Source organism: Papio anubis, chromosome 15 (genome assembly GCF_008728515.1).
Source record: "Papio anubis isolate 15944 chromosome 15, Panubis1.0, whole genome shotgun sequence".
Lineage (NCBI taxonomy): Eukaryota > Metazoa > Chordata > Mammalia > Primates > Cercopithecidae > Papio > Papio anubis.
The window spans coordinates 73,076,699-73,148,787 of record NC_044990.1 but is presented as its reverse complement, the minus strand read 5'-3'; the positions used below and the strand labels follow the sequence as shown (position 1 = coordinate 73,148,787).

Sequence of the window (72,089 nt, the reverse complement as noted above, 5' to 3'; positions counted from 1 at the left end):
GCCGAGATCGTGCCACTGCACTCCAGCCTGGGCGACAGAGCGAGACTCTGTCGCAAAAAAAAAAAAAAAAAGAAAAAGAAAAAAAAAGAAAAAAGAATGGTGGTTCTCAAAACATTTAATATTTAGTTTAAAAACTTGCTTTAGTAGTTGATCATTTTTACTAATAAATTTAATTGTCAATGTTTCATTTTTTCTCACAGTTCTAATTAAACTCAAAGAAAAGTATCATATAGGATTATTTTCCTAAAGAAAATTTTAAATTATAATATTTTATATCTAACTAGTTCAAAACATTTCATGTCTTTTCTAGTAGTGTTAGTAATATGTAATGTTGGTTAAGTTAGTAATTTCCAGTTTGGGGTCTGAAAGTCCAAAAAATGATTTTTGACTTTTGAATAGTCAAATAGTCATCCAGCTTGCTTTGTTTAAACACCTCATGTTTTGTTCAGGTAAAACACGTGATACTAAATCAGAAAAGTTATCTAGTCTTGCATTTTAAAAAGTGTCTTGGCTTAGTGATGGCTTACAATGGCATCATCATGTGAAAAGATAGGCCCAAACATTCAGTTGCTTCCGGTAAGACAAAGATATTATCAACCCTAACTAGCAGGTTAGTGGGGAGTTAGGATTAAATGCCAATCTAGGATTAAATGCTTGAAGGGTGCTTCCCAAGTAGGCTCTTCTCACTTCTCTCTTCATAAAAAATATAGAAATAGAACAACTCGTCCAAAGTCACACCATTACTTGATAGAACTGGAGAGACCCTTGACTATAAAAGGCCAGTGTCCATGCGTGTTCTTTCCACCAAGACAAACTGTTGTGACTTTAAAGTATGTGAACTATACACTTGCCTAGATCTCTACATACTTATCCTTTATCTTATTTGTGTACATATGTATATACACATCTACATGTGTGTATGTGCATAAACATATGCATACATATAGATATATGCACACACATATATAAAAAACATAAGGGATGAGTATGTAGAAGGCTAAGCATGTATATTACTCACAGGTATAACCAATACATAAACATGGCTGACACAGCTTCTTCAGATAATGAGTTCTATATATTTACTACAGGTTTTAACAACTTGTCTTTGAAGTACATGCTTAATTTGGATCATAAATCCAACATTGTCTGATCTGGGAAGGTTAGCAGGCTTGATTAGTACTTGGATGGGAGATCGCCTGGGAATACCAGGTGCTGTAGGTTTAAAAAAAAAATGTGGCCATGGCCAGGCGTGGTGGCTCATGCCTGTAATCCCAGCACTTTGGGAGGCCGAGACAGGTGGATCACTTGAGGTCAGGAGTTCGAGACCAGCCTGGCCAACATAGTGAAACCCTATCTCTACTAAAAATACAAAAATTAGCTGGGCATGGTGGCACATGCCTGTAATCCCAGCTACTCAGAAGGCTGAGGCAGAAGAATCGCTTGAACCCGGGAGGCGGAGGTTGCAGTGAGCCGAGATTGTGCCACTGCACTCCAGCCTGGCCAACAGAGTGAGACCCTGTCTCAAAAAATAAATAAATAAATAAAATAAAATAAAAAGTAGCCAAAATGCTACAAGAAACAAAGGGAACATTTCAAAATCAAAAGTCATATCAAGGGAAAAATTCAATAGGTCATTTATGGAAAAGTAAGCTAACAGTCATTCTGATCTCAACTTTTCCAAGCAAAATAGATTGTAAGAAAAAGAACAATGTTCCAAGTAGGACATTGTTAAACATCCTACAGTAAATGTTCTGATTTCTATAATCTTTACTTACATAGCTGTCTAATAGAGCAAAATCTGGCCCTTGTACTATATATTCCTGAGGCAAAGTGGGCAACTCAATTCTAGCATTTCAGCCATTAACTTTAAATTTCTTACAACTCTAATATCTACTGGGTGTACTTGTTGGCAAACCTGTTAGCTTTTCAAATATATTACACATCATACCTAGTAACTATGAGGACTCATTTGTCACAATCTGGCTAAAGAAACTGGTGCTAAATTTTGTGTTTCTGGGTAGATGAAAGGAAAGTGAGCTAAAGTGTACACTTCCAACACCATTCCACAAATGTGGAAGCCAACGGGTAAATACTAAAGAAAATGAAATGAGACATATCTGAAAAGTAGCTGCTGTACTTACGAGCTAATCGCACCTCAAAGCATAACATTGTTTTTTAAAAAATAACAGAACCAATAAAATCCTATTATGGATTAATCTTGTGCCAAATTTTGTTTTTTAATCAAATCTATTTTGAGCTAAAGAAAATACAAAAATGCAAATGAGGGCCCTGATCCTCTAGATCTTGTGAACATGTAAGGGCTGATACACTTCAAAGATTTTTTTTTTTTTAACTCATAAATTTAAATCATTATACCACACAGCAAAACATACTTATTTGTAAACCTTTTAATTTTGTATTCCATGTAAAGTTTCAGCCTAATAGAGGTCTTTAGGAGAGAGAGTTTTAAAAATCCTAAAATTAGATGTTTGCTTAATACATACTGATTTAATTTCTCAACAATGTCCTATGCTCCTAGAATGTGAGTGAGAATTCAGTGGTTCCACAAGGCAAGCAAAGCTAAATGACAACAGCAAAACCATGTTTGAAAAGAGTCGGTGCCATCAAATATGCAGCCCCATCCTCTTCAGATACACACACCACTTGAACACAAAGGGTGAGCAAGTTCATGGACTGGTTGTTTGTGCAATATTCCCCTGTGTGCTTTCTCCATCTGGGATGAAATATTCATTAGTAGACCTAAACAAACTCTTCAGAACATTTTTATCTCAAAGTGAGAAAATGCTATTCAAACAGGCTGCTAATGAAGCCATCCACCATCTTGTTTGATGTTGTTTTTGTAGTTAAAGAGTGTCTCAAAGGCTTCAGGCAGTGCCGCCTCTCATTTGGCAACTGTTTGAACCTTTGTAGGGCAATTGTGTAGCTTGAACACAGGCTTTTCCTATAAAATGCCAACCCACGTGCTGTAAATGTAAATATGGCAATATTCACCAGCATCAACTGTGTAGTATCAGGCATCACATAAACTATATTTTACTGCATAAGATTACACTCTGTAGAAGTACATAATAATATATCATTATAAAGACACCTTTTCTTCAAATTCAAAGCATAAGAAAGAATGTGTTTTAGTTTCTGTCCTGAAGCCAGAGAATCCATTAGTATTGGGGAATAAATGTATACTGTTGGTAAAATATGTAAAAGAAGCATTTTGTATATATACCTTTCACAAGAATATCTCATACTACTTATAGGCAAATATATAATGTGAAATAATTTTATATCATTTCAAGATGTGTGTGTATATGTGTGTCATAGACACGAAACTATGTCAAGTAAAAACATATAAGATGAAATGTTTACATTAAGATTGTAATGATGCAAAGACATTTTAAGATGCTCTTGTCATCCATGCAATTACTACTTTTGTTCCATTGGGTGACTACGGTGATCAGGAAGATGATTTTGTAGGATTTGAGCTGACACAAAATGTGTGCCGGAGCCCGTAGGTACTACGCAGATAGTCACCAAATACAGTATTCTGTACCACATGACACAGATAGTTCAAACAATACTCATTTGAAGACAAAACTTAATATTTAACCCCAATGAAATTGCCCTTCTTCATGTATTTTCTGTTTTAATTCATGACACACTCTGTGGTAGGCAGAATTCTAAGAACCCCCTAGGGACCCACACTTTTGAGTATAAGCAGGACCATGGATGTGATGAAAGAGCCCTCCAGTGATACCCCACGTGGCAAAACTGAAGGGAATGTGCAGATGTCATTCAAGCCAAGTCCCTCCCCTGCTGGCCTTGAGTTAATCAAAAGAGAGCTAAGCCTGAGTAGGCTTGATCTAATCAGGTGAGCCCTTTAAAGAGGGCCTAGAAATAAATTAAACTCTACAAGTCAGAGAGATCCTCCTGCCGCCCCTGAAGAAGTGAACTGCTATGCTGAGAGAGGACCTGTGAGAGGGCCACATGGTAAGGAACTGGGAGCAGCCTCTAGATACTAAGAGTGGCTGTGGCTGACAGCCAGTAAGAGAACAGGGACTGAATTCTGCTATCAACCACACAGGCTTGGAAGAACATTATGGACTGCAGAAAAGAACACAGCCACTCTGACATCTTTGTTGAAGCTTTGTAAGACCCAGGGCAGAGGACGCAGCTCACCTGAGCCCAGGAGTTCGAGAGCAGCCTAGGCAACATAGTGAGACCTCATCTCCACAAAAAAAATTTTTAAATGAGGTGGGAAGCTCGTATGAGCCCGGGAGGTTGAAGCTGTAGTGAGTTGTGATTGTGCCATAGCACTTTTACCTGGGTAACAGAGCGAGATCCTGCCTCAAAAATAAATAAGTAAATAAGAAATAAAAAATAGGCCAGGCAGGGTGGCTTATGCCTATAATCTCAGCACTTTTGGAGGCCGAGGCAGGCAGATGGCTTGAGCCCAGGAGTTCAAGACCAGCCTGGCCAACATGGTGAAACCCTGTCTTTACCAAAAACACAAAAATTAGCCAGGTATGGTGGCAGGCACCTAAAGTCCCAGCTACTCCAGAGACTGAAGCACAAGAATCACTTGAACCCAGGAGGCAGAGGCTGCAGTGAGCCAAGATTGCAGCACTGCACTCCAGCCTGGGTGACAGAGCGAAACCCTATCTCAAAAATAAATACATAAATACATGAATAAAATTTGTATTCCTTAGTCTGTTATTCAAAAGGCTTTTTGATTGGCCACCTTGCTAGCCTCTTCTGGTACTCTCCAACTCGTACCTTGCCCTCTGGACTTACCAAACAACATGTATCTCCCCAAATAAGCTCATTCAAACCTCTGCTTTGCATGGGTCATTTAGTTTGCTTGGAATGCCCTTCCTTCCTTGGGCCTTCTGGTAAACTTCCTGGCTCATTCTTCAAGATTCCAATATCTTCACCTTGCCTTTCATCACCATGAAGCCCTCCCTGTCCACCATCAAAACCCTGCAGTTGCTTTCTCCAGTCTTTCCATTAAACTGTGTGCAGAGCTCCTCTGGTACTTCCTCACTGTAATGCCTGTATCTGATTCCATGCCTATCTGTTACCTGTAAGAGCTTCCTGAGGACAGAGCCTCCGTCCCCGTTCTCATTCCTTTGTATCTTCACCTCTACTCTAACACACCCCTTGGGACATAGCAGGCAGTGAGTAAAACTTCAGAATGAAAGAAGATATAGTAGGAACTCAATAACATCATCACATGCTGTTTATGAAACTTCCAAAAATGCTTGGCATTGTACAATGTGCTATGTAAAGTTTAAAAGGTACAATGAACTGAGATCATAAACTAATATTGCTGATAAAGATAAACCACGAAAACACTACAAGTAGGAATGAAATTAAAACAAACTAAAATTAACAGCAGAAATATTATTACATTTGTGCTATGAATAAATTAACTGCAAAGTAAAAAAGTTAATTTGGGCATGAAATAGAAACCCAGAATTGAATAAGAAGTGAATTTCACTATAGAGGGGGAAGGCACTATCATGGAATCCTGCCCTTTCTCTCCTTTGCTGCCCTATAAAACTCACCTAGTGCCTCCCACATGACAGATAGAGTGCCCGATAAAACAGGTCCACTCCAGTCTAGCGGAACTTTTAGTGAAGATGCATTTCTGTTATGGTACCTTCCCCTTTGATGAAAGAGACTACTTGCCTTTATAAATCTTTAAGAAATGATTTAGCATTGTTTATAAAAATGGAAAATTCACGTCTAGGGATTCATTAAATAAGTTATGTTCACACAGTGCAATAGTGTTCAGGCATTTTAACTGGTGATAAAAATTAATATATCCTGAACATGATGAAATAATATTATACAATTATCCATTTAATATGTGCATGATATTTATATTATACTTAACCGTAAGGGGAAAAATCTGCAAGAATATACACAAATTTATTAACAGTGGTGTCTAGCTAGTAGGGATAGGTTTTTCTGTTTTTTGCTTATAATATTCTTTGCTTGATTATACTTTCTAATCTTCCCCTATTAAATTCCTCTAATTTTCCCATGTATTTAGTTTTACAATGGAGTATGAGAAAAAAGGAATTTTCAATTAAAACGAAAAAATACTTCTTTTTTCTTTTGAGACAGGGTCTCTGTCACCCAGAGTGGAGTGCAATGGTATGATCATGGCTCATTGCAGCCTCGACCTCCTGGGCTCAAGTGATCCTTCCGCCTCAGTCTCCCAAACAGCTGGGACTAAATTTTTTTAAATTTTTGTATACTTCATATTCGCCCAGCTAATTTTCATATTTTTGGTGAGACGGGATCTCACTATGTTGCTCAGGCTGGTCTCAAAAACTCCTGGGCTTAAGCAATCCTCCCACCTCAGCCTCTGGAAGTGCTGCAGGTAGTCATTAGGAAGTCATTTTTCCCATTAGCAAACTTATTTAGGCTAGTGGTCATCTTTCAACGAATATCTATTGAGTACCTATTATGTGTTAGGCTTCCTGCTAAGTTTTGAGAATAGACTAGTGATACAGTTCTTGCCCTCAAGGAGTTCAAAGTGTAGAGAAGAGGAAGAAGATGGAAAATTGAAGTGCAGTATGGCAAGGCGAGAACCACAGGAGCATAAGGGAAGGGTATCTAACCCACCTGGGAGCCAGGGGAGCCAGAGAGGCTTCCCAGAGGAGCTCGTACCTAAGTTGAGCCCTGAAGATCAAAAGCCAGGGGATTCTTATTAATCATTTTCTTAAAAATTAACAAACAGCTTCCTTCCTTCCATAGCTGATGAGAGCCAAAATGGATGAGGATGTGTATTGACTTAGAGTTTTCCTTTCATGGATTCCATTAACTAACACTCTCAGATGTCCTGTGGTCCCCAACTCAGGGCTGAGAGAGGCTCTCAGTGGCCAGTCGTCCTTTCCTTTGCTTCCAGGCAGCACCACCAGCATTGGACTATGGCAACTGACTTTTGGCAGCGGGGAGCGTGCCCAATCACTAAGTTCTTTCTAAAAGTCTAACCTAAATTGCTTTTACCATAGTTTTGAATTATTGTATATAATTCTGTTATCTGTGAAATATAGAAGAGCTATGTCCTCCACATCGTACACTTCCCCTTCATTTACTTAAAAAAAAAAAAAAAAAAGAATCAAAGTCTTGCTCTGTTGCTCAGGCTGGAGTGCAGTGGGGTGATATCATAGCTCACAGCAGCTCTAACTCCTGGGTTCAAGTGATCCTCCCACCTCAGCCTCCTGAGTAGCTGGAACGCAGGCGCTTACCACCATGCTCAGATATATATATATGATGTTGCTTACATGGATGTATATATCTATCAAAATTCACCAAAATGTATACTTACGATCCATGCATTTTACTCTATGTAAATTTTACCCAAAAATACTTTTTAAAGATGGCATTGTCATCACAGCTATGAAGGGGGCTGACAAATGAAGTTGTTCCACATAAGATGGGGGCTTAACTAACTAGGCACAAGGCATAGAAGCAAAATTCACATTGGACTTAAAATCCAGTGACTAAGCTATAGACTAGTGATACAGTATATCACTAGTGTATACTAGTATAGACTATACTAGTGTACTAGTGTGTGTGTGTGTGTGTGTGTGTGTGTATTTGTAGAGATGGAGTCTCTCTATGTTGCCAGTCTGGTCTCGAACTCCTGGGCTCAAGCAATCCTCCCACCCCAGCCATCCAAAGTGCTGGGATTACAGGTATGAGCCACCTAGCCCAGCCTCATCCACATTTTTGTTTTTAAGAAGTCCCCTCAGCCTTTTCTTTAACCCTTGTAACTATCTGTCATTTTACATTTCCTCATAGGATCTACTTCACATTGTTTTAGCTAATTGTCTTCTACTCTCTTCAATAGTCCTCTCAAAATATTAAAATCCAATTTAATCTAACATTCCACTGAGTTTAGCCTAGCTAGACTAAATAAAACAAAATAATAATTTTCCAGTTCTTCCATGTAACGCTTCCATTTAACATATTCAGGTCTTACAGAGTAAAATCTACTCTATAACTTAGTCATTGGATTTTAAGTCCAATGTGAATTTTGCTTCTATGCCTTGTGCCTAGTTAGTTAAGCACCCATCTTATGTGGAACAACTTTATTTGTTAGCTCCCTTCATAGCTGTGATTACAATGGCATCTTTAAAAAAATATTTTTAGGTAAAATTTACATAGAGTAAAATGCATGGATCTTAAGTGTACATTTTGGTGAATTTTATACATCCATGTAACCAACATCCAATCAAAATAAGAATATTTCTAGCACCCCAGAAAGTTATCTTGTGTCCCCTTCTAATCAGCTCTTACTGTTCTTATTTCTATCACCATAGATCAGTTTTGCCTGTTCTGGTCTTGGTTCTACTTCTGTGTGACCACATGTTCTTCAGCAAATGTTTATCCCTGGAGGCTTTAGGTTCCTGGTCAGTAAAATAAGGGGATTATTTTAACAGAATCTCTAAGACTCCTTTTCAGATCTAAGATTTTTTTTCTTTTTTTTTAAAGACAGAGTCTCACTCTGCCATCCAGGCTGGACTGCAGTGGTGCGATCTCAGCTCACTGCAACCTCCGCCGCCTGGGTTCAAGTGATTCTTCTGCCTCACCCTCCGGAGTAGCTGGGACTACAGGTGCCCGCCACCACACCTGGCTAATTTTTGTATTTTTAGTAGAGACAGGGTTCCACCATATTGGTCAGGCTGGTCTTGAACTCCTGACCTTGTAATCTGCCCGCCTCGGCCACCCAAAGTGATGGGATTACAGGCATGAGCCACTGCGCCCAGCCCAGATCTAAGATTTTAAGAATTGCCACTCTGCTCTGATCAAAATAGTCAAATGTTTAGGATAAAATGTTTCACATCCCCTTGCTGCACTCTAGCACTTAGGGAAGATGCTAGGGCTGTCAAAGTACTCTTCCATGTACATTTTTAAAAAAATCACTAGAAAAGAAAAAATAAAAGTAGGCCAGGCACGGTGGCTCACACCTGTAATCCCAGTACTTTGGGAGGCTGAAGCAGGTAGATCACCTGAGGTCAGGAGTTCGGGGCCAGCCTGACCAACATGGTGAAACCCTGTCTCTATTAAAAATACAAAATTAGCCAGGTGTAGTGGTGCACGCATGTAATACCAGCTACTTGGGAGGCTGAGGCAGGAGAGTCACTTGAACCTGGGAGGCGGAGGTTGCAGTGAGCTGAGATTTCACCATTGCACTCCAGCCTGGGCAACAAGAGCAAAACTCCATTTCTAAATAAATAAATAAATAGATATTAATCTTTGATTTTTAAACATTAAAGTTCTTTTACAATTTTTCTCATTACAAAGAGTAAAACATGATCTTTGTAGAGTATTTGGAAAATGAAGAAAAGGATAAATAAGAAAATCTAAATTCTACCACCCTGAGATAATCATGAAGATTTGGTTGTATTTTTTCAGTTCTTATATAATAGTATATAAAGTAGTGCAAAGTTGGAATTGGAGAATATTGGCATATATGAAGTTTTCATTTTTTTAACAACATTTACTTTATCATGACAATTTGTACATCAGTATTCTTTAAAAACGTCTTTGCAGGATGGATTGGAACAATTTGGAAAAAGAAAATGTTGGATCCCTACCTGACCCTTTACACAGTAGTTCTTGAGTCTGGTTGTACATCTCAAGTCACCTGCAGAAATTCAGAAATAATACAGTGACCACACCCACCCTCAGAGATTCTTGATGAATTAGTCTGGGATGGAATCTAGGTAAGAATATTTTTGTTCTCATATGATTCTAATGCATAGCCTGGATGAGAACTATTGTTTTATATAAAAATAAATTCCAAGTAGATTAAAGATTGATTGTAACAATTGAAGCCACAGCATTAGCGTATACAGATGCCAGTGAAGACGGAATCTCGGGTACTGAAGAAAACCAAACACAGGAACCCCAGAGGAAACTATTCACATACTTGATTACATGAAAACTTTAAATTTCTGTATGCCAAAGCAATTACATAAAAAAACTGAAAAGCAAATCACAAAGCAGGAAAAATATTTTCAATATGCATTGTAGGCACAGTTCTTAGAAAGTGTAAAGAAAAAGATGAAGAGCTAACAGAAAAGGCCAAGCATAGGCAAATAACCCAGAAAAAAGTCATATTATATAGAGAGATAAAAAGCATTTCCTTTTCTAATAAAAAATAATCTTCACTTCAGAATCTATTCCTCCCTTTCTGACTCTTCCACGGCCACTCTCTCTGCCCCTACCACTTATAACCCAGGGGTTGTACAGCAGTGTTTACATTCCTGCCCAGAATCTCCTTAAAAAAAAAAATCAAACTCAAAGCAGATATATTAAAACTAAAACATGAATATATAAAAAGGAAAGTCACACTGGACACATAAAGATCTCATAAAACCAGATGCAAAGGAACGTAGCATCATGTTATTACTGCCTGAGTCCAGCTCTGCACAGGTTCAACTTGCAATAAAAGGAAGTCTTTTCAATCTGCTCTAGTGACTTTACCCTTATTAGAATGCATACTCATTATTTTCTGATTACTCCTCTACATAAAACATATCATTTTGTACCTCGGTTTCCCACACCCCTAGTATGGTATTTATATTTTATCTCTAAAGATTGTAATAAATCACTTCAAACACAATAACCCATTTAAGAATGGATTTCATAGGCAAAAAGGTGCACCTTTAGTGATGTGATTGCAATCATCAGATGATCCAATTCTCCTCAAGCATGTATTATACAGTGTGTACACAAATGATGCAGCAGTGTAGAAGAGGCTATTACAGGCTGAGTGAGTCAACTCAACTCAGTGTGTACTTCCTAGTTTCAGGATGTATCCATAGGAACCCTTTGAAATGTTTTGTTTTATTAATTTGGCTCCTTTCTAGTTTTCACTAGAGCCAACACTTTCAAGATAATGCAGTTTAGACATGTCACAGCTGTTGAAATTCAGCATAAGCTTGAGCTGACAGTGGTGTATCATCAAGAATCAGAAAAACCAAAACATTATGATAAAGAGAAGAAGTATGAAAAATACGGAGGAGACAAAGGCAGGAAATATTGCCTTACCGACTTAAAGCAGAGCCCTGGAGGGAAACATCTGGTTTGGAGCAAACGGTGATTCCTTTTTTTTTTTTGAGACGGAGTCTGGCTCAGTCGCCCAGGCTGGAGTGCAGTGGCACAATCTCGGCTCACTGCAAGCTCCGCCTCCCGGGTTCACACCATTCTCCTGCCTCAGCCTCCCGAGTAGCTGGGACTACAGGCGCCTGCCACCACGCCCGGCTAATTTTTTCTATTTTTTAGTAGAGACAGGGTTTCACCGTGTTAGCCAGGATGGTCTCGATCTCCTGACCTTGTGATCCGCCCGCCTCTGCCTCCCAAAGTGCTAGGATTACAGGCGTGAGCCACCGCGCCCGGCCTCCGTGATTCTTTTAGCACACTGAAGAGTTCTCACTGTATAGAGTAAGGAGTGGCCAGATCTGAGAGAGGGGTTCCTGGAAGTTGAAGAACAGACAGGGAAATGTTGCTCTCTGGAAGGGAATTCATATTTTAAAAGGTGAAAGACCTATGACCTTAAAATCTAGATAGAAGCCATAATCTGCAATTTTTGCTATGTGTTTAAAACCCAATCTTCCTCTGCCAGGAATGTTTTCCATCTTGAATTCTCAGGTTAACTCTATGAACCACTCTACATTCTTTGAAGAACAATCAAAGATATAATTCACAGGGATTTAAAAGGATTGTTGGTTTTGAAATATTAAAATTTAACAACTATCAGGTATTATTTATTTCCACAAAAGCTGCTGTCTTTACAAAATGAAATAAAACATAGTCTACTAATTTGATGAGGAACATTAAGTTAGAGCAATTTGTGGTATATCCAGAAAGAAACCACTTTGCACTGAAACAATTCGTCTCTTACTTACCGAGACCCCCTGGCCACAAAAAAAAAAAAAAAAAAAAAAAAAAAGGCCTTTACAAACTTTGACTTCTGAGTAAGTCTTAAAAACTAATCTTCTGAAAGATCTATAAGGCTTACAGGCTAGGCAAGAGATTTAAAAGTTTATTTTGTGTGGGAGTAAGTTGGAATGCAGTCATGTGTGAATTAGATAGAATCTTGAACATATCCCAAACACACCTACTTTCTGTTCTAACCACATATGTATGATTGTTTAAAACAAACATTTCATCTCATGGACATTTAAATATTATCTCCACGAACAGACAGATTAAGAAGAACATCAGGATCACTGCAAATTTTACACACAACCTTCAGGTCTATAAACAATGAGCATTGCACTGAGTGGGAACAAGCACCATACATAATCTTTACAACAATCCCATGAGCTCCTAATATTATAACTCATCTCTCAGATTTGGCCACTTCTCACTCTATCTTGTAGGACATATTTCTGTACTAAAAGAATCACTGTTTGCTCTGAACCAGATTACAAATGAGAAAATTGTTGAAAAATGGCAGAGCCAAGATTTGAATTCAGGTCTGTCTTGCCACAAAGGCCACGCTCTTTTCCAGTATATCATAATACCTTCTAATCCTGGAAGGTTTCAACATCATTTATACCTAATCAGCCATATTCTAAAGCACCTAGTGGCAATAAACCTGAAATATAAGTGATGTATAAAGCAAAAATGGAAACAGTACAACCGGTCAGGAGTGGTGGCTTACGCCTGTAATCCCAGCACTTTGGGAGGCTGAGGCGCGTGAATCACTTGAGGTCGGGAGTTTGAGACCAGCCTGGCCAACATGGTGAAACCCTGTCTCTACTAAAAATACAAAAATTAGCAGGGCATGGTGGTGGGAGCCTATAATCCCAGCTACTCAGGAGGCTGAAGCAGGAGAATTGCTTGAACCCAGGAGGCGGAGGTTGCAGTGAGCTGAGATTGTACCACTGCACTCCAGCCTGGGCAACAGAGCAAGACTCTTGTCTCAAAAACAAACAACAACAACAACAAAATACAGCTGATTTTAAATAGACTTTTCAGAGCAAACAGATATGACTTGAGAGTGAATCTGAATGTTCTCATTCTTCATACTGCTAGAGTTTATACCTTATTAAGTACTCAGATTTTTTTTTTAAACAGAGTCTTGCTCTGTCGCCCAGGCGGGTGTGCAGTGGCACGATCTCAGCTCACTGCAACCTCTGCCTCCTGGGTTTGAGTGATTTTCCTGCCTCAGCCTCCCAAGTAGCTGGAATTACAGATTACAGCCACATGCCACCATTCCCGGCTAATTTTTTGTATTTTTAGTAGAGACGAGTTTTCACCAAGTTGGCCAGGCTGGTTTTGAACTCCTGATATCAAGTGATCCACCCGCCTCGGCCTCCCAAAGTGCTGGGATTATAGGCGTGAGCCAGCACATCTGGCCTTTTTAAAAAAAACTCATCAATTTGGGATAAAACTTTCCAAAATGTATTGAATGATGGTTCTACATCAGGAAATCTATTACTACTGTTCACCATATTAATAGAACAAAAGAGAATAATTATGTCATCGTATTCTTGGGTGATGAAAAGGCATTAAACATCCAACATTCATTTTTTATTTAAAAAACATGATACTGTAAAACTGACTTATTTGATGTACAATTCTTTGAATTTTAACACACATCTAGACTGACAGAACCACTACATAGTCAAGATAAAGAACAGTTTCATCATCTCCCTCCCTCCCTCACCTCCATCATTTTGAAGTCAAATTTGGTGTTATCCCTTGGTACTCATACCCTGCCCTCACCTGTAACTCCTGGCAACCACTGATCTTTTCCCCATTACTGTAGCTTTGTCTGTGTGAGAATGCCATCTAAGTTGAATCATACAATAACATGTAACTTTTTAAGACTAGCTTCTTTCATCCAACATAAGGCCTTTGATTCTCATACAAGTTGTGTGAATCAATAGTTTCCTTTCATTACTAACAGTATTCCTTTGTAGGGATACATCATACTTTATCAATTAAGGACATCTGGGTCATTAACAGTTTTTTATAATTATGAATAGAGCTACTAAAACACTATGCACAGGTTTTTGTATGAGCCATTCATTTCTCTAGGGTTAATAACAAGGAGTGGAATTGCAGGGTCATATGATAATTTAACTTTATAAGAAACTGCAAAACTGTTTTTTCAGAATGGCTCTCCTATTTTGCATTCCCACAAGCAATGCAGCAGAGTTCCAGTTTCTACACATCCTTGCCAGGACTTGGTAATTTCAGTATTTTTGTTTTAGCTATTTTAATAGATGTGTAGTGATATCTCTCCATCCTTTTAATTTGCATTTCCCTAATGACTAATTATATTGAATATCTTCTCATGTGTTAATTTGCCAACTGTATATTATCTTTGGTGAAATGTCTGTTCAAGATTTTGGCTCATTTTTTAATTGGGTTGTCTTCTCACTGTAGAGTTTTAAGAGTTCTTTACACATTCTTTATATGGAATCCTTTATTAACCTTTATCGTATTCACAAATATTCTCCCAAACTATTGCCTGTCTATTCATTCTCTTAACAGTGTCTTTTGCAGAACAAAAGTTTTTCATTTTGAAGTCAAATTTGCCATTTTTTATCTTCTGTGGATTATGTTGTCTAAGAATTCTTTGCATAACCTTATCACAAAGACTTTCTCCTGTGTTCTAAAAGTTTTATAGTTTTATGTTTTACTTTTAGATCTACGATTCATTTTATGTTAATATTTGTATGAGGTGTGATATGGTTTGGCTGTGTCCCCACCGAAATCTCATCTTGAATTGTAGCTCCCATAATTCCCACATGTTGTGGGAGGGACCAGTGGGAGATAACTGAATCATGGGGGTGGTTTCCCTTATACTGTCCTCCTGGTATTGAATAGGTCTCACAAGAGCTGATGGTTTTATAAGGGGAATCCCATTTCACTTGGCTCTCATTCTCTCGTCTGCTGCCATGTAAGACATGCCTTTTGCTTTCCGCCATGATCGTGAAGCCTCCCCAGCCACATGGAATTGTAGGTCCATTAAATCTCTTTTTCACTGGCCGGGCGCGGTGGCTCATGCCTGTAATCCCAGCACTTTGGGAGGCCGAGGTGGGCAGATCACGAGGTCAAGAGATCGAGACCAGTCTGGCCAACATGGTGAAACCCTGTCTCTACTAAAAATACAAAAATTCGTTGGGTGTGGTGGCACACACCTGTAGTCCCAGCTACTTGGGAGACTGAGGCAGGAGAATCACTTGAACCCAGGAGGCGGAGGTTGCAGTGAGCTGAGCTCATGGCATTGCACTCCAGCCTGGATGACAGAGCAAGAATCCATCTCAAAACACACACACCCTCTTTTTCGTTATAAATTACCCAGTCTCGGGTATGTCTTTAAAACAGACTAATACAAGGTGAGAGAATTAGGTTGAGGCTCATTTAAATTTTTGCATATGGATGTCCCATAGTTTCAACATCATTTGTTGCAAAAGCATCAGATGCATTCCTTTCTTCACAAACTTGCCTTTGCACCTTACGCTCCCACCTCTTCTATTTTTCTGGAATAGATTGCGTAGAATCAGTGTTATTTCTTTTAATGTTTGGTGGAATTTACCCATGAAACCATCTGTGACTAGAGATTTCTATTTCAAAAGTTGTTTAAATAAGAATTTAATTTCTTTAATAGTTATAGGACTATTTTGGATATTTATTTCTTGAGTGGGTTTTGGTAGTTTGTGACGTTGGGAGAGGCAATCCACCATCCTTTTGCATCCCTGCATGTTCCTAATGGGTAGACCAAGAATAAAAGGCTCTAACTACTCTTTATCTAGGCCATGTCTCAAGGTTGTGTATATAGTGAGCAGGATGAGGAAATGTTTCCACCTTGACAAAGAGCCAGTTATAAAGGCGATAAACTGTCTAGGTTCAGTGTCCCTTTGGTGCAACACAAATCCACTGAATGTAGAATATTCATGTAATCCTGCCTGTATTGCCTCCATAAACTTCAGATATATGATAACCAGTGTAAACCAACATGAAGCTCATGGTGCTTGCTGTAACAGTTTTAACTAGTTAGCTTGTAAGTATGGTAAAATCTCAGACCTTTTATAGTTCTTGCCATTTAGTCTTCAGAGACTTTCATCTAAATTGCCATATTTATGCTAGTAGAGAATTTTTTTTGTAGTATTTTCTTACTGTTCTGTTAATGTCTGCAGTCTGGTATCTCCTTTTATTCCTGATATTAGTAATTTGTGTCTTTTTTGTTTTGTCAGTCTTGCTAGAGGCTTGTAAATTTTACTAATCTTTTCAAAGAATGAGCTTTTGGTTTTGTTAATTTTTCTCTATGGCTTTTCTGTAATCAAATTCATTGATACCTGCTCTTTATTATTTCCTTGTTTCTGCTTGCTTTGGAGTTTTCATTTTTAAGTTGAAGGGGCAACAATTAGAGGTAAAAAATGGAATAGAAAAAATAAAAATGATGATTGTTTGCAGATACGGTTGTTTACCTAGAAAACACAAGAGAACCAACCAGAAATTTATTACAACTGTTAGAAGAATTCAGTTAGGTGACTGGGAACAAAATTAGAATACAGAAATCAACAGTTTTCATGCATAAAACAAAAGCCATATGCAACATATAGTGAAAGAAAACACTAACATATTCATGAGTATCAAGAAATGTACAAGAGCTATATAAAGAAGTCTTTAAAAGGTGATTAACACATACTTCTGATTACTTAATATATAAGTATATAGAATATATATTATATATGTATCTAATTATAAGTATTAAAAAATCAAAAAGGCATTTCATACTAGTTTCTTGGATCACTACGGGAAAACCTAGTTTCAGACAGTTGATACTGATAATATGCTTGGCTGAGGAGTCAATGGCATGCTACCACCTGTGGGTTCAACACTCAACATGTTAAGAAAGTCAAATTTCCCTAAATTGCTATGGAAATTTAATTCATTCCACTAAGAATACTAAACTGGACGTTTTTCTTTTGAAAATCAGAAAAATTGATTTCAAAGTTTATATAAAAAATGAGCAAGACTAATTGGAAAATTATAAAAAACAAAAACATTTAACAGAAAATTATCCCTACCAGAGAGTACAGCAATGTTAAGACTACAATAATTGAAACAGTGTGGTACCAGATCAACAGTTCATCAGATAACCTTAAAAGTCCAGAAATCAATTAGCAACAAATCAGTAAATAAAAGATGGATTATACAATATATGATATCGCAGTAAGTGAGCAACTATCTGAAAAAAATTAAGTTGGATCTCTAGTTCATATTTTAACAGCAAAATAAATTCCAGGTGGATGAAAAAACTTAAACATAAAAAATAAATCCATAAAACCACTAGATGAAAATACAAGGCATTTAAACATAATCTCAAAGAGCTAAGGCTTTTCTACCTGTGAAACAGGTAGAACACAGAAGAAAAAAAATAAAAGACTGATAATTCCACTTGCATTAAAAACTCTACAAGAAAAAGATACCATTAAAAAAGGAAAAAGAAAAATGACAAATTGAGAAACACAGTTTAAACTCGTATCACAAATGACCAATTTCTGTTATAAAGAGTTTTAATAAATCAGTAAGAAAAAGACAACCAAACCAATAAAAAAGTGGGAAAAATACGTTAACAGATCATAGAACTGGAAAGAAAATGGTTTTAAAACATATAAATTAATAAGAGAAATGCAAATTAAAACTATAATGAATAAAAGTTATTTATCAGATTGATATCTAGTACAATCCATGGAAAACAAAAACACTTAACAGAAAATTACGTTGTACTCTCTGGTTAAGGGATAATTTTCTGTTAAGTGTTTTGTTTTGCATGGATAATCAGGATATTTGCAATGGCTTGTGACATGAACTGCCTAAAGTTAAGCCAAACTTCACAGGTTAAGGGCCCAGTCCTCCATGACTGCCCTCACTTCAGAAACTAGCAACTTTGGGCATTCCCAGGGCCATCATTACTTCTGACCAACTGGCTGCAAGTTCAGGGGTTCCCACAATACCTTCAGGTTAGATAATTAAATAGAACAACTCACAGAACTCAGCAAAGTGCTACGCATACAATTATAGTTTATTATAGCAAAAGGATACAGATCAGAACAGCCAAAAGAAGACATATATAGAGCAAGGAGTAGGAGAATCCCAAATACAGTTTCTGTGTTCTCAGGGACATGTCACCCTCCTAGAACACACCAGAGTATTGCCGACCAGGAAAGTTCACTTGAGTGTCACTGACCAGAGCTTCTCTCGGGGTTTCATTACAGGCATGATTGATTGACTCAATCTCTATACAAAGCTGAACTCAATCTCTAACCCCTCTCTCCACCTCAGATGTTGGGCTAATATCATATGACTCAAAACTCCAACCCTCTAATCTGATGGTTGGTCTTCTGGTATGGCCAGCCCCTATCTGAGTCATCTTGTTAGAATAACTATCAGAGAGCTTACTATGAACAACAAAGATACTTCTATCACCTAGAAAATCCCAAGGATCTAGACCTGGAATCTGGAGTGGAGGCATTTTGGGAGCAGGGGAGGAAGCCTTGGCAAATACTTGATTACAGTCTTAATTTCAGCCTTGTCTGTATTAGCAAAAGACTGGAAACCAGCAATGTGCAGTAACAGAACTGATTCTCTGCAAAAATCAAAGTACATCCATATAATGGAGTTCTAGGCAATCGGTGAAAAAAATGGGACAATTGTAGGTAGGACTACAGAATAAATTGCTGAATGTGCAAAAGTCTGAATGGTATGCTATAATTTGTGTTTCATATATGTTTATATGTGCATGGGGCCATTTCTAGAAAGATAACTAGTAACAGAGATTGGATCCAGGGAAGGGAAATGAATGAGAGAAGAACTTCTTTTTCCCACCTTTTTCAACTTTCTGATTTTTGTACAATGTGTATACATTACTTGTTTAACAAGAAGAAAACATTACAAGGTTTTTGCATACTTCTTTGAGGCTACTGAACATAATTTATAACTTAATATCTTCTTGATTACGATCAGTCACTGTCATGAATATATTGAACAACAAATCTCTTAAGAGTCTACTGAGATACACAACACAGGGTTTGCTTTCACCTACACTAAATGACCCCAGGCTGCTACAATTTGAGTGTTACTGTCATTTCTAGTTTTCCTATCTTTTCCCAGCTGCTTCTGCCTACTGTCAACATTCCCTCCTCTAGCTGACTAGAAACTTCTCTTTTAAATTAGTGCTTCTAGTTGTGGCAGGCCAAGAAACCAGACACATGGTCCTATTACAGGACTACATAAAATAAAGAGAAACTGCCTCTGTGAGAACTTGAGAAATACTCTCATAATTGATGTTTTATAACAACTACTTGACTAGTCAAGATTTTTACACACTACCAAATTCCATACAATTGAACAAAGAATAGGCAAGGCATTATTGAAGTCACTATAGGAGCTTCTATTATATAATTAATACTACACTGGTAAGTACAGATTTGGAACTTTTCAGCATTGCCTTCATTCATTCACTCAAATATATTTTTGAGCATCTAGTATGCACCAGGGAGTGTCCTAGTATTAGGCATACAGCAATGAACAATAGAGACAAACTCACTTAAAATTTATATTCTAATTTGAGAGATGACAAAGATAAACCAGCTAAGTACAATAAACAAAAAAAGGGATAATATGATAGAACTAGGATGGGGGAATAGCATTAGATAGGATTGCATGTTAATCAGGGTCTGATCAGAAAAGAACCACTAGGATCTAATACACATACACATATCTTAATATTCAAAATAAGGGACTTTTATAGCGATTATAGGAGGTAGTTTCTTTTGTGTCTGGCAGTTGAAAAGGGAAGACAAGGGAAATGGGGGAAGCAAGGAACTTGCTAGGATGAGTAGAACCTGTGGGAACTGAGTGGAACTTGTGAGGATGGACGGGAAGCCATACAGGTCTCTCACTGCCTCTAATCCTCCAGTGTGAATGATGGAGTTGTCCAGCGGAAGCTGGCACCCTTTGTCAGAGTAAAGCGCACACCTGGCCCAGGAGCCAGAGAAGCTGAAGGAGGCGTTCCAGCAGGAACTGGTGTTCCTGTGGGCCTGGCTGTTGTCCCACAGGCCAAGATGAGCCAACAGATAAGCAATAATGTGGATAAGCTGCAACAGTGTCTTGTGCCTTGTCTGGTCCTTCCACTTATAAAAAGAATCCAGATCTGGCTGCTACTTTACTTCTGCCTTCTATATCTTGTATCAAACATTTCTTATGGCCTACATTGTCCTGAAATTATGCACGGAAGAGAATTCTGCGGAACCTATCTCCAGGTTGACTAAACTGTACCATATAAATCCACCACAGATGATGTGAGTTCTCTAAAAGACATCTGAGCTGAGAACCTGAAGGATGAGGATTCAGTCATCCAACCATGCCAAGATTTGGAAGAGAATGTCCCCGGCAGAGAAGATGGCTAGTGCCAAGTATCTGAGGCTGTGATATAAGCTAGATATTTTTTTGATGAAGGACAATGAGGCTGGGATATGTGTGTGAGAGTGGTACAAATTAAGAGATAACCAGATCCTATGGGCCTTGCAGAACATAGTAATGAGTGAGGACTTCTTTTCCTAAGTGCAATGAGAGGCACATGGAGGGCTTTTGTCAGGGAAGCAGTAGTTTGATCTGATTTATATGATTTATAAACTTTTTGAAATAATTTCAAACTTACAAAAAAGTTATAAGATTAGCACAAAGAATTTCTGTATGCTCATCATTCAGATTATTTCCATTTTTAAGAGATTGTTTTGGCTACATTGTGGAGAATGGCCCTAGTGGGCAGGACCACTTCTTTCCTCCCCGCAAAGGCTTCATGGCACTCCTACAGCACAACACATATGATGCCCCTGGAGCTGTGCAGAAGGCTGGCCAAGTGTGGAGGTCGTAATATTACATAGAGAGCTATTGCAAGAGATCAAGCTACGGTGCTTCTACCACACTACTTTCAGATCACAGAGGAAAACCAATCTCATTATTTTAGTCTCAATTCACAAATACACGTTGGAATAAAAAACGGTATTACCTCTTCAGATCTGGCTACCTCTAACAATCATATCAATTCTCAAAACAAACAAAAAACAACTTCAATGATTTGATACCACAGCAGCTATTTAAGAAAATGTTTCACAGATAATTCCAGATTTCCAAATTCCAAAGAACATGCAGTCTCCTAGAAGAAACATGCTGAAGGAGCCCATGTTCATGTTGATAGATAGGTTCTAGTCTCATTATTTTAGAGATGATCTCAGATTTGTGTATCTCCTATGTTCATCAGATGTGACTTACTTTACTGGAGATCATAAATAATTACCCTAAAGCAAGCTCTTCTGCCTAGATTAACTCTCCTGCTAGTAATACTGTCTAGCTAACAGCCAGGTTCAAATACTGAAGTGTGCTGAGGTCTTACAGATATTCAAGCTCATGTTCTGATTTTAGCACAATTCTAGTTTTAACATTCAAATCAATAGCGAAAATTATGATGGATAGCAATTCATTCTCACTAAAACACAGCTAATACGTGTTCCTTAAATCATGAAGGTAAAATGGAAAAACTAAATAGTTTGGTGACCTTTGAGAAATCATTTATTCTCCCTTATACTCAGTTAAACGGGAGTTTGGTTATTACAATAGAGATTAGTAATAATCAAGGTAAAATGCTTGGTAAAATGCATCACCGTAGGCACCCATCTTATTATACACACATAAATAAAAATAAACATCTATTTTTTAAGGGAAGAAAAGAAATGCTTCTTAATAAAGCTCTGGATGAACCATTTATCTTCTTTCAAAAAACATAAAAACACATAAAAAAGCATTATCTGACAAAGGAAAGTAGAAAAGATTTTTATCTTTAATTAGAGGTTGCAGTATACACTTAACTTCTGTAATCTGCAGTGATGAATCTCTGTGTAAACATTCAGAAAAAGAGGGGATACTGTGTCATGACTTATGAACTATAAATTACTAGTCAAGATTACTAGTCAAGAACAGTTTTATACATTTATTAACAACTACTTTCCTCCGCTTAACAATGGCTCTTGAATAACAAAATAAATTATCAGCAATTCCAACCACAAATTTAAGAATTAAAGTTTAAAAAACTGGTTAGTTTCATAAATGCAAGCAGAGTAATAAATTTCATATATGTTAATTGCAGTTACTTATGTTCTTTGAGTGAAATAACACAAAGATTTTTCCTTCCCCTTTTGGCAAGTTCACAAAATTTATGAAAAGGCTTCACCTTTTTCTTTTTTGCTTAATTTCTTTTTTGCATCTCAGCTGAACACAACAGACAATAGCTGGGGTTATTAGGGAGACATGATAAAAGAAAAGGTTATGACCACTCAGACGATCATGTATACCTAAAACGTAACTCAGACTTTCTAGTCTTAACCTGTAGCTCTAATTTACTAAATGATTTACAAAGAACTAAAAGAGAGATGATTTAATGAGCAGGCTGAATTTTGTAACTTTGTCACTTTGGGTCACAAACACATATTCTGCCCTGAAAGTGAGGCAGAATACTAGTCATTCCCAGTGAGACTAGGTACAAGGGAAAAAAAAAAAAAAAACAAAGCCATAGATATTTTTAAGTTGTACTACATTATTTTAACTATTTAATTAAAAAATTTAACTACCAGATCAGTGCACTGTTTCTTGCTTAAACACACAGTAAGTAGATAAAAAATATTTTTAAAATAAGCCAGAAGTAAAAAGGAAAAGGCCTGAACAGCTTGACAAACAGCAACAGAATAATTTCCAATCAGTGACTATTAATGGGAATACTCATTTTATACAGCGATTATCGACAACCATTTAGCAATTCTTTAATCAGGCACTTGATATTTTTTTAGCTAGCATACTCAATACTGGGGCATCACACACACACACAAATATGGCTTTATTACAAAGGATTCAAGATGGCAACTACTTAGAATCCAGTGCCAACACGGATTATAACAAATCCAGTGAGTGTTTTGTTTTTCAATTATTCATAGAAAATTTAATCCTGATTAAGTATCCTTGGGCAGGAATTCATGGGTAGTTGATGACTGAAACCAACATTTATATGAAATGCTTCTGTTAATTTAATCTGTGTATACGGCTTAATTATGATTGGGGATTCAATGTAAGAGAAATGAATTCTATTGGGATCAAAATTTCAGTACCGTATCACGTAGTACCTTTTCCCTTCTTTCTTTTTAACCACATAAACCTGCTTGTCCCTTCACCTAAGTGCTCAGATTTTAAAATCTTTTGTCTTTACAACCTGTGTAATGTATTTAAGTTTTATTTTTTCATAAACTGTTTGTCAAAAACCTTTGCTAATCAAGCTAAAACCTGAACTAGAGCCAAAACTGGCAGAAAAAAATTGGAGAATAACTCCACCCACAAATAAACAAAAGCCTAGTCATTTAACTGTGAACATATTTTATATTCATTTCCTGAAGTAATTTCAATTCCTTTAAACTCAAATATGAAATGCATTTCCTTAAAGCATAAAAAGCAGCAGTTTTTAAAATCAATGTATTACACTGATTTCATAACTGGACTAGTTTAGATATTTATAAGCAAGTAATCATTTAACTGATTACTTTTTATAAGACTATTAAACCTGAGTTAGCTATTAAGATGAGGCATTATAAGTGGTGAATATTTTACCAAAATAGCATATAGTTATTTTTCACATTTATTTCCATATAGAAATTGCTTCAATCATTTTATAACAACACTTTCTTCAAAGTTTGTTGTTTAAGTATATTTCAAAACATTTCATTTATTACCTTTTTTTCAGTCTTGGTACTGCTTAAATGCAGTTATATAAATAACGTGCTCTGCTTTCGCTGTTCCAAGTTTTCATACTAAATGTATGAAAAAAAAGTAACTGTATTTGGATCCTTATTGCACTCTTTTAAACCAATTCACTTTTCCTCTCAACAAAAATCAAGTATCAGAAATGAGGGCGACTTTTGTGTCCAGATGATATGGTCAGTGGTAGTGTTACTGAAGAAAGTGAAGAAACTTCCCAATATAGACTGTGAGATAGAAAGAGTCTGTAGAGAATAACCATGGAAACAGACTGGCAAAGGATAACACCTATTGTAATAACCTGAAAAGAAAAAGAAAGGAATGCTTTTACTGCATGCAGAAACAGAGAAATAATACTCAATTTCTCATGAATCTATATATGCTTTTTATATAAATACAATACTCTATCTTTCATCTTTACCATAGGTACATTTTATCAAAAAAAATTTCTGACTAATGCTCTAATTGTTTAAGGATAAAAAATCCCTTTAACAGTTATTTTGTAGATGAAAAAGTAAGGCACAAAAGAATAACTTGCTAAACCATTCTCTCCCAAGGGTATGCACTACAGACAAGAGTTTCAGTAAATAAGAAAAATCAGGTTCCTAGCTAATTTAGTAATAGGAATAAAGCATGCTCCTACCTGAACTTTAAAGAGTACTCTAAAAGCCCTTTCAAAAACTCTCAAGTCGCTTCTCTATTTTTGTAGACTACTGTCCTATCTATTCACCCTTTGTAAATACCTCAGGCTCAATAAACATTTGTGCATTCAGGCACATACTGCATTGCTTGTAAAGGGCTCCTGGCAGACCTCTATTTTGAAACGATGGAGCCATTCACCTAAGAAGGTAGGTATCAACACAATCAAAATGCATCATACTTCAGCATGGCACTCTGGTTTGTAGTCTGTTAAAGCAACTAGACTGATTTTTACAAATCTTGATTTTTACTATTATGTAACAAAAAATTTTAATCATTTTTTAAAAGATGTATTATAAATTATCTAATTTATAAAACAAAATTTCTATTTTAAAATTCTCTATTGCCATTTCTAAAATAAGCTAAAATAGAATCAAGAAAAGCTATTTCCACCATTTTGCTTATAAATATTTTGAAAATATTTTAAACTTCAAATTTATCTACTTACTGGTTTACTACTTTGTTTCAAAGTTTTAAATAACCCAGAAAATGTCTTAAAAAATAAACAGGCCCCTCCTATTTAAATATTCTCCCAATTAAGACAATATTTTCATTAAAAAAAACTACTTTCATCATGTATATTTCTTACCTTGTCTCTTTGGTAGTCGCTAAAAATGACAGAAATGCATGCAAGAACCGGATGGCATAAAAACCACAAGATACAGCCCTGAAACAAATGAAAAAGTGAAATAAGTACAGCTGTGTATTTTTTTTTTTTTTCAGAATGCACCATATAAAAAATGTTACTAGCATATTTAGGTCCTGATTAACCTCAACAGGCCTTTAGAGTAGAGCTTGTAATAAAATGTAGAAATAAATTTACTGTTGCTGTGACATTAGTATTTTGTTTCTAACCAAATGAGTATTTTTGGAGTATTTATAATCTTATGTTTATAAATCTGCTGCATACACATTTTGATACACTACAAATTATTAATATAACAAATTATTAAGTGACAAAAGCAAGGCACAAATGTGTAATATTCCTGTAAAAAGAAAAAATAATGTACATTCATATTTGCATGCCGATACACAAAGAAATTCTGTAAAAATACACAAAAAACATTAATAGTTGTTACCTGTTTGAGGGGTAGAACAGAGGAGGGGGAGCTGGGCAGGTAAGAATGGGTAACTGTTTATACTTTTCAAATATTTTTCTATTTTTCCTTGAACCAGGGGAGCTGGGTAGTTAAGAATGGGTAACTGTTTATACTTTTCAAATATTTTTCTATTTTTCCTTGAACCGGGGGAGCTGGGCAGGTAAGAATGGGTGACTGTTTATACTTTTCAAATATTTTTCTATTTTTCCTTGAACTATGGCAATGTATTCTCTTTCCCAAAATTAAATTTGAAATAAAAAAATAAGTTAGTAAATAGTAGCTGTTGAAATGTTTGGTACATTGAAGATATAGGAAGAAAAAAACAAGATATAGAAAAATGTTTCGTATGTTACTATTTGTATAAAAATGAAGGGAACTATATATAGGCATATATACTTAAAACTCTCTAGAAGGATAAATTAAGAACTAATAGCAGCAATTGTGTGAGGAGGTGAGAATAACTTTTTGCTACTCCTTACTTTTGGATGTTTGACCCTATTCAGAAAGTTAAATTAAAACACAAAATACTTTAAAATTTGCACTGCTTTAAGCATAAAGCAAAATAAGAGGCCGGGCATGGTGGCTCACGCCTGTAATCCCAGCACTTTGGGAGGCCAAGGCAGAAGGTTCACAAGGTCAGGAGATCGAGACCATCCTGGCTAACAAGGTGAAACCCCGTCTCTACTAAAAATACAAAAACTTAGCCGGGCATGGCGGCATGCGCCTATAGTCCCAGCTACTTGGGAGGCTGAGGCAGGTAAATGGCGTGAACCCGGGAGGCGGAGCTTGCAGTGAGCCGAGATGGCGCCACTGCACTCCAGCCTGGATGATAGAGCGAGACTCCGTCTCAAAAACAACAGCAATAATGACAAAAAGCAAAATAAAAAACCTTAATGCCTAAACACCTCAAATATATATTAACTTATCAAACAATAAGCACTACTGTCCCTGTGAAAAACTGAAAGGCAGGATGACATCTTCTTGTCTTGTGCTCAGAAGCCTGAAGTTGGTTCCTAGGGCTGCAGCAGCAGCTTTGCAATGCTCAACACTAGGAATAAAGCAGGAATCTGGCTCTCCTTCCATAGCTGCCTTAGAATAACAGTCAATAACTCTGGACAAGATGGGCTGACTGAACAGAATCAGTCTGATCAGAATGCTGGTTTGAGGTGCTAAAATGAAGGGGTATGGATTCTCTCAATCTGACAGAAAAATGAAACCTTCTAGGGAGGGAGGGTTCTATAATGTTACTGCTCTAACCCTTCTCCTGTATAGAAAAAAACCGAATTTGCTTTTTAGATCTCACTAGCAGAAGAAGGACAAGAAAGGAGGAATAAAGTGACAGGATCTCATGTGGATGGAGTGAGGCTGGCTGAAACATGAACCCAGCCTCCTGGTTGCAGCTGCTTATGCTGAAGGATAGCTCCTAACAGTTTGTTATAAAACATTGTATAACTCTGAGAATAACAGATTATAGTCAATTAATAAGTGTTGAGAAATCCAAAGCATATTTGATTTTAAAAATTTAAAATTATATTACAGAAAAAAATGCAAAATCCCTATTGACGAAAATACGAACCAGGCAAAACTGACCTGCAAAGAGTATATGGAAAGTACTGTCTCACAGGTCTTGTAAAATGGGGATAATACCTACATCACATAAGTTGCTAGGGTTAAATGAGTTGAACCACATAGAGAACTTATGGTAGTGTCTGTCACATCATAGTTTTTTTTTTTTTATAAAAAAAAAAAAAAAAAAAAAAAAACAAGGTCTCGCCCTGTCACCCAGGCTGAAGTGCAGTGCCCCAATCTTGGCTCACTGAAGCCTTCAACACACAGGCTCAAGCAATCCTCCCACCTCAGCCTCTCGAGTAGCTGAGACAACAGGTGCTTGCCGCAGAGCCTGGCTAATATTAATTTTTTGTAGAGATGGGATCTATGTTGCCCAGGCTGGTTTCCAACTTGCGGGCTCAAGTGATCCACCTGTCTCGGCCTCCCAAAGCACTGGGATTACAGGAGTGAGCCACCGTGCTCGGCCCAGAAGTTTAATAAAAGTTAGCATGTAGTTGTTTATTAACTTCCCAAAGAAACCAGAATGAAGTGGATAATCAGAATAAACCATTTTCTTTCCAAACCCATACTTTGGCAAATGTGATGTAGAACTCCCTTTTGAGTGTACTTCTCTCCACTGTGATGATCTGATAGAGTCCACAGCCTAATGACAATGCTAGGCAAATTCTTAGGACGATTAGGAGGATCCCTGCTAAGTTGTGGTGTGAATGGTAGCTATGATGACTGGTATCTTCAAACTGTTCCCAAAGTAGCAAAACACTCTGCAAAAGAAAAACAATATTATGTTTAGGAAAAAAAAGATTATACCTAATTAAATATTTTTCTCAACTCTTTAATAAACATCCCTTTAAATGTTATATAAACATTCCTATCAGACCATAGAGGTTGTTAATGAATAAAGTACAGTCTTTTCATCACTCTAATACCCTAAGCTAGAAAAAATGAATTTTTATGAAGTAAGACCAGAGTTAAGAGATTTTTTTTAAATTCTATTGCTGCTGGGCACGGTGGCTCACGCCTGTAATCCCAGCACTTTGGGAGGCCAAGGCGGATAGATCACCTGAGGTCAGGAATTTGAGACCAGCCTGGACATGAAATCCCATCTCTACTAAAAATACAAAAAATTAGCTGGGCGTGGTGGTGGGCGCCTGTAATCCCAGCTACTCAGGAGGTTGAGGCAGGAGAATCATTTGAACCCAGGAGGTGGAGGTTGCAGTGAGCTGAGATCGTGCCATTGCACTCCAGCCTGGGCAATAAGAGTGAAACTCCATCTCGGAGAAAAAGGGAAAAAAAAAAATTCTATTGCTGTCATGATTCAAATAAGATCATCTCTAAGGATGAAACGAACTGAAAAGGTTAAAAGAACAAACTTTCTTCTAAATCCATTTCCTTTTTACTTCAACATCATTGAATGTAAACCGTTCTGCATTCAAACTGGCTATCTCAGAGTAACTTTCAAACATTTCAGTGTTTTTTGTGCAACTCAGAAATTAAAAAGTCAGAATTGTTGATTTCAGACTTTATTCATTTTCATGGTAACATCCCTTGGTAAAGGACAGCATATTTTTATTATTCACTATAAATCCTCAGGGCACTGTTATTCATCACTGTTTACTGACCTTTTCTCCCATGTTGCTAACAGTAAAAAGCTCAGCTAGTTCCTCATTAAGCTATTCTGTTTATTACTATTCAAAAGAAATTAGTGTCCATGTTGCCTCCATCTTTACTAAACATCAATCACTTAACTTACTCTAATATTTTAACCATTGCAACACACATCTGCAGCTCTCTGCACTTCTTTCCTTTGTCAATTCAGCCAGCCCTCACTCAGAATTGAGTCTTTGGTGACTTCCAAGAACTTTTAGAATACATCAAAACTCAATATCAAATCCAATTATTAGGTTTTATGGGGTTTACCAGCAACCTCTTGCTTTCCTCCTTCTCACATCCTCTACACTAATTTTACTCCTGCTACCATTCTTGTTAGGTAAACTCCTTTGTCACTATAACATGTGAAATTCCTTCTTGGGCTCAATATATGCTCTGTTACTGAAAGTGTTATTCTTCCAAACCACCAAATTATACCCATCTGATTTCTTTTTTTTTTTTTTAAGACAAAGTCTCACTCTGTTTCCCAGGCTGGAGTGCAGTGGCACGATCTCAGCTCACTGCAACCTCCACCTCCCAAGTTCAATTGATTCTCCTGCCTCAGCCTCCTGAGTAGCTGGGATCACAGGCATACACCAGCACGCCTGGCTAGTTTTTGTATTTTTAGTAGAGATGGGGTTTCACCATGTTGGCCAGGCTGGTCTCAAATTCCTGACCTCAGGTGATCTGCCCACCTTGGCCTCCCAAAGTGTTGGGATTACAGGCGTGAGCCACCGCGCCCAGTCTCCCATCTGATTTCTTAACCTACATTTCTGAACTTCACTTTTGCAACACAGAAGTGCTACCACAGAGCTACCACAGCCCATGGTTTATATTTTTACATATTCAAACTTCCCTGTTTTCATATACATATGCTAATATGTGATCTGTATAAAATATGTATGTATTTGTATAGCCTCTGACTGCCTGTCTGATCTGCCTTGTCTGGGTTGTTGCTGAAGATCAGAGCTATGTTTAATGTATTCTTCATAAATTCTCATGTAAACTCTAGTGTAATATCATCTTAGTTCTCAACTCATATTTGTCTATGACAGTAAATTAAAATTACAATGAAATAATAAAAATGTAATTTTTAAAAAGAAATAAAAAGTGAGAATTTAACCTGACATTGACACTACTCTCTGTAAGTCCTGGCTCAAAAACATTAAGTTGTTAGAATCTTAACCTTATTTTAATCAATTCTTCTAATTCAATTCTTTCTCATCATCCCCTTTCCCGGCACTATCTCCTTTCTAAATACCACCACCTGTGATATGGTCTCTTACCCAAATCATTCATGTAAATTCAATACTCCTATTCCACTCAAAACCTACTATATTAAATAAATACTAGGGATAGAAAGATGAATAAAGCACTGGCCCCATCCTTCATTAATATATTTTTCAATTTATTTAATGCATTAAACTTATATTATAATGTCCTTTACAGAGCCTAAGTATATATAGTTCATTTTCATCTATAGCTAATGCTCATCAAAAACTTAGTACAAATTTTATTTTTATACCTTCCTTCTTAATTTTTACAAATCCATTGAACACAGGCATATGGATATCTTAGAATGTCAATACTATTAATACAGAGGAAAAGAAAAAAAAAAAGGCATGCAGGACCCTTATAAAAGACCAGTTTTGTTTTTACATTTGCTTTCAAAAACAAGATCCCATTCTTTTTTAGTCTATATTTGGCCTTTTAATTAATCTTAGATAATCACCTGAATTATTTTATGTACAAAGTAGCCAATCCTAAAGATTCTTGACAATGGATAAATCTCAAATCCATTGAATCACTCATTCAATGTTAAGTACTTACCATGTGCTAGAAAAATATGAAAGAAAGCTATTATTAAGTAGGAAATAAGACTCTAACCTAGTATTAAACATATGGTGCTTAAATAAGCTGATAGGAAGCTCAAATTCAGGTAAATTATAATTAAATTCTGCAGTCTACATATAGTAGCATCCAGATAATTAAGATTATTTGATCTAATGCTCTTTAAATTCATACTTTAAATGACACAAATTGTAGAAGCTCAGACATTTCAAGAAAAAAAAAATGACACAAATTCCTCATGGGTCCCAGCTTTCAATTCTGAAATGAGGTATGCTCCAGTTTGCATTTCTGAGGATTACTAAGCAGAAACAGAGTATCAACACTCACCTGTGTCATGACAATGAATACTGCAATGCCAGTGGATGCAGGTGTAGAATCCCACTGGAGAGGTCTGCTTTGAGACTTCTTCATTCTGACTATCGTCCAACCCATGCATAGACTCAAAAGCAAGTATAACATCTGAATTTGGGAAGCGATGTCAAAAACTAATGGGACATGAAAACCAATGTCAACCAAGTTTACACAATATAAAAAAATTTAGCGCTTTTTGCGTTATGATGAGAACATCTTTTTTTTTTTTTTTTTAACCACAAAAAGACAGCTATTTTCAAAGAGAAGCTAAGGAAATTCATTAAGAGATATTCGCATGTAATAATTCTAAAGATTTAAAAATTGTCATAAATTTTGTATATATTTATAAAAATAGTTAAAACAGCAGCAATACTATTTAAAAATACATATATATGCCCATACTATATGTCCATTAAGTCCAACCTTAACTCTCTTCATTTCCCATTTTTCTTAGCTTTTCTAACTACATAATCTTGTTCTCTATAACTCACTGCTTGTTAAATTCTAAATATGATTTCTGCAATGTGGAGAATACTAGTACCTTCATTTCTGAGTTTTTTTTTTTTTGATGGCTGAACTATAAAGAGTATTTTCTAAAACTATTAACAAGAAACAATACAATGAAATGCATAGCTCCCATAGCATCCAAACATTGGCTTTACTTTCAGAATCCTGAAGACACATGAGAAGCTCCATACATTAGTGTGATGTGCCACCAGGTGGCCATCACCTACACTGCAGGGGAAGCCTGCTACTTCAAACAGAAAAGATGTATCAAAACCACCTGTATCCACGTCAACACTATAAGAAAACAACGAAAATCTATAAATGCTTCAAGTTCCATATATATATTTATTTTGTGAGGTAGTATTTAATGATTTTTTAAGAAAGCTTATCACTTTTCTTCATAGTGTATTTTGATGTGAGTTTTAGGCTTTGGGTCAGAAATAGAAAAGAGTCAGTATAACAGAGAATGGAATTAAAATAGGAAGAAAACCTTCAGCTTTGCGGTAAGAAAACTTAGGTGTGAGTCTAGTCTCTACCACTCAATAGCTGACTGACATTTGGAAATATGTTTCACATCACTGAGCCCAGATCCTTTATCTGCAAAATAAGGATATGCAGACCTACTCTTCTATTGAGGATAAGATGAGAGAATGTATATAAATATGCCTAAAAACAATGAAGAGGCAGAGTGTAGTGACTCACGCCTGTAATTCCAGGACTTTGGGAGGCCAAGGCGGATGGATCCCTTAAGCCCAAGAGTATAAGGCCAGCCTGGGCAACATAGTGAGACCCCATCTACAGAAAAGGAAATTTAAAAATTAGCCAGGCATGATGGTATGTGCCTGTACTCTCAGCTCCTGGGAAGGCTGAGGCAGGAGGATCACCTGAGTCTAGGAGTTTGAGGCTGCAGTGAGCCGTGACTGCACCACTGCACTCCAGCCTGGGCTACAGAGTAAGAACCCTGCCCCAAACAAACAAAAAAACAATGAGGAGCTGTACACATTACCTATTATTAAGAAGAAACTAAGTAGGACATATGGGAACTTAAACTGTAATCTTGTACTCAGTCAAGCTGATTTCTAAACAACTTTCGACAGAAAATTTATACTATGACAAGAAATAGTTTTTTAAAAAAAGCAGATACCAAGTGTAAAAGCTTTTTTAAAAATGCTCAGAAAGATACTCACATTCTGCCAAGCTTCCCATAAATGGTACCCCTATTCCATCTTTGGAGTAACTGAGGAATTGAAGAAGATTAGTGTAAATGACAAATGTGAAAAAAATTGTTCATAATCAAAGCAAGCATAATTTTGGTGGACTAATTAGGATTAATTAGATGTAATGATGAACACAGTTTTAGTGGTTTTGAGTTACCTGGAGAAATGAATGTAATTAGCTAAAGCTGAACCAGCTTGTAACAGCAAGGCAGTTGTCAGAACCTTTAAAATCATGTGCATGGGTCCTCCTTTCTTAATAGCCTGCCACAATGATTGAGCATAAATGCAAGCAATCACAAAGTACACTAGGACTAGGAGGAAAAAGAACTCATGTAACCCTGTGAAGAGAAGAAAGGGAGTTTGCTTCAGTAAAACAAAGCCAGTTATCGTATTGGGTTGCTTTCAAATCTCCCTGTCAGTATATTTCTAGAACTTGTTTTTTAACTGGAGTCATAGCATTCACCTTTGTAAGAGAAAAAAAAAAACTATTAAAACTTGAACGTTTTTGTGCCTTGGGGCAAAATTTTAACTACAAGAAAGCAGATTAAACCAAACTAGTTAAGGTCAATCTGTAGGAAAGCATAATGGTCAGGGAAACCCAAAGACTCATCATAAAATCACAGTTTTATTTGAAAACAGTAAATGAAAATAGTGATTTTAGCATTCAGTTAAATATACGTTTTACTCCCAAAGTGAATTTCTTTTGTAAAAAGTTTAGAAATAGATTAGCTCAGTCAATAATAGTTTAAAATACCCTGACAATGTATCTCAAAGTGTGTTCTCTTGCCCAGCAGCAACATCAGGGAACTTGTTATAAACGCAAATTCTTGAGTTCCATCCAGTTTTTGATCTACTGAATCAGAAACTCTTGACTAGAGCCCAGTAATCTGTGCTTTAGTAAGCCCTAAGCATGATTCTGATACAGCTAACGCATGAGAACCACAGCTCAGGAATGTCCCAATACCCTGAATTTCCATTTGGACAAACCTTCAAAATATCTGTCAAGTCCAGAGATCTCTTCTGAGATGAACTGTCTGCAGCTCTTGCCAAAAAATAAAAAAATAAAAATCCTGTGGAGATCATGCAACTCCATGCCAGGATTGGCTGAAAATTGTAACAGCTAACCAAATGGCTACCAATGCAAGAGGCCAACAACATAACAATTTTAAGTTAGGCTAATCGTCTTCTCTTAGTAGATCAAACTATAAAGCAGAAAGGAAAGAGGCCACAGAAATTGAAGTTGAAAGGAGCTGATGTTGGAACAGGCTAGAGGAATCAAACTGAGCCATGATAAAAACCAAAGTTTTGAGGGAGTAGAAATTACAAGTGATTAAAGAGAGATGGCTGGCAAAGAACAAAGAATGTGCAGACTTTATAAAAAATGAAACCAGTCATTACAGCAGCCTCTAGTGCCTACTAGCAGCTTTTTAGTACAGTTTTCATGTAACCTTATTATAAATGTCACTTTTTCTGTGTTAACTTGAAATCTTTTGACTGAGTCTCCATTTTTCAGAAATTTCAGAAAATTTTTATAATAAAGCACCAGGCTAGCTTTCAGTTTAACGGCTAACATTTACTTGGTTACATGTCAAGACAGTCCCTAATATTAAGACTTTTACATTCTATCTAACACCAGACTGCTCTAACAGTGGTGTGAATAGAGCTGTCTTAATTAAGTCTATGGATGAACTTTCATTCCAATGGTAAACACCAAGCCTGCTCTAGTTTGCCATTTGGGTAAACTTCAATTAACAGTCAGAGAAGAAAATATTTCTAATATGTGGAAAATAATTTTGTAAAAGCAATCAGAAGACACAAATCATAAGAATCAATAAGTAGCTCAATCATGCTTTTGGCCTGGTTAGGGGGGGAAAAGCAGCAAAAAGTATTTCTGCCACTGGGTGTCTCTCCTGCTCTATGAATATAAATGTGGACAGTTAACTTTTCTAGTGCAGGTGAAAAAGCACGTTTAGACTTCAGGAAGGGAAGATCAAGTAAAATAGCATATTTTCTTTTAAAACTCCTTACATAGAAAAGCACTCTAGCCTTAGAAATAATGGCAACGTAATCCTGGGGTTATTATAGTACTGGAACAAGACAGAAAATACAAATGCTAAATATATTATAACAACTGTGGGACAGTAAAGTTCCTTATGCTATCCTGTGTTTTGAATCTTAGTTTTTATCTTTCCTTCTTTGTATTAAAGAATTAAACATGGCCTTCAATTTAAAGTTTTATTTATTTATAATATTTTACAGAATATCTTTAAAGTTTCTAACTTATAGGATAAAGTTTCCAACTCCACTAAGTTACAACTCTACCATGAAAAGAAAATGCTCAGACTATTTACTGAGGAATCGGAATAATGTAGAAGGAAGGGACTCTGGAAAATAAGATATACGTTACAGTAAAAAATGTTTTAGGATTATTCACAGTTAATAATCTTCCAGCAAAAACTAACATTATAATGAACACAAAAATTATTTCATTGACATAACATATTAAATAAATTGAACTGGGTCATGCCCCACACTTTATTCACTGAATTTTAGATGATTCTTACCTTGAACCTTTCCATAAAATACTTAAAAGATAAAATGCTAGCTCTGCACTCAATGTTCTTTTAAACAAATCATCTCTTTAAAAAAGTCTGTCTTTTTAGTCAGGCACAATGGCTCAGACCTGTAATCCCAGCACTTTGGGAGGCTGAGGTGGTTGGATCACAAGATCAGAAGATCGAGGCCATCCTGGCTAATGTGGTGAAACCCCCCGTCTCTACTAAAAAAAAAATACAAAAAAATCAGCCAGGCATGGTGGCACATGCCTGTAATCCCGGCTAGGAGAATCGCTTGAACCTGGGAGGCAGAGGTTGCAAGTGAGCCGAGATGGTGCCAATGTACTAGGGGGGACAATGTCCAGCCTAGGGGACAGAGCGAGACTCCCTCTTAAAAAAAAAAAAAAAAAAAAAAGTCTGTTTTTTTCCTCTCTTCAGCTACCAAGTTTTTGTTTTGCCACAAGCAAAAATTGTTTGTTCACTTTGAAATTAAACTCAACTTGTGTTCACTTTGCTTGTTCACTTTGAAATTAAAACCTAATTTTAAAACAGGTGGGCACTAATTGCTAAATCTTATTATACTTAAGAGTTAATATACACTAAAAAAGTATACACTAAAGAAGAAAAATACTCTTAATGAGCGTACAACAGGTGGTGAACACTTGTAAGGGAATGTGTAAGGTTTAAGGCAAGCTTAAAGGAAGCAGCATTGGCAAAATAAAGTAGCAAGAAAACTAAGAGGACAGCTTCAATAAATTCAGCCCCAGCTAAATGATGGTAAATAAGAAAGGAGGAGAGCCTAGGGGGAAAGGGTCCTTGGGTTCTGGGGCAGCACCTGGAACAGACATTCCCGCCTACCCATGATCCTTGTCTCAGAGCCCCAGTGGTCTCCCACACTCAAGTGTCTCAAGAAATATCCTGATTAGTCTAAATCAATCAGAAATTCCCATACCCTTACCAGTAGGAGGTAAACCTAACCCTTTTGACATATTTGTCTACTTTTATCTTCTTTCTTTCATGTCAACTTACATTTCTCTTATGATGCTATGACCCAGTTCTGAGAAAGGAAATGTGATAGGAAGCTTCTGGGAAAAATTTCTTTCCTCCTAAAAAGCGATACTGAATATTGCAATCATCTAGACATGATGCTCAGAACTGCCACAGCTAACTTTGAACTTGAGGCAGCTAGCTTAAGAACACTGATAGTCTGAGGATAGTAGGGTAGACAGATGCTAAATAAACCACCCTGGAGAAGCCTCAAAACTTCTTGTTGCATAAGATAATTCATTTCATTACTGTCTACACCACTTGCATTAGGGTTTTCTGTTACTTTAAGCCAAAAATATTCCAACATGTCACCAGTAACACATTACTGAAGCTAAATGGAAGATCCAACCCATTGTCTTTTGGGACATGGAGGAAAAAAGGGATAACACTAAAGAATGAACACAGCTGCTAGAATTTTAAAAACAGTGAGATGGCAGATGTGGCAGAGCCCGTAGTATTATTCCAGTGAAAACCAGTCTACATGCCTTTAGGTAATAAGGCTCTCAGGATTCTGGGTACTTCTTGGTCTCCAATTAGAGTACAAACATAGTTAACAAGGATTCTAATATTTTAAAGATGCAGTTTTATTTTATTTTACCTTAAAGTATTATAATCCTATTTAGTACTTTGTTAAGTGGCATCACACTTGCCTTACTTTCTTTGTTTAATCTAGACCAACTCTGAAAAATAGAGGATTAACCAAAGTCTGGTAGATAGAAAATACATAATTGGTTTGAAAGAGAACAAATTACAAAATTTAACCAGAACAACATGTAACATTAATTGCAACTATTAGCACCAGGTTATTCTAATTCAAACCTCTGAGACATGTGGTAATAATCAATTTTCTGTAAAAAGCATAGCAAATCAATTTTTCCTACTTGGAGGAGATAATTAGACAAACTAGCAGAAGTTTCTAAAATGAATGGAAGATTTTCCCTGTAAACAAATTCCATACCTGAGGCTACAAAGTAGGAAGAATCCCTCTTAAGGCTCTATTTTAAAACACATTACTAAAACATTGTGAAATATGGACTTTTAGATCAGTGGTTCTGTACATAAGAATCAACTTTAGAGCTTTAACTGGCTTCCACTCCAAACCAAATCTATCTGAGTCTCTGGGTGTGAACATCTGAATTTTTGTTTTAAACCTCATAACCTTAAACTAGATGCATACAGTGATGGGTTAAGAACCACTCATTGATACTTCAATGTAGAGTTATTCACAAAAGCTTTTAGGTATTTTAATCAATAAAATGATGTGATGTTTAGAGGAAGCCACAAAACAAGGCTGGATGGTTTTGGGTACTTCTAGCACTTTTTAATGATTAATTCCCACAGGTTAGCCTTGCATAGAATGTCATGCTTAACGAAAATACATACAATTATAGTGAGGTTTTGCCCCTTGTTTAAATATTGTTGCTGACATACTCAATGTAACTTACCCATTGTAGTATAAGACAGCTTTTAGAAACAAGAGTAAGCATAAAATCAAAATCAGTCACAAAATCAGGCAAAGGTAGGTCAGAAGGAGTCAGAACTAAGAACTGAATCACAATGGTTAGTATGGATCATAAAGAAAAGGTTGCCACAACTCAAGATGTTGAGGAAAACACTGGAAGATATAGGCAAGGTTCAGGACAAGGCAAGGTATGACTGGCATTCAGTGGTCTAAGCATGGCACAGGGCACAAATGTGATCACTTTATAGCCTGGGATAAAAGTTTACATGCCAAATTGGTGATAAAGAAAAAGACCAAAAATGGAGGCCTGGATAAGGAGGCAAGTAAAAGCATATTAGGATCCAGAAAAGTCTCATGGATCCACTCAATACATAAAACCACCTTTTGAGCCAAAGGGCTACAGCCTGGAAGGCAGGAGAGGAAGTGCTAATTCATCTGGACTCCACTAGAGGTAGCAGGGTTTGCACATGCAGCAACTGCAGCAGAACATTACTTCCTAGTGAGCCTTGACCAGTCCTAAAAACAAGTGTCATGTGAAATAACGAAGTCTTACAGTTAAAAAGGACCGGAAGGCTGCGTGCAGTGGCTTATGCCTGTAATCCCAGCACTTTGGGAGGCCAAGGCAGGCCTGCCTTGGCCTGAGGTCAGGAGTTCTGGTCAACATGGCGAAACCTCGTCTCTACTAAAAATACAAAAATTAGACAGGTGTAGTGGTGGGCGCCTGTAGTCCCAGCTACTCAGGAGGCTGAGGCGGGAGAATCGCTTGAACCCGGGAGGCAGAGGTTGCAGTGGGCCGAGACTGCACCATTGCGCTCCAGCCTGGGTGACAGAGCAAGGCTCCGCTTCAAAAAATTAAATTTAAAAAAAAAAAAAAAAAAGGACCTGAAGAGCAATTCAGTCCAACCATCCATTCAATGCTCTTAGTAGACCTGGGTTCCATCAATGCCTTTCCAAAATACAGAAAAATGTTGGCATCTTTTACAAAGATTAAGGAAATGGAAGGACTAAATTAATTTCCAATAATGATCTATACTAGTCAAAGGTATCATAAATGAAATTTAACCTTTACATTCATTTGCATTCAGAAACAACTTGAGTAGTTTACACTACATCATTTCTTTCACAGAAAGAACTTTAAAATTAACCACTTTAAAACATTTAGGGCCAGGTGCAGCAGCTCACACCTGCAATCCCAACACCTTGGGAGGCCAAGGTGGGAGGATCACTTGAACCCAGTAGTTTGAGACAACCTGGGCAACATGGTGAGACCCCATCTCTAAAAAATAAAAATAAAAATAAATTAGCACGCCATTCTGTCACTAGATATACATTTTTCCCAAACAAAGGATATTTTTAAAAAGTTTATCCCTTAAAACATTATTTGTGACCTACTGTCACAAATCTCAAGTTGCTTTTTTAGCTGTGACGAATTTACACTTTGAACTAAACAATCAGTTTAAGCTAATGTGGCCTCACTCCTGCCTCACCTCCACCCACGCCACTCTATGGCCAACAGGATACAATGGAACTAAATTTTTCTCTTAAGCAGATTGACTCTTTCAAACAGCCAACGAACTCATGAAGAGGTAAACCATTAACGCTTTTCTTTGACAGATGGCGTACAAATCCTTACTCCTACATGGTAATTTACAAATCAGTTATACTTCATAGCATGTTTATCATGATCGTAAGAAGTCATTCACTTCTGCTGGGGCTAGGAATCTTACCTCAGTAGGCCAGGACATAGTTACCTAACATTTTGATGAAATATTTTATATGAGTAAATCTGATTCTGGGAAGTATTATAGACTCTGATCATCCCTAAATTGTTGTAAGCTTCAATGAAAGCAATCCCTAAATCTGTTCAAACAACCTAGTAAAGAGTTAACCATACAAAGCAGTTCAGTTTCTAATCTCATTTAATCATTAACAACTGAAATTGTTCAATTTATTACATTTTTCTGTTTATAAAAATAACGCAAAGTTATCATAAAAACAAAAATATTTAGAATTATAGAGGAAACTAAAAACTGCACAAGTCATTTCCTGTCAGGAGCCCAAACAAACAAGCAAACAAAACTATACAACTCTACCAACTCAGAGTATCAAAATAATCTGTTAACAGTTTTGTACTTCTGTTTAATTTTCTGCAGGTTTTAATACACTCAAATAATACTCTGCTTTTAAAAATTAGTATTATGGCTATCAAAAAGGTATAAGAAGATTCATTTAACCATTTCTCTACTTTTGGACATATAGGTTGCTTTCATTTTTTTATTTTAAAAATACGACATGAATATATTTGTGCATAAATCTTTTCCAGAATTTAGGATATATTCAAATACATATTCTTACCAGATTCTCCAGCACTAAAATGATCAAATGGATTCCCTTCGGCATCTGGGTTTAGTAACACCATTTCAAATGGGATATCTTCCACCTGAGAATTCTCCTTGTCATCTTGGCACGTATACTTGTCTGCATAAAACACATGCCACGTTTGTGGAGATGGAATCTGGGACACTGTCAGATTATGTTCGGTCTGGTTCATGGTCACTTTAAAGAGAAAGAAAACAACACCTTTCGTAACAAAACTCTCACACGTGTTCCATTATTTTATCATATAATCAATTTGAGGTTAGGACACTCTTTTGTTTCATTTTTATTGCCTCAGAAATCCAAGACCTTGTGAAGTATTTGGAATAAGTCTTGTAAACCAGATATTTACAGAATAAATCAGAATTTATCTGCAAAGGAGATAAAAATGATGTTTTTAACCAAGGAATCACTATACAAGTACGACTATAAAACACCACGAGTAGAATGGCTTCACTGAAACTCTGAATTTTTTTTTTTTTCTGGTTCTCACATTCGTATTGGGAGCCATGGGAGGGGCCTCCTCTGTCAGTGGAGGTGCTCAGTTTCTTCAGCCACTCCAAGCTGGGGCTCTGGGAATCCTGGGGGTGGCTGGGCACATCGGGCATGTTCCCATCATTGTGGATGGGCATTGGGTAGTTGTAGGGTGTGACCGCATTGATCATGATGACGTACTTGGTGTAGGGGCTGAGTGGGGGCAGAATTACAGCTAGGCTCCTGATGATGAAGGACACGACCAGCACCGGCTCCTTGGCCCAGGCATTCTTGAGGAAGGCGCTGAGTCTCGCCACCATCTTGGTCTCGACAGCTGAAACTCTGAATTTTAATTTTCAGTATTTTCACAGTTTCCAGGTGGGTTAATGACATTCAAAAAAATTGTGGTGGTAAAATATACACAATGCTAAATGTATCATTTTAACCATTTTTAAGTGTACAGTCTATGGCATTAAGCACATCCACAATGCTGTGCAACAATCACAGTGACATTTTTGAAGATTACTCGAGTTAAATTTAAAATGGAGCATTCAACTTGCGAAATCATTGTATCTAAAAACTACGTATTTTCAAAAGATTTTCCAAAACCTTTTTCTGATTGGTTGTTCTTTAAAAGGGTACAAAAAGCAGAAAAAATAGAAATTACAGGAATGTAGAAGTTATTATACTGGATCAGGTCCATATGAAGTAGTATGATATAGTCAGGGGTGGGGGTGTGTGGCATCATTCAGATGTGTGTTTCAATCCTGGCTTCAATACTTACCTGTTGTGTGACCTTGGGTAAGTTACATAAGCAATGACACTCATTTTCTTCATCTGTAAAATGAAGATACTACCTACAGCAAAGAGTTGATGTAAGCACTAAGTTATGTGAGTCACCTAGCATGGTATCTGTCACAGAGCAGTTGCTAAATGTCAATTCTGCTTTTCCTTTCTTTAAAACAAGGTGGTTATATTAGTAAGTGGTTCTCAATCCAGGGTAATCTCCTTTCATCCAGGGCCTCTGAAAATATGAGGGGATCGTTTTTTGTCACAATAGCTGGTTAGATACTTGGAGGGGGGCTATGCTGAACCTCATGCAAAGAATTATTCCCCCTAAAATGCCAATGGCACTCCCTTCTGAGAAACACAAAATGATGTATAAGATTCTCTCTGGATCTAAAACTATTAGGTTGGTGCCAAAGTAATTGCAGTTTCTGAATATGACCTGACCTAAGAGGCACTGACTAACACTAACATGAAGCTGCCTAGGAGAGGAGTGTCTCAAGTTCTGAGTGTAACGAAAAGAGTAGAGTCAGAAGAGTGAGTCTTGGCCTTGTGACTCAGCAAATAAATTTACAACCTCTCTAAATTTGTTTCTTCAATAGTAAAATAAAGATACCTTCCCTGTTAGCTCAGAGTTCTTGTGAGGGGCAAAGGAAAAGCATATGGAATGTTATGTAAAGAGAATGATTCTACACAAAGTATTTTTAAAACAGTATTATGATGGGCCCAATTCCCAACTCTAGTTTGCCCCCATAACATGTCAATATTTAAGGACAAATTAGTCTTAATCTCTTTCTCAATTGTAGATTTTTTTTTAATAAATAAAAGACATTTCTCGAGGTAACCAGAAATTTGTGTATGGAATAGATTTCGGAGGACATTATAAAATTATTAATTTTCTTAGGTGTAGGACAGTTAAACAGATGAATTTCTTTACTCTCAGAAGATGTATGCTTAGGTATGGAGGAGCAAACTGTGATGCCTGCTGCTTATTTTCACAAGGTTCAATTAAAACAAAAATCACATACATATAGACATAAAGCAAATTTAATAAAATATTAACAATTATTGAGTCTAAGCAGAGGATATACAGATGCTGGTTGTATTATAATTTCATCTTTTCTGTATGTTGGGAAATTTTCCTAGTGGAAAGTTGGAAAAATGTTATTTATAGGTGGTCTTTATGAATGAGATACAGATGTAGTCAGGATTTGAATTTTGAGGACTTGGACTGTACAACTGGGAATTTCATTCATTGGTAGTTAAATTGAACAAGAGGATTTGATTAACACCACTATGACATTGCTTTTTTGGCCACTGTAAGTTAGCTGACATTTAAACTACCTTTTTAAAAAACAAACAAACAAAAACCATACAGCTTCCGGAAAAATGTAGCAAAGACTCTAGTCTCTGTTAAATATTGGAAGACTTTTAGGAAGAATTTAATAAATGCTCAATAAATGATTCAGAAATAAGACTGTTTAAATGTGCAATGTGCAATTATATAATCCGGACCTCATTATATAAAGGCTCTGCTGTGTTGCTGTTTTTATCATTTGCACTTTTTCTCTTAGATAAAATATTTAAAAACCACACTTTTACCAATATACTTTTGATGTTTCATTTTAAATTATGTGGATTTACTTCAAGCAGAAATAAAAGTGTGCTTCATAAAGTGATACTGGCCTTTAGTTTTTGTCTTGCTGTCTTTTCAGCAAGCCTGGGAAACAAGCCTCTTGACAAAACCGTGTGTTCATTGTTTCCAAGACAAAAGACTACAGCACAGCATGCATATTCTATGCTGGTGTAATTAGTACCTCAAATATTAACAAAACTTGAACTGCTGAGAATGGTGCTGAATAGCTAATTGTCCAATCATATTATAAAAGGAAATGAATACTGTTAACCAAAACACACAATAAAATACTAACACCTTTAAATGATTTACAAAATACATCAAACTACAAAAGGAATCATATGCATAACATGTAAAAAGACAACACTGAAATGTTTTGTATACAATATTATATTTAGCTCCTATAATCTGATAGAAAATTCCTCCGAATCTCCTTGTTTAGATAGAAATACATAAACTCATCACTTTCAGTGCTTTTAAATGTCTTGTTTGCTTGCTTTAAAAATCTACAAAATAGTTTTTAGTATTTTTTAAATCAGATTTTTATGACAGAACAAAGAGATGATTGAAAAATAATTTCTCAAACATTAATTTGGGAGAGTCAAGCAACATTCAACGTTGAGATTTTTCAAATCTGCTAGTCCTTTCATAGCACACAGCAGTGGCAGGGTTTTACGTAGGAGCTGGGCAGAGTTACTGAGTTCATTACCAAATAGGTGAAAGGCTGTTAACTCTTAAGTCTCATTAATAGCTAAGAAAAGCACTTGCTATAAGGAATTATTCTTAAATATGTGTTACTATTACATCATGAATTTAAAGATATGCTTTTTGTTTAAATGTATCTAAGCTCCTAAATAACATACCATAAATATGACAACTAATATATAGAAGAGACTTAAGATTTGGATTTTGTTATTGGAAAAAAAAACTGGTGAAGTATATATACGTAGAAATCAGTATTAAATTTATTTTAGGCCCCAAAATTTGACAAAACAACCTTCACTCCTCTAAAATTCCTGTTTCCTGATATCTTTCATTCCACAATTCCAAAGAATACTTCTGCACTCAACAGAACAGGGAAAAGAAAGAGAAAATAGAAAAAGAAACAACAGCAGAAGGTTTTGTTAAGTTGTAGTCCTATACATAAGTAACTCCATCCTTAACAGTTATAATGAGAATGGCAGCATTTTGGAACTATTATGAACCTTAGGGAAACCTAGTCAACTTGCTTGTTGTACAGATAAGTAAAATAGGGTTCCAAGATAACGAGTTCTTGCTATAAATCACTAGCAGTGATTCTCAGTTTTGTGGTCTTCCCATTGCACCACACTGTCTCCCGGCATATAGAAGTTCTGGGAATACAGGAATATGACTCATACAGAAATGATGTTTTTAAGTGTATAAAGTATATAGTATAATACTATGTGATACAAGAGAACAAATCAATATTTCTATCGCTCAAAGCTTTAAACTGCCTAATAAGTTTTTGTTGGAGACAGAAAAAGTCTTTGAGATGTCAAATGCAAAAAGCAAACAACCTACCTAACAAAAAGCCCTTAAACAACTAAGGTCTATGACTATTCATTCTACAATACTTAGTAAAAACTTAACTAAGCACCAGGGTACGATAAATTCTCATTCTCATAGTGCCATATAATTGGCATTCATAGGGCTTATCAAAATAGCAATTTTACATTTATTCACACTGATCTGATTCATTCTGGTAACCGCCACCAGCCTTAAGGACATTTTGGTCACTAATCTATCACCAGTACCTAGCATAGTACATGAAACAGTGGAAGCACTCAGTGAATGAACACACCAAAAGAGCCCTACTGCTCTCATTGACTGATTTTATAACAAATAAATACAATGGAAAGTGGTAACTATAGTAAGTGCTATGTAGGAAAGCAAGAGGCTATAAAAACTTAGGTGTTAACTTAATCGAGGGAGGAGCCAGCAGGGAGGCTGAAGAGGAAAAAGCTTATGCAAAGGCTCAAGGTAGCACTGAAATAAAATGCAGTGAGTGGGGCAATGCCCTGAGATAAAATGGAGAGGTAAGCAGCAGCCAGTCTACAATGGCTTTGCTGGTCAGGTTAAGGAGGCCTGGAGAGGTTAAGGGAAACGGCTTTGCTGGTCAGGTTAAGGGAAACCATTTATTTTAAGGGTGTGGTGAGGAAGTGATTGTAACATAACCATATCTGCTATTTAGAAACATCTAGTTACAGAAGGGAGACCAGCATGGCTATAGAATAGCCAGGTAGGAGACTGCTGAAATAGCAAAGGCAAGATGATTTCAAGAGATATTTAAAAGTAAAACCTCAAGACTTAACTGATGGATGGGGAGGTAGAAAGGTCAAAGAGGGGAGTATTAGAAGACACCTTGGTTTCTCAACTTTTACTATATGGTGGGTGGTGCCAGTTCTTAAAACAGGGAACACCAGAAGAGGACCAGGCCTGGATGGGGAAGATGGTGAGTTCAGTTTAGACACCAGAGGAATTGGGAACTGAAGGACATGACCTTTCATACATACGTGGAACACTTAGATGAGCAAATTGGCAGAGAAAGGAAGAGATAACTAATCATGAGAATCTGCATATATTTCCCAGATAAGTTTTGAATTCAGGGTCAAAGTAAATAATTGTATGTAATTGTCTCTTTTATAGTCGAATCCAATCATTCATCTTCAGGATACTATCTTCTCACAATGTCAGCTCACAAATCTACATTAAAGATCCCCACAATGGGTGGCAAGGATTGGGGACCTCTTCGTTTTTCACTGTTCTAACTAGTTGCCTTATGAGGGAATCAGACAGCTGATTAGATAAAGACTGGATGTTTAGAAATGAACGTTTCGCTAGACTAGGCTAAGAGGAGACTACCATGTTCCATATATGGATGAGCCCCTGAATAATAATGGGAAAGAGGGAAGAATAATTCCCAAATTTGAAGCATTTGGATGCTTCAAATTTCTAACGTCTCCTACACCTAATTAACTTGCAAGGTGCAAAATGGAAACAATGGCACACGTTCTTCATTTCCATATTTAAAAAAACTTTCACTCACTCTGGATGGCTAGCACTCTAATGCACAGGACAATGTTGATGAGAATGAATGGGATCACAGATTTAAGCCAGTAGATTAGTACAGCCTCTCTAGAGGCAAACCAGAAGTATACAAATGATGTGGTGCTGGTACATCTCAAAGAGACTTTTTTTTTTTTGAGACAAAGTCTCACTCTGTCACCCAGGCTGGAGTGCAGTGGTGTGATCTCGGCTCACTGCAACCTCTGCCTCCCAGTTTCAAGCAATTCTCATGCCTCAGCCTGCCAAGTAGCTGGGATTACAGGTGTGTGCCATCACACCTGTCTAATTTTTTTTTTGTATTTTCAGTAGAGACAGGGTTTCATCATGTTGGCCAGGCTGGTCTCAAGCTCCCAACCTCAGGTGATCCGCCCACCTTGGCCTTCCCAAGTGCTGAGATTACAGGCGTGAGCCACTGTGCCTAGCTGTCAAAGTGACATATTGTATCACCATGTAACTAAGTCTCATGTTCAAATGACATGTTGGGAAATAGCATCACTTGAGCTAAATTATCCGATTAACTAAAATAATACATGTTTGGCATTTAGCTCAGTGCTGACAGATAATTAGCATTCAACGAATGTTACCATTCATTCCATGCTGCCACTGGGTCAAAATATATTTTCCATATTGGCATAAATTATGCAAACTGTAAAGAGTCTGAATGAAAGAAAGGACTCCTATATAAATTATCTGGATTTTCATTATTCAAAAATGATAAAGAAGGGAAAGGCATTGTTAAAACTCAGCTTAAAATGTACTAGACAAAGTGTCATCACCGTGCGATGTAACATATGTACATATGGTACTGTATTTCAACATTAGGAGGAAAAAAACTATATCTAATGATCAAAGAAAAAAGGATATACTCACTTGTCAACTGAGCTTTGGATAATTTTTCACTACAGCTATAACCATGACTGCTTTGCTGTAGCTTTAGCCATTCCTGGGCTTGGAACAGGTAGAGTTTAGCTTCTTTTCCAACAGCTACTGCTATGTTGTTGATTCTGACACACAGAAGGGCATGGTCACCTTGACATTAAAACAAAAATTATTAACTAGTTTGGTCTTATATGAAACTGAGACATGAGGACAACTCAACACCTCTACTTACCAAAATGGAAATTTAAAAAGCACAATTCTTCTTAAATCTCGCTTAACTAGGTAAATCACATCAGAATGAACACCACATTTAGAAGCAAGAGATTATTCAAATGAACGTGTGGTATTTCCTTGAAATTCAGCTGATAACTGATAATATTTCACTCAATAAACAGCAAATATCTAGGGTATTTGGACAATTCACTGTATTACAATTTTTGCCTCACTTTACAACCACTTGTTTTACATTTTATTCATAATCTATAGAAATGTCCCACCAGGACTGTAAACTAGTTCAACCACTGTAGAAGACAGTGTGGCAATTCCTCAAGGATCTAGAACTAGAAATATCATTTGACCCAGCCATCCCATTACTGAGTATATACCCAAAGGATTATAAATCATTGCTGCTACAAAGACACAAGCACACGCATGTTTATTGCAGCACTGTTCACAATAGCAATGACTTGGAACCAACCCGTATGTCCATCAATGATAGACTGGATTAAGAAAATATGGCACATACACACCATGGAATACTATGCAGCCATAAAAAAAGGATGAGTTCATGTCCTTTGTAGGGACATAGATGAAGCCGGAAACCATCATTCTGAGCAAACTATCGCAAGGACAGCACATGTTCTCACTCATAGGTGGGAACTGAACAAAGAGAACATTTGGACACAGGGTGGGGAACACCACACACCGGGGCCTGTCGTGGGGTGAGGGGAGAGGGGAGGCATAGCATTAGGAGATATACCCAATGTAAATGACAAGTTAATGGGTGCAGCAAACCAACATGGCACATGTATACATATGTAACAAATCTGCACGTTGTGCACATGTCCTCTAGAACTTAAAGTATAATAAAAGAAAAAAATTAAAATTAAAATTAAAAATTAAAATAAAGTCCCACCAAAGTTTCTGTTTTTCAATATGACATAGGTGTTAATGTTTAATTATACTTTTAATATTAAAAATAAACATAGCTAATAGCAGGAAAGTTTAAATGTATGTGTTCTGGAGTAGACACATTATATCTAAAACAAAATTTGGTATCTATGACTTTTACAAAAGAACTTTCAAGGGCTGGGCACAGTGGCCACACCCATAATCCCAGCACCTTTAGGAGGTCAAGGTGGGAGGATCACCAGTCCAAGAGTTTGAGACCAGCCTGGGAAACAAAGTGAGATCCTGTTGCTATTAAAAAAAAAAAAAAAATTATCTAGGCTTGGTGGCTGAGCCTGTAGTCTCAGCTACTCGAAAGGCTGAGATGGGAGGATGGCTTTAGCCTGGGAATCTGAGACTGCAGTAAGCTTTGATTACACCACTGCGCTCCAGTCTGGGTGACAGAACAACACTCTTTTTTGGGCCAGTGTTACTCTGTCACTCAGGCTGGAGTGCAGTGGCACAATCTCCACTCACTGCAATCTCTACCTCCCAGGTTCAAGCGATTCTGCTGCCTTAGCTTCTTAAGTAGGAGTTGCTGGGATTACAGGCATGTGCCACCACACCCGGCATCACCACATCCAGCTAATTTTTGTATTTTTAGTAGAGACAGGGTTTCACCATGTTGGCCAGGTTGGTCTTATTTTTTTTTTTAATTTTTTGAGACAAAGTCTTGCTCTATTGCCCAGGATGGAGTGCAATGGCACGATCTCAGCTCACTGCAACCTCCATCTCCCCGGTTCAAGCGATTCTCCTACCTCAGCCTCCCAAGTAGCTGGGATTACAGACACCTGCCATCATGCCCGGCTAATTTTTGTATTTTTGTAGAGACGGGTTTCACCATGATGGCCAGGCTGGTCTTTAACTTCTGACCTCAGGTGATCTGCCCACCTCAGCCTCCCAAAGTGCTGGGATTACAGGCATGAGCCACCGCGCCCGGCCACCAGGTTGGTATTGAACTCCTGATCTCAAGTGATCTGCCCGCCTCTGCTCCCAAAGTGCTGGGATTACAGGCATGAGCCACCCACCGAGTCTGGCTTCTTTTTTTAAAAAAAGAACTTTCAGAATAATATATGTTGTAAGATGAATACAGAATGAACCTCGTTGCACACACCAACTACATTTAAGGCCCAGAACAGAAATGGCAATAAGTTAGTGCCTCTAAGGAAAGGGATTCTGGGTGAAAAGAGCTAAGACAGGAGACTATTTTTCATTTTAAGATCTTCTGTTCTCCTGGAAATTTTTTTTTCTATGCTTTTGTTACTATAATTACCACTTTTATCAAACATTTTAAATATATTTAAATATACAGTGTATATATCAAATAATGTGAAAATCTCTTACACATTTTGAACAGTCTTAAAAGTGACTCTGAGGCCCAATTAACACTGTAAATTGCATTCTGAGTTACAGTTCATTATTTCAGTATAGTTTTTGCATTATTATTTTACTGAATTGGGATTCATGAAAATTGGTAATAACTATATATGATTTTATACATATGAAAGAGAATGAATGTACTTGAAACACCTTATCCCCAATCTGTCTTGAGAAATCCGAATTTAGTACATGTTTCTCCTCCACGTTTACCAGATGATCATCATGAACTATGAGGAAGTCCAAGTCTCTCTGCTGGTCCTAAGTAATAACCCATGTCTTCTATATATCCCAGATTTTCCAACACTGTCCACATTGTGCCATTTAAGACAGTGGCTGTCAATACTCAAAGTATGGTTACAGTCCGTTGATTGAGAAACTCAAAATGTGACCAAAAAATAATAAAATTGTTTCTAGTGTTTCTTCTTCATTCACCCAAAATATATTCCACATTGGATTATGAAAAACTGGGTTGCTGAACTCCTTTTCTTAGGTATCTTAAAAACTTCAAAAAAAAAAAAAAAAAAATTCAGGATCCCTTCCCTTTATTCCGTCAATTCTGTAATTTCCCAATACTTTAAATTCCTTTTCTCACCAAAGTAGTTCCTAGTTTCTATTATCTTCTCTTAAGAACATTTTCTAGGCCAATATTCTGATGTTCAACGTTGCATCTTTTAATGCTTAAGACTGTACAAATCAAAGTTCCTAATGTCGTCCAGGCAAATAATTATTTGAAATACAGCACTAGTCAAATTGACAGTACCAAGAAAAACACTTAAATTGTGAGGGTGCAAATGAGACCAAAATTAGAATGAATTGCAAATTCATTTGTTGAAGGAATAATTACTGATATCTGAGGAAGATCAAAAGGTAATAATCAAATGCAGCTCTGATTTCAGAAGAGCCACACAGAACACAAAGTAGGGAGCTTCCAGAGCGCTACTTACATGCTTTTTCATCAGCCTAATTCTAGGCCTTACCGCCCACAGTAAATCTACTGCACTAGTAGCCAATTAACCAAACTGTTCAATATGAGAACTACATTATCAAGTGTTTTACTTGGTTTCCAAAACCACTGTGCTGCAAGCAGGTCTCAGCAAATTGATCTTAAAAAAAAAAAAAAAAAAAAAGGAAATTTAAGTTCCTAGTCTTAAATTCTCCCGTACGTCAGTGTACACAGTGCGGCCGAGACAGGAAGGAGCAAACGTGCTTCTCTGGGGGAAGGATCTGGAAAGATGCGGCCGACCAGTCATTTGCACATTCGCTTGCAAGGAGAGGGTTGGGGAAATGGAAACCGGCTTTCAGGTGCGGAACACGATCACTAGTGGCGGGAGGCCGCTGCCTTGGGCTGGGAAGCCGCAGCAGCGGGGTTGGCAAGGAATGCATCCCACTATTCCCGGCAGCTGCAGCGACGCAGGAGGTCCAGGTGAGGCTGGGGAAGTCGCCGGCCTCGCCCAACGTGGCGGGGAGGGGCAGGGGAGGAGCGGCCCGCGGACCCCGCCGGCGGGATGGGCCAGCGCGCCTTCATCCCTCTCCCCGCCCCCAGACCTACCATGGAACTCGAAGTGGCCGATGCGCTGGCCCTGGGCGTCCTGGGCCGCGGTGCTGCTGAAGCTGCCCCGCAGGGTCTTACCCTGGCTGCCCTGCGGCCACCAGCAGCACGTGAGGGCCACCGCCAGCAGCCGCAGCCCCCCCCATGCCCGTCTCCCGCTCCTCACCAACGCCTCGGCACCCAACTACCCGCGGCTGCCCGCCCCACGTCGGCAGCTGGGGGAGGCGGGGTCGGCGCCGGAGACCTGCGGCTCTGGAGCCTGAGAACCAATGAGGCGGGCTGCTCTGCCACGAGCCAAAGACATTCACCAATCAGAGGCCGAAATGGGCGGGACGCGCAGATCCGAGCGTCCCATCACTCCCCGGCTTTTGACTAGTTCCCGCCTTTTTCTTTAATGAGGAATCAGTAGGATGTTGCTTCAGGTTACGGAAAACTCTTCTCCCTCATCGCCTAGCACGTCTTGCTACTGAGCATGCGCGGGCGCGCTGGCACGAGTCCGCTTGGCCTTCGAGGGGCATGTGAGATTCGGAAAAAACTTAAGATAACACAGGACAGGACTGTCTCTGGTCGAGAGAGAAAAACTCTCCCTCAAAGAAAAAATCGTGTTCTTATGCAGCTTTTCTTCCTCGGCGCCTGTATAACCGACAGGACGTGTCTGATTTAATGCCTCAAAGACACTTAGGTCCGCAAGACCACAGTTTAACGCATGACTTCTCTTGGCATCTCCAGTCGATTTTTCCCTCTAGGTTCTCTGGCTTCTAGACTTTTATTATTCTCCGCCCCCCGCGCCCCGCGCCCCGCAGACCAGACCGCTGGGAATTGTAGCCGCCCCTAGCCCCCATTCAATCAATTCAATTACAAGTGTGGAGTAGCCCCTCTTCTGGTGAGGGTGGGAAGCAGCCACCACAGTCCTACTCGGTTCATCACTGTCTTGGCCTATGGCAAAGACCGTCTTTACAGTCTTCATTCTAATTGGGTACAGTCCATCTCTATCCTACAGGCACAGAAAAGCTGTAGGAAACAATTTGCTGCAAAAGGTTCTCATGGCTCTCCAGCCTCTCAAATGTCCATTTTTTTCTCATCTCCATCCTCACCGCCGTCGGTTTCCTGAACACTCCCAAGTTCTCCCTTCTAGGCCTTATCACTCCCTGATCCCTCTGGCTGGAATACTTCTGCTTATTCCAATACTGGACCTCTTCACCTTCCTTTTCCTCCTTTACTCCTCCTTCCCAAGGCACTTTAAGAAGCCTTTCTCAAAACCCTAAATCTGTAGTAGCTGCCCCTGGCACCAGAATCCCTTACTTCCCTATCAGAGCGCTCAGTCCCTGTACTGTAAGTATCCATTCATGTGTCTGAAATCTCCGTCTCTACTGTCAGCTCCAGCTGATCAGCAACTATACTTTTTTTTTTTTTTTGAGACGGAGTTTCGCTCTTGTTGCTCAGACTGGAGTGCAATGGCTCGATCTCGGCTCACCGGAACCTCTGACTCCCGGGTTCAAGTGATTCTCCCGCCTCAGCCTCCCGAGTAGCTGGGATTGCAGTCATGCGCCACCACACCCAGCTAATTGTGTATTTTTAGTAGAGATGAGATTTCTCCCTGTTGATCAGACTGGTCTCGAACTCCCGCCCTCAGGTGATCTGCCCGCCTTGGCCTCCCAAAGTGCTGGGATTACAGGCGTGAGCCACCGTGCCCTACCTGTCTTAATGAAAGTGAGGCAGGAGAATAGGGCCTGGGGGCAGGGAACCTAAGGCCTTTTCACACCTAGAACTAAATTTAAAGAAAAACCCTAACTTTCCACCCTAAGTAACAAAAGGACCACAGGCTATGCCCTTTGCAAATCCCCACCTTTTCTGGAGGCAGATAAGAAATTGGCTGTCCCTACCCAATCAGACCGATTGCCAGCTGAGCCTTCGTTTGCATAGAAGTGCAACTTTGTAACTCTGTAACATTGCTTTTTGCAACCAATCAGATGTTTGCACAGGAGTGTGACCTTTGTAACTCCACTTCAGACTCTGACTCGTTGCTTTCCGCAAGGAATCAGACCTATTGGGGGCCACCACTTCATTTACATGCGGTGAGCTCCAAGTGACCAGTGGGAAACCTCTAGAGGGTATTTGGACCCAAGATGATTATGTATCCAGGTCCTTCTGCGCTGCTTGGGAGGCTCCCATACTGGGGAGTGTACTTTCATTTTCTTTTTTTGAGACAGAGTCTCCTTCTGTCGCCCAGGCTGGAGTGCAGTGGCACAATCTCGGCTCACTGCAACCTCTGCCTCCCAGGTTCAAGTGATTCTCCTGCCTCAGCCTCCAGCTGGGATTACAGGTGCGCATCACTGCACCCGGCTAATTTTGGATTTTTAGTAGAGACCGGGTTTCACTATGTCGACCAGGCTGGTCTCCAACTCCTGACCTCAAGAGATCCTCCCATCTCGGCCTCCCAAAGTGCTGGGATTACAGGTGTGAGCCACCACGCCCGGCCATGTACTTTCATTTTCAATAAATTTCTGCTTTCGTTCTTTTGTTGCATCATTCTTTCCTTGCTTTGCTGTGCCTTTTGTCCAATTCTTTGTTCAAAATGCAAAGAACCTGGACAACTTGCAGTCAAGACCCTCCACAGGTAACAAAAGTAGGAACTCAAAATTATCTCATGAATAAATGTATATAAATGATTTTCATTTAACAACAAGCTTCTATAACATATAAGCAAGTTCTCATAACAGACCTCACCATTTAGAAAAAAAAAAATATTGAGGGACCACCTCCTACCATATACCCAGCATTTTCAGTATTTCTGACTGAATATGCTGGAAGTATTAATATTTTGGGATTAAAAAAAAACTGCAAGGGTTCTTTGTTATAAAAGTAATCCATGTGTCTCAGAAAAAAAATTCACAGTCAAAATTATATAAAGTGGGCTGGGTGCGGTGGCTCACGCCTGTAATCCCAACACTTTGGGAAGTGAGGTGGGTGGATCACCTGAGGTCAGGAGTTCAAGACCAGCCTGGCTAACATGGTGAAAACTCATCTCTACTAAAAATACAAAAACTAGCCAGGTGTGGTAGCATGCACCTGTAATCCCAGCTACTTGGAGGCTGAGATGGGAGAATCGCTTGAACCTGGGAGGCAGAGGTTGCAGTAAGCCAAGATTGTGGCACTGCACTCCAGGCTGGGCAACAGAGCAAGACTCTGTCTCAAGAAAACAAAAGTATATAAATTAAAAATTAAACTCCCCATTTCCTCCTTTCCCTGCCCATATCTCATCCCCAAAGGTAACTTATTTTAAGAGTTTAGGGTGAATCCTTTCAAGTAAGTCACAAATACCACAAAAATATGTGGTATTTGTAAACCAAGGAAAGGAATAAAATTGGTCCTGAAGAAAAATCATAACATAGGCCTTGAATGCTGTTAGGCCTCTCCTATCTTTTCTTTCTTCTCAGTCAACTTGGTTTTTCTCACTGTGAAGACAGGCTTTTTGGCTCCTCAGTTACTTTGAAAGAACATGGCCACCAAAAAGTTGCAGCTTTGTAGGACCTCAGAGTTCAAGTAGAGTAACCAGACTATATTAGCACCTTAGTCGAACTCTAAATCCCAAGAAGAGGCTTCAGTTGGCTTAGAGTCAGCCAGATTCCATTCTGTGGCCTGCCTGGGTCAACTTGGGGAGATCATAAAGGATGGTGGGGGGAGGAGTCTGGTCAGAAAAAAACTGTACGTATCGACTGCAGTATATTTTGGTCTTCATTCCATGTTGGTGCATTCTTTTTAAAGGCTATAAAACAGTCTACTGCATTTTAAAAGTTAGAAGACATTATACACATTTAGATTATTTCCAGTGTTTCATTATTGCAAGCAATACAGCAATGAACAATTATTTACATTATACATCATGGAATTCGGGGGGTCATAGAATATGAACATTTGAAATTTTCATATATATTTCATATATATTACCACTTTGCCCTATAAAAAGGGCAAGGTATATATGTGATGTGATACTTCCACATATATACCTGTACTGGACGTTTCCATTTGTTTTCAGCTTTGCCAAACATTTTTCCCAAACATGTTGGGGAAAGAAAAGATATTTATGGCCGGGCGCGGTGGCTCAAGCCTGTAATCCCAGCACTTTGGGAGGCCGAGACGGGCGGATCACGAGGTCAGGAGATCGAGACCATCCTGGCTAACACGGTGAAACCCCGTCTCTACTAAAAATACAAAAAACTAGCCGGGCGCGGTGGCGGGCGCCTGTAGTCCCAACTACTCGGGAGGCTGAGACAGGAGAATGGCGTGAACCCGGGAGGCGGAGCTTGCAGTGAGCTGAGATCCGGCCACTGCACTCCAGCCTGGGCAGCAGAGCGAGACTCCGTCTCGGGACCTGGATAGCAAAAAAAAAAAAAAAAAGAAAAGATATTTATTTATCTATTTGACAATATTTAATGGTCATTTATTTTGTACCAAGTCTCTGAAGACATGCAATTACAGCAGAAAACAAAACAAACCCCCTGACCCCATGGAACACTAAACAGAGGGCAGTTACATCAGTGTAAATGTTGAGTGCTAGGAAGGAAAATAAAGAAGTGTAAGATGATTCTGCAGGTTTGGGCAGAGCTCGCTATTTTAATTGTGGTGGTCAATAGGATGCCATTCAAGCTGAAAACGGAAGTAAGGGTAAAAACTGGGCAGACATCTGGGGAAAGGCTATCCAGGTCCCGGGGAAGTAGCATGCCTGGCACATTCAATGAAGAGCAAGGAGGGTGGGGAGGCTGGGGCAGAGTGAGCAAAGGGGAGAATAGGATAATATATCAGGGTAGGACCTAGGGAATATCGTTATCATGATTGCAAGCCTTCTGCACTGTCTGTAATAATATTATTATTTTTTGAGACGGACTTTCGCTCTTGTTCCCTAGGCTGGAGTGTAATGGTGAAGTCTCGGCTCACTGCAACCCCTGCCTTCCAGGTTCAAGCGATTCTCCTGCCTCAGCCTCCCGAGTAGCTGGGATTACAGGCGCCCGCCATCACGCTCGGCTAATTTTTGTATTTTCAGTAGAGACAGGGTTTCACCATGTTGCCCAAGCTGGTCTCGAACTCCTGACCTCAGGTGATCCGCCCACCTCGGCCTCCCCAAAGTGCTGGGATTACAGGCGTAAGCCACCGCGCCCGGCCTGTAATAATATTAACAACAGCAAAAGATCATTTTGCAGGCCAGGCACGGTGGCTCACACCTGTAATCCCAGGACCTTGGGAGGCTGAGGAGGGAGATTGGCTGGATCCCAGGAGTTCGAGACCAGCCTGGGCAACTGGGCGAAACCCATCTCTACCAAAAATTAGGCGGGCGTGGTGGCGCACGACTGTATTCCTAGCTACTCAGGAGGCTGAGGTGGGAGGATTGCTTGAGCCCCATTGGTCGACGCTGCAATGAGCCGTGATCGCGCCACTGCACTCCAGCTTGGGTAACATAGCGAGACCCTGTCCCCGCCCGGCTAAAAAAAAAAAATCATTTTGAAATTGCAACCTCCCATCTCCATCTGTAACAACTCCCCGTTCTCAGCTAAACTGATAAGTAACCTCTAGATATGGCTGTAGTACAAGAATGAAAGGAGGTACTCATTCATAAATCTGATCCATAGTGGTGGCATTTCCCGGGAAAAACGTTCCATACCCCCACCCTACCGGCGACCCTATTTGCACCTGGCTGACCAGGCAATGGGAGAAAGGAGCAGCGCCTGCGCGGTGGTGAGCGCGGCCCCGCCCAGCCCGCTAGTGGGCGGGGAGAAATTGGCCACAGAGCAGTCTCCGGAAGCTGCCGCTGGCTGCCCTGTTAACGTGTCCCGCGAGTGAGGCGCGTCGCAAAAGGTCGCGGCGGAACTTCCCTGCGCTTTTCAGACCATACGCTTTACGGTACTAGGCATTGCTGAGCTGGGAGATGTCGGCAGCGGGTTGGGAGGAACCGTGGGGTCCTCCCGGCGGCTTTGCGAAGCGGGTCCTGGTGACCGGCGGTGCTGGTTTCATGTAGGTAATGGCCAAGCAGTGGCTCCCCAGAAACCCCAACCTTTTCCCGCAGCTCTGCTTGCCCTAGGCAATTTGGGTCCAGCTTTGAGGGGTCCTTATTCTGATGGGAGGGTCCTAATGCACGACCTAGACCAGCTTTTCTCTCCCTGGCGTGCAAAGAAGTGGTTCCTTTGAAACTGTGACTTCTTTAAAACGCCTCTTCCAAATCTGTGTTACTCTTGCCCTTCTGTGGCCCGAGGTGCTCACCACGTCACTCCTTGAGTGCGTGCAAGTTACCCTAAGTTGCTCACCGACTGCTTCCCACCCCCATCCTAGAGCACCCCCACCCCACGATGGGCCCTGTACATATAGGCACCCCAAAAACGATTTGAGGATTATAATAGGACATCTAAACATTTACACATCCACTGTTGACACCCTTTTCTTCCTCAGACCCACATTCGATCAGCAAGCCCTCTCCTTCCAAAGTATATCCTTACGGCGACCACTTCCCACCACTTTCCCCTTTCCACCCTAGCCCATGTTTACCGTCATCTTTTGCCTGGACTGCTGCTGTAGCCTCCTGGTTGGCCATAACTGCGTCCACGCATGTTCCTTTAAAGCCTGTTGCTCACATACAAGTCAGTGTTTCTTAATCAGGTCATGTTAGGAGCAGGATTTTACTTCAGTGGTTCCTGCCACACTTAGAATAAAGCCCGAACTCTACCATATCTAGAAAACTCAAGTGCCCAAGCCCTACTTTTGTAACGTGATCTGCTTTTCTGTACCTGCCATGCTTCCCCTCTTACAGTTCTTGGAACACACCAAGACACACACTTCTATCTTGAGGGCTTTGCACTTGCTTCCCCTTTCGTTAGGCTGTTTGCATCACTCAATTCCGGTTTTTATCCAGATATCACCTCCTCAGAGAGTTCTTACCTGACCACCATATCTAAAATAGCCTCTTTCCCAACTAGCACACTTACCTCTACCTGCAATTATATTGCGGATTTGTGTCTGCTTGTTTATTGTTTGTATCCCCACTCTAAAATGCAAACATGGTAAGGACAGAGACTACTGTTCACTCAGCACCTGGAAGAATGCCTGGCCCATTCTATATAAGTCTTTAGTCATTGTGGAATGGATGAATGCAAGAGTAATAAACAGGAAACTCTCCCATCCTCCCCTCAAGGAACTCTGTGTCTAGTGGAAGAAAAGGGAATGTGAGGATTCCTGTTTATGGCCATTTGCACATTAAATCACCCTTCTAATCTGACAAATCACTTGGGGGACAGCATCAGGCTGGCAAGTTTCACTTAATGAGAAAGAGGACTATGGGCATGAAAGGGTAATACTTGTGTGAGAGTGCAGGTCCAGGAAGGGGGCGACGTAGAAAGTGCTGTGAAAGGAATGCCAACTACAACTCCAAGTTCATAATTTGGTCAAGGGCTGCCCTTTCCTGGGAGCCCAACATTTTAAGTATATATGGTAAATCTGGTAGATCATTTCACTGAGATATGCCTCTGATTCCCCTTTAGGGTCCTCTGAAGCTCAGGACCCACAGTGGATATCCAACTCAGGATGGTTTCAGCTGTTACTAGCCTGGGAATCCTGGGTTCAGTCTAGAACCCTCCTGAGGATTCTAGTTTAACATTACCAAAATCTTATACCAAGAAATAGCAATTGCAGAAGTTACTATTAAATATAGACAACTGACTATGCTCATAGTAATTTAATTTTTACATACTTATATCTGCAGTTCCTGAAGAGGCATGCTATAGGCATGTACAGTTGTGCTGACTGGCTCCCATTTATCATTCCACTTTACTCCACACTTGTGCATGTATGGATGGCATCATTTGGTTAAACTGACTTTTTTCCCTATACCCAGAACCAGTACGTTCTCTCTTCTACATAGTCGAAATGGAATGTAAAACTTTTGTTTATAGATACTGTTGAGAAGTTTGGTAAAAAGTTTGCTTGTGTGTATATTTAGTGTAGTTATATTGTTTTCTGTTATCTTAGAAAAAAATTAAAGTTATCTTTGAGTATTTTCCTAGTACTCAACATCTTAGGAAAATATTCAAGAGTTTAGGGAAGTTAAAATTTTTCACTAACAAGATACACTTTTTTTTTTTTTTAATAGTGCATCACATATGATTGTCTCTTTAGTGGAAGATTATCCAAACTATATGATCATAAATCTAGACAAGGTGAGTTTTATAAAAATGAGCTTCATGCACTGAAATTACATTTCAATTTATATTTTTTAAAAGTATTAGAATCCTGTCATGCTGATATTTTAATTTTTTATTTAGTCATTTTAGCAATTTAGAGGCTCTATATTGTAATGTGCTTATGCTGTATTTAATCTTATATGTCAGTTTTTAAAACTTGCATTTCTGGCCGGGCGCGGTGGCTCACGCCTGTAATCCCAGCACTTTGGGAGGCCGAGGCGGGCGGATCACAAGGTCAGGAGATCGAGACCACAGTGAAACCCCGTCTCTAGTAAAAATACAAAAAAATTAGCCGGGCGCGGTGGTAGGCGCCTGTAGTCCCAGCTACTCAGGAGGCTGAGGCAGGAGAATGGCGTGAACCCGGGAGGCGGAGCTTGCAGTGAGCCGAGATCGCGCCACTGCACTCCAGCCTGGGCCACAGCGCGAGACTCCGTCTCAAAAAAACAAAAAACAAAAAACAAAAACCTTGCATTTCTTATGGTGGTCCAAAAGTAAAGTTTTTGTTTTGTTTTTTCAGTTGCTACTTTGCAAATGGACTTTTTGGATTTTCATTAAAAAAAAACTATAAGAAAAATTTGTAAGGCAGTTTGGTGATTATAAGCCTTAATTGGATTTTTTTGTCTATTTTTTAATTGACATATCTTAGCTGTACTTGCTATGGGGCATATGGTGATATTTTGATACATGTATACAATGTGTAATGATCACATCAGGGTAATTGGGACATCCATCATAAGAATAACCCTTAACTCTTATGAAGCTTTGCCTGACTTGCTATTATGGACAGGAATTTTTTTCTATATCACCAATATACCAACAGTTTGAGGTATAGGTATAATAAATTCTAATATGTGTAACACAGGTGTAATTATTTTCAATCACTAATTCCTTTTCTGTAAGAAATGGTAAACTTTTCTAGCCACCAGTGGCTACAGGCAAATTTTGGCAGAAACATTTTTTTGTGTGTGTGTTTGAGATGGAGTCTTGCTCTGTCACCAGGCTGGGTTGCAGTGACGCAATCTCAGCTCACTGCAACCTCCACCTCCCGGGTTCAAGCGATTCTCCTGCCTCAGGCTCCTGAGTAGCTGGGATTATAGGCACGCCACCAAGCCCAGCTAAATTTTGTATTTTTAGTAGAGATGGGGTTTCACCATGTTGGCCAGGATGGTCTCGATCTCTTGACTTTGTGATCTGCCTGCCTCAGTCTCCCAAAGTGCTGGGATTACAGGCATGAGCCACCACCCCCAGCCAGGAACATTTTTTAAAGTAGAGATTTATGAAAAGGTTTTTGTTTTGTTTTTTGGTACTTTGAAAAGGTAACAAAATTACTTGTTTTTTACTTTTAAGATATCAGAAACTTAAAATGTGTAAAAACAGGACAGCGCGGTGGCTCACGCCTGTAATCCCAGCACTTTGGGAGGCTGGGGCAGGCGGATCACGAGGTCAGGAGATCGAGACCATCCTGGCTAACACGGTGAAACCCTGCTTTTACTACAAAATACAAAAAATTAGCTGGGCCGTGGTGGCTGGTGCCGGTAGTCCCAGCTACTCCGGAGGCTGAGGCAGGAGAATGGCGTGAACCCGGAAGGCGGAGTTTGCGGTGAGCAGAGATTGCGCCACTGCACTCCAGCCTGGGCGACGGAGCAAGACTCAGTCTCAAAAAAAAAAAAAAAGAGTGTAAAACCAGGGAGCAAACACACTTTAAGAGGACATATTCTTGTATTATAACCATTAACGTCTATAGTCTAAAATAAATTGGTATTTGATTGGAAAAGCTAATGTCACTTTTTGTATTGCCCCTTCTGTGCTCTCTTCTTTCAAGTTGGATTACTGTGCAAGCTTGAAGAATCTTGAAACCATTTCTAACAAACCGAACTACAAATTTATACAGGTATGAACATTTTCATATAATTGTACTGTGACTCTTTAGTCATGCAGGGATTATAGTATCTTTGTACTTTACAAACCTGTGTAATATGAGCTTGAAAGGAACACTAATTAAAGGCCTTTTAAAAGATCAGATAGTTAATTTCCAAAAGTACCATGTGCTCTAGAGGATACTAGTTTTGATTGACAACACATACAAAGCTACATGTGATTTTTGGTACCTTAGCAGATCTACCAGTAGCTGACTGAATTTACATGGTTTGTATTTTAGTTCCTCCCTAGTCTTTCCCTATGAAGGTTGATTGACTCTGGAAGTCTCATTTTTAGACAAATCCAAAGTATAAACCACAAGACCAGTTCAATAATTTGCAAAGGGAAATGTTATTGTCAAATGAAACTATTTAACTTATGATATATTGTTTTTTAAAGTTATGCTATAAACTGTCTTTTTAACTACAAAACTTAATATACTAACAACCATTTCATAATTCTGTGTGAAAGTGTTTTCTTCAGCTATTGACGAATTGTCAAGAATACATATTTTTAGAAGAATTAAATATACATGTAAACGTTAGAAGTACCATAATTTTACTTAATTGTGATAAAATGTGTTTTCAAAATATGATTCCAGTTGTTACACTATATTTTTTTGAGACAGAGTCTCGCTCTCTCGCCCAGGCTGGAGTGCAGTGGCATGATCTTGGCTCCCTGCGACCCCTGCCTCCTGGGTTCAAGCAATTCACTTGCTTCAGCCTCCCTACTAGCTGGGATTACAGGCACCCGCTACCATGCCTAGCTAATTTTCATATTTTTAGTAGAGACAGAGTTTCACCATGTTGGCCAGGCTGGTCTCAAACTCTGGACCTCAAGTGATCCGCCCACCTCAACTTCCCAAAGTGCTAGGATTACAGGCGTGAGCCACTGCACCCTGCCTAAGATATATTTTAATAATGGTTATCTCAAAGGTTTTTTAAAAAATACTAAAAAAAGTTTTCTCTTAATATAGTGGCCTTGGGTTGGCAAAAATGTTGTGGACAACAGTAGCATGGTACTTAGTAGTTGTTGGTGCTCATTAAAATATTATTTGGAAAAATAATTTGAATTGAATATCTAATATCCTAAGATGCTGGAGAAATACATCATTGGTAAACTTGTTTGAGCACTTAGTTGAATTTTCAAAACATTCTCTATTAAACAGGGAGGTGGGAGGTAGGGGGATGTTATAGTAAAAATGATTATGAATGAGAGTGCTCAATGAAACCTAACCCTTTCATGTTTGCTTTTTCATATAGGGTGACATATGTGATTCTCACTTTGTGAAACTGCTTTTTGAAACAGAAAAAATAGATATAGTACTACATTTTGCTGCGCAAACACATGTAGGTAAGCATTGTTTTATGTTACAGTTATGATTGGCAGTTCTCTCCTGGCCCCCGCCCCACTGCCCCCACGCACATACTTAATAATATTTATATTTGAAAGAGGATATATCATACTGTACTAGAAAAACAGCCACTGTGTCATCAATAAACTCAGCACTTTTTTTTTTTTTTTTTTTTTTTTTTTGAGACGGAGTCTCACTGTGTCTCCCAGGCTGGAGTGCAGTGGCGCGATCTCGGCTCACTGCAAGCTCCGCCCCCCGGGTTCACGCCATTCTCCCGCCTCAGCCTCCCAAGTAGCTGGGACTACAGGCGCCCGCTACCGCGCCCGGCTAGTTTTTTGTATTTTTAGTAGAGACGGGGTTTCACCATGTTAGCCAGGATAGTCTCGATCTCCTGACCTTGTGATCCACCCGCCTCGGCCTCCCAAAGTGCTGGGATTACAGGCTTGAGCCACCGCGCCCGGCCAAACTCAGCACTTTTTAGATACTTTTATTAGCATTGCAAGGCTGTATTAGTGAAATATAACCTTGAATGCTATCTGAAAACTTGAGTTGAACCAATTCAGGATAGTAAAGGGGAGCAATGGGGAGATGGGCCATCAACTGTATTTTTTACGTTGTTTTTCTTAAATTTTGTTGTGGTATGCAGATGAACATTATTTGTATCATTTTGTGAATTTTAGATATTTTCTAATAACTTGACAGTTTTATTATGAAATATATTTGAAAGCGTTTAGAAATACAGTCAAATAATGATAATGTGCGCACCCATGTATCTGTCACCTGAACAAAAGGCAGAATGTTGCTGAATCCTCTTCAGTAGTAAGTACTACTGCTACCTATTACGAGATTTAAAGTTGTAATTTCCTTTGCTTTTCTCTACACTTTTGCTGTTGTGTGTATATATACATATTTATATATATACGTATATATATATATAATGACTTTTTTTTGTTTTTTCAGAATCCGTGTAGATTCATCCATGGAGTCGGATATAGATATAGTTTGTTTTCAGTGTCATTCCAGTCTAAAAAATATATATATACACACCATAGTTTATTTAGTATACTTTATTCTTAATGGCCATTTGGGTTCTTTACACTTTGGAGCAACTTTGAACACTACTACCTTGAACATGTATCATGATACATAAATATACATTACATTTGGCTATATAACTGAGATAATAAGATCTGCATATTTCACGTTGAGATAATGTCAAACCATGTTCCAAAGTAATTATACCAACTTCCACTCCTCCAGAAGTATGTGACTTCCTGTTGCTCCAGATCTCACCAAAGCTTAGTTTTGTCAGTCTTTCCATTTTTGCCAATTTCAGTGCTGTGTAGTGGTGTCTCATGTTTCTAATTTGTATTTTCCCTGATTACTAATAAGATTAAGTACTTTTCATATGGTTTTTTGTAATTTGGATTTCTCCTTTGTGAAATGCTGTTGCAATCTTTTGTCCATTTTAAAATGGGATTGTTTACCTTTTTCTCATTGAAAGAGAAGTTTCAATAAGAAAAAATGGCAAGTAGAGTTTTTATATATTCAGGACACTAGTTCTTTGTCATTCTGTATGTTACAGATGCCTTCTACTCTGTATGGCCTATCTTCTCACTTTTTTGATAGTGTGTTTTGATGAACAGACGTTTTCAATGTCAGTGTAGTGAATGTGTGTTTTTTCCTTTATGCTTACTGCTTTTTCAGTTCTTAAATTCTCTCCTACCCCGAGGTCATGAAGATATATTTTTCTATATTATCTTTTCAAAGCTTTATAATTTTGTCTTTTACAATTTGTAATCCATCTGAAATTAATTCTTATATAACACCAATTTCATGTTTTTCCATGTGAATACCAATTGTTCCTGTACCATTTACTGAAAAGTTTACCAGTTCCTACCCTCTGTCATATCAAGTTTATTTTTGTATCTCTGTCTCTCTTCATTTGTCTCTGCCTGTCTGATACGCACTATATTGATGAATACAATGATTTCATGTCTGTTAAAGCAAATCTTTCTACTTGGTTAATGATAAAAGCAGTTGTGCACTTCTACCAGCAATTTATGAGATATTTGCCAAACTTGCTGTGTCAGTTTTGTGGTTTTAGTTTTCCTGATGAAGTTAAAAACCTTTTCATTTGTTCATTGGACTATTCTCCCTCTCTTTCTTATTAGGATATCCTCTTTGGAAAAATTTCTATTTAAGTTTCGTGACCATTTCGTATTAGGTTGTCAGTTTTTTCCTTACAGATTTTGTGTATTTTGGATTCAAGCCTTTCGCAGCTACATTCTTTTTTTTTTTTTTTTGAGACCGAGTCTCACTCATTGCCCAGGCTGGAGTGCAATGGCACGATCTCGGCTTACTGCAACCTCTGCCTCCTGGATTCAAGCGATTCTCTTGCCTCAGCCTCCCGAGTAGCTGGGATTACAGGCATGCGCCACCACGCCTGGCTAATTTTGTATTTTTGGTAGAAATGGGGTTTCACCACATTGGCCAGGCTGGTCTCAAACTCCCAACCTCAGATGATCCACCCTACTCAGGTGATGCACCCACCTCAGCCTCCCAAAGTGCTAGGGTTACAGGCGTGAGCCACCACGCCCGGCCTTTTCCCATTTTTAATGGTATCTTATTATTAGTGAAAGTTCTTAATTTCAATGTGGGTTAAATTATCTGTACCTTTTTCGTTAGGGTTAATGCTCTTTCTGTCTTGATTAAGAACTCGTTTCCTACCTCCAAGGTCATGGACATGTTGTCTTATAATTCTTTTCTTAAAAGTTACTGTTTTTCCTTTTACATTTAGATTTCTTCCCCATATCCATATCAATTTGACTCAAAATCATTTATTGAAAAGACTTGACTCTTCCTCATTGTCTCTTTTGTCATGGGTCAAGTGTTTTTATATGTATGCTTCTATTTCTCGGCTCTGTTCAATTCCGTTGGTCTTTGTCTGTGCTTATACTATTATCACACCATCTTAATTACTGTAGCTTTATAATAATGCTTTATACCAGCAAAGCAAACCTCCCACCCTGTTGTTCCAAAAAACAACATTTGACATTTGACATTGTTGTTCCAAAAAAACAATCTTTGATATTGTTGATCTTTTCTTATGCGTGGTTTGTTTTCTATATAATGAATTTCTGGTCTTACCTTTATTATTTCATTATTTGTGCTTTGTTTAGGTTTACTTTCTATTCTTTTTTCTAATCTTTGTGATATATTTAGCTTATTAATTTTCACCTTTTCTCTAATGTATACATTTTAGACTATGAATTTACTTCTAAATACTGCTTTATCTGAATCCCACAGATTTTCATATGTATTTTTTCCTTATCTTTTATTCTTAAGAGTTTGATTTCTTGCTGGCTGCGGTGGCTAACACCTGTAATCCTAGCACTTTGAGAGGCCAAGGCAGGCGAATCACTTGAGCCCAGGAGTTCCAGACCAGCCTGGGCAACATGGTGAGACCCTGTCTCTACAAAAAATAATAATAAAAAATAAAACCCAGCATGATGGTGTGTGCCTGTAGTCCCAGCTACTTGGGAGGCTGAGGTGAGAAGATCTCTTGAGCCCAAGAGGCGAGGTTGCAGTGAGCTGAGATTGCACCCCTGCATTCCAGCCTGGGCAACAGAATGAGACCTTGTCTCAAAAAAGAAAAAAAAGAAAAAAAGAAGTTGATTTATTCTTTAATCCATGGGTTACTTAGACATGTATGTCTTAATTTCCAAACATGTATGGATTTTCTTTTTCTTATTGAATTCTAGCTTAAATGTATATGATTAGATAACATACTCTATGATTGTAGTCCTTTATGCTACAACTTGCTTTTTGGCTCAGTATATGGTCACTTTCTGTAACTTGTATATGTATTGAAAAAAATGTTAATTTGCAAACATTGGGTTCATTGTTCTTTACACATCCATTAGGTTAAGTTGGTTAATGATGTTCTTTAAATCTCTTGTGTATTTCTGGTGAATTGAACCTTTTATCCTTATGAAGTGATCTCTTTCCCCTGGTGATGTGTACTGCTTTAAAATCTGTTTTGTTTGACATTAATATAGCTGTGTTACTTCCTTTTTGGTTAGTATTTTCATGATACTTTTTCCATCTTTTTATTTCTCTAGCTTTACGGGTTAGCTGCATGTCTTGTAAACAACATGATTTTTTTTAAACCCATTCTGACCATCCTTGATATTTACCCTCAGTGTTTAGTTTGTTGCTATATTTGGATTTATTCCTACCATCTTACTATGTGCTTTCTTTTCTCACCTGTTCTGTTTCCTTGGTTGCTGCTTACTTTTTTTTTAAAAAAAGAATTCTTCCTTTGTAAAAATTGTTTATTTTTTTAAAATTCTTGCTTACTTTTTTTAAGGACTTGACTGAGGAATTTTTCTTATTCTCTTTTTCTCCCTCTACTAGTTTGGAAATTATATGTTCTGTTGGTACTCTTGGAGTGGTTACCCTACAAATTACAGATGTGTAATTAGCTTATCAAAGTGTAAAGTTCATCAAAACCTTTGTCCCCTTCCCATTTAATATCCAACTCCATTTTTAGCTATTTTTAACTCTGTTTTTATCTGTTTTTTTGTTTTGTTTTGTTTTTTAAGGCAGAGTCTTGTTCTGTCACCCAGGCTGGAGCGCAGTATTGTGATCTCAGCTCACTGCAACCTCTGCCTCCCAGGTTCAAGCAGTTCTCATGCCTCAGCCTCCCAGGTAGCTGGGATTACAGGCATGTGCCACCACGCCTGGCTTATTTTTTGTATTTTTAGTAGAGATAGGGTTTTGCCATATTGGCCAGACTGGTCTCAAACTCCTGACCTCAGGTGATCCACCCACCTGGGCCTCCCAAAGTGCTGGGATTATAGGCATTAGCCACCATGTCCAGCCTGGAATTTTAAATTGATCTTATTTTTTTATTCCCACTAGATGTCATTATTACTACTTTATATAGTCAGTAGTCATTATATTAGGGGTTTACAAAATGATATTCTAATTATGTCATTCTTCATTTATACCTGTAATATCTACATAAAAACAAGTTTTCCAGCCAGGCGCAGTGGCTCACGCCTGTAATCCCAACACTTTGGGAGGCTGAGATGGGTGGATTACCTGAGGTCAGGAGTTCAAGACCAGCCTAGCCAACATGGTGAAACCTCGTCTCAAAAATACAAAAACATTAGCTGGGCGTGGTAGTGAGCACCTGTTACCCCAGCTACTCGGGAGGCTGAGGCACAAGAATCGCTTGAACCTGGGAGCCAGAGTTTGCAGTGAACTGAGATTGTGCCACTACACTCCAGCCTGGGCAACAAAGAGAGAGAGAGAGAGAGAGAGAAAGTTTTTCTTATAAATTATTTGCTTACCTTGATATTTAATTGTTATAGAAAAGCCAGGTTAAATACCTGATTGTTTTTATTTATTTAGTAGATTTTACTATAATGAGTTGGTTTCCAAGCATCCTCCTTTTTCTTTTTTCTTTTTTTTAGTATCATTATGAATTTGTAGATTTTAACACATTTGATTTTTTTTTGTTTTAATCACTTGCAGTTATTTTTCTTATTTATGTTCAAAATGACTCACCATTAGCCATTGAGAGGCTCTTCTAGTTGCTTCCTGAGTCCTTTTTGACATGACCTTAGCAGTCTTTGACAGCCATCTAACTTTCTGGTTTGATAGGATGTTTCAGTTTTATCTTCAATATTTTTCCCCCCAAGATCTGGAATCAGCTCTTTGTCTCAGGAGCCATTGTTCCTTTTCGTGGGAAATGGTGTTTAGAGGCCACAATCTGGGCCCTGGGAGTGCTTATTAACTGGACATTGTTTCAAGGCTTTTTCAGTTAACAAAACTAGGGAATATTATTTGCCTATTAAGATTAAATGTGACATGGGTTTATACTGAAATGTCCAATTCAGATTCAGAGTTTTTGTTTAAGTTCATCAGTCTTTCATTTATATCATCTTTTCCTTACCTTGAACACCTTGGTTCTCAACAGCCCCACCCTAATTACTTATTTACTTTATTCCAGAACACACAATGAGTCCACATTTCTTCTTCTAAGGACACCAGGTAGATTGGATTAGGACCCATCCTAAAGACCTGATTTTCACTTAATCACCTCCTTAAGAGCCCTATCTGCAAATATAGTCACATTCTGAGGTTCTGGGGGAAAGGGTTGGACCTTAAGATGAATTATGGGGAGAACACAGTTTAGCCCATAACTCTGGATTAGAGGGAAATGCCTATGTAATTTGACTGGATATTTCCAAGTTTCCTTCCTTAGGGATTGTAAACATTTTACATTGTTATTGTCAGTGTACAAAGTATCTTTTGTCTAACAGCCTCAACAAATAAGTGATTTGTCAAATTTTTGAATTTTTGCCAGTCTGATAAGAAGTGGTATCTCTGAGTTTTTAATTTGGGTTTTTTTAATTGTATGTGAGGTTGATCATCATAATCTTAAGGACTCATTTGTATTTCTTCATCTAAACTGTTTATGTCTCCTACCTGTTTTACTGTAGGATTGTTCTTATTTATTTAAAGTTCTTTATAAGTTGACGATACTTAACCCTTTATCTCTGTAATTTCACATGGTTTTTCCCAGTTTGTCATTTTTGTCTTTTTAATTTGTTTTTAGTTTTTTAACCATGCAAAATTTTTATGCGGTCAAATTTATCCGTCTCTTCCATTATTGCTTCTGGATTGTGATTCATCGTTAAGGAAGTTCCTTCCATTTCCTGGTTATAGAGGTTCAGTTCTTTTAAGGTGAATTTATTTTTAAATAACTCATTCAACATTTATTGCTTTCAGCAGTAACAGATTGATCTTAAAAAGCCTAGCCCTGTAATTCATAATTTTTAAATTTAAGAACGTTTTAAATTTCGGTGAATTATTTTTAAATTTTCTTCCTTATAGAATAAAAAACTTTCCTGCAAATTTAACACTGATAGTTTTCTGGGTTCTAAGAATTTGCATGTACTATGTAATTTAGGTTTAAAGAAGTCATAAATATCACTGCCTGTGTATGTTATTACTATAAGTGTTGCAGCTGTGGTAAATGAAGAGACGTGAATAGTACCCTCCTTAAACCTGAATCCATCATTTGGCATTTGTTTTATCAATTGGATAGACTTGTTTTAGCTTTTCACTCTTTTTTTTTTTTAGATCTTTCATTCGTACGTGCCTTTGAGTTTACCTATGTTAATGTTTATGGCACTCACGTTTTGGTAAGTGCTGCTCATGAAGCCAGAGTGGAGAAGTTTATTTACGTCAGCACAGATGAAGTATATGGTGGCAGTCTTGATAAGGTGAGCTTAGAAAATGTATATTTTATCTACTTCACCATGTACCATGATACAGTTTTATTAAACCTACACTGGGCTTTTTTCATCCTCAAATTATATACACTTGTAACACTCTTCAAAGTGTTTTAGGATTCTGTAGAGGGACAGAACTGATAGAATAGACAGATATATAAAGGGGTATTTATTAAGTATTAACTCACACGATCACAAGGTCCCACAACAGGCCATCTGCAAGCTGAGGAGCAAGGAGAGCCAGTCTGAGTCCCACAGTTGAAGAACTTGGAGTCAGATGTTCGAGGGCAGGAAGCATCCAGCATGGGAGAAAGATGTAGGCTGGGAGGCTAGGCCAGGGTAGTCTATTCATGTTTTTCTATCTGCTTTATATTCTAGCCACACTGGCAGCTGCTTAGATGGTGCCCACTCAGATTGAGGGTGGCTCTGCCTTTCCCAGCCCAGTAACTCAAATGTTAATCTCCCTTGACAACACCCTCACAGACACACCTAGGATTAATACTTTGTATCCCTCAATCCAATCAAGTTGACAGTGTTAACCATCACAGAATGTTATTGCATTGTCTCCTCTGTTCAGATCAAGTGATACCACCCCAAATGGGGAACAACAGCCTAGTCTTGGTAGAGACTGACTTATTTATTTTTTCATGCTCCAGAAATCTCTTTAGGTAGATTTATTTGTAATTTTGCAAGAGAATTGCAGATCTCACCTTTTTGTCCCACTCTTACACATATGATGAATGTCATTCCATGGACCAATGCATAAGTTACACTGCAGCATACTACCTGTTCATCTTTCCCTTTCAGTCATATCTTTCCCTTTCAGTCATATTGGAATGTCAAGGAGACAGTGTAAAATTCTTGTAAAAACCAAAATCTTTTTTTTTTTTTTTTTGAGATGGGAGTTGCGCTCTTGTTGCCCAGGCTGGAGTGCAATGATGCAATCTTGGCTCGCTGCAACCTCCATCTCCCGGGTTCAAGTGATTCTCCTGCCTCAGCCTCCCAAGTAGCTGGGATTACAGGCATGCGCCACCATGCTCGGCTAATTTTGTATTTTTAGTAGAGATGGGGTTTCTCCATGTTGGTCAGGCTGGTCTCGAACTCCCAACTTCAGGTGATTCGCCTGCCTTGGCCTCCCAAAGTGTTGGGATTATAGATGTGAGCCACTGTGTCCAGACTTAGAATCTATTTTTTTAAATAAATCATGCATAAATACTGTACTTTTTATGCAAAGGAAACTCCATTGTCCAATCTATAATTTTTATAGTTGGTGTCTGCAGTGACCTCATTTTGTTTATTATTTATGAATTTACTTACTTTACCAAGACACATACACAGTGAAAATCAAATAGTCCAAAAAGACTGACAGTGAGAAAAAGCAGACCTTGACCACTTCTCAGTTCTCAATTCTGCTTCCAAGAAGTAACTGTTTTTGAATTCTCTGCAGTTGTTATCAGGTAAACTTCTTTGTTCATGCACCCTGCCACCCTACATCAGATCCGACACAGTAACCAGAGTGATTTTTAAAATGTAAGTCAGATCTGGCATTACTCTGCTCAAAAATCAGTCATTGTTTTACGGTGGCCTTCAAGGTTTTGGCCTTCCTCTAGCTCTCTGACATCCTCTCCCACGGTCTCTCCCCTCATATCAGCCTTCCTGCAATTCCTTTGGACACACTTCTGTCTCAGGGCCCTTAACTTGCCGTTCTCTCTCTCTGCTATATAGGATTGTTGTGCACATTAAAGAAGCTACTACATGTCCTTGGGAAAACACCAGGCACATAGGATTTAAGAAGCGGCTTTTAAAATTTGGTGATTGACATTTCAGGTTTTAACATATGCTCTGATTTTTATACTAAAAATATGCATAATTTTTAAAATATGTTTAAAATTAGGAATTCGATGAATCTTCACCCAAACAACCTACAAATCCTTATGCATCATCTAAAGCAGCTGCTGAATGTTTTGTACAGTCTTACTGGGAACGATATAAGGTAAGACCTGATTACAGAAACTCTTGAAACATTTTCCTTTGGACCTAAGTGTTAAAACTCCAAGTGGGCTTTTTTTTTTTTTTTCCCTA

The 72,089-nt window shown here is 38.3% G+C and overlaps 2 protein-coding genes across 7 annotated transcripts in view; one reads left to right on the top strand and one right to left on the bottom strand.

Moving 5' to 3' along the window:
• Window positions 1-18,073: 18,073 nt before the first annotated feature.
• Window positions 18,074-52,171, bottom strand: GPR180 (G protein-coupled receptor 180). The gene is made up of 10 exons (XM_003913993.4): window positions 52,064-52,171; window positions 51,205-51,388; window positions 47,100-47,258; window positions 40,226-40,426; window positions 32,964-33,144; window positions 32,777-32,826; window positions 31,059-31,216; window positions 27,803-27,994; window positions 25,154-25,231; window positions 18,074-24,166 (listed from the first exon to the last, which is right to left on the bottom strand). Exons 1-10 carry the CDS (start codon window positions 52,169-52,171, stop codon window positions 24,008-24,010), a joined length of 1,470 nt encoding a protein of 489 aa, XP_003914042.2. The 3' UTR covers window positions 18,074-24,007.
• Window positions 52,172-56,990: 4,819 nt separating this feature from the next.
• TGDS (TDP-glucose 4,6-dehydratase) overlaps window positions 56,991-72,089 on the top strand; it is a 22,722-nt gene continuing 7,623 nt past the window's right edge. For 3 of the 6 annotated variants that reach the window (XM_021929720.2, XM_021929722.2, XM_021929719.2), the window contains exons 1-6: window positions 57,024-57,210; window positions 59,336-59,402; window positions 61,249-61,317; window positions 62,606-62,696; window positions 69,856-69,998; window positions 71,902-72,000. In XM_021929720.2, the coding sequence (XP_021785412.2) occupies window positions 57,125-57,210; window positions 59,336-59,402; window positions 61,249-61,317; window positions 62,606-62,696; window positions 69,856-69,998; window positions 71,902-72,000 (555 nt within the window). In that variant the 5' untranslated portion in view covers window positions 57,024-57,124. Of the gene's footprint in view, window positions 57,215-59,335; window positions 59,403-61,248; window positions 61,318-62,605; window positions 62,697-69,855; window positions 69,999-71,901; window positions 72,001-72,089 lie in introns of all 6 variants that reach the window. The other 3 variants (XM_003913991.4, XM_009192086.3, XM_021929721.2) reach the window with 2 other exon arrangements.

Bases quoted from the DNA above. Each gene is read 5' to 3' on its own strand.
- GPR180 (XM_003913993.4), bottom strand. From the start codon at position 52,171: ATGAAGACTGTAAAGACGGTCTTTGCCATAGGCCAAGACAGTGATGAA. The intron at 51,389-52,063 runs GTAATTGAATTG...AGCCGCGGGTAG, and splicing joins AGAGGGGCTACTCCACACTT to TTGGGTGCCGAGGCGTTGGT. The intron at 32,827-32,963 runs GTAACTCAAAAC...TCAATTCCTCAG, and splicing joins AATTACATTCATTTCTCCAG to TTACTCCAAAGATGGAATAG.